This window comes from Aegilops tauschii, chromosome 2 (assembly GCF_002575655.3).
Source record: "Aegilops tauschii subsp. strangulata cultivar AL8/78 chromosome 2, Aet v6.0, whole genome shotgun sequence".
NCBI classification, from domain to species: Eukaryota; Viridiplantae; Streptophyta; class Magnoliopsida; order Poales; family Poaceae; genus Aegilops; species Aegilops tauschii.
Genome location: NC_053036.3, coordinates 384,487,224 through 384,559,088, shown reverse-complemented (window position 1 = coordinate 384,559,088; position 71,865 = coordinate 384,487,224). Strand labels below are relative to the sequence as shown.

Here is a 71,865-nt window from a genome sequence, read left to right as displayed (position 1 = left end):
GGATAGGCTATGCATCAGGATAGGATATCGAAAGCAGTAACATGCTACACTACTCTAATGCAAGCAGAATAGAGAAGAGTAGGCGATATCTGGTGATCAAGGGGGGGGCTTGCCTGGTTGCTCTGGCAAGTAGGAGGGGTCGTCAACTCCGTAGTCGAACTGGGCAGCAGCAGTGTCGGTCTCGTAGTCTACCGGAGAGAAGAGGGGGAAGAAACAGTAAATACAATGCAAACATAAGCATGACGATGCATGACATGACAATGAGCGGTGCTAGGTGTGACCTAACGCGACAGTAGATGGTACCGGTGAAGGGGGAAACAATCGGGAGGTATTCCCGATGTTTCGCGTTTTCGGACAGACGGACCGGAGGGGGAAAGTTGCTAGTTCGATAGGTTAGGGAGGTGTGGTGGACGAACGGACTGCGTATTCGGATTCGTCTCGTCGTTCTGAGCAACTTTCATATAGAAAACATTTTCATCCGAGTTACGGTTTAAAAGATATGAATTTTCAAAGTTTATTTGAATTTCTGGAATTATTTGAATTAAGCAAAAATGAATTATGACGTCAGCATGAGGCAATGCTGACGTCAGCAGGTCAACAGAGCGGCTGACCAGGTCAAACTGACCAGTGGGCCCCATCTGTCATAGACAGTGGGCTAATCAGAAGATTAAACTAATTAATTTTTAGTTAATTAACTACTGGGCCCACCTGTCAGTGAGTGATTAGATTAATTAATTAGTTTTAATTATAAAAACATTTTTCTTTTCTCTTTTTTTTAATTTTGCGGCGGGGCCTGCATGTCAGTGGCTGGGCCTGCCCAGTCAGCACGTTGACTGGGTTGACCCAGTCAACGGGGCCCACTGGCAGTGGCACTGGGGGGGGCCCAGGCCAGCCACGTCGGCGGCCGGCGCCGGAGCAACTCCGACGAGCCAAACGCGGCGGCGCGGCTCGGGAGGGGCGCGGGTTTCGCGCACAGGGGGTCTGCGGGGTTGTGGCTGGGCGCGTTCGACGCGGCTCGGCGCCGCGCGTCCAACGGTGGTGGCCGGAGTGGCTGGAACGGGCGGGGGCGAGCACTACGAGCTCGCCGGCGGCGAGGTGCTTCGGGCTGGGGCGGGTGCGGCGTTAGAGCGCGCGAGCGGCCGAACTAACTAGCTAGGCGGGTGCGGCACGATGCGGTCGAGCTAACGGGCCTACGCCCATGACCAAATGGTCACCGGAGACCCGCCGGCGGCGAGCTCCGCGGCGCGGCGTTCGGGCACGCGTGGGGAAGAAGCTAGGGGGCGCGCGAGAGAGAAAGGACAGGGGAGGAGGGGGGAGAGGCTCACCGCGCGGCACACGGAGGCCGGTGAGAGGCTTAGGAGCAGCAGGTCGGCGCCGGGGAAGAAGGGGGTCGCCGGCGTCCGAAGTTGAAGACGAGCTCGGTGTGCTCGTTGTAGGGGCTCCGATCTCCAACGGGCTGCACCAGCCGAAGCAGCGGATGACGGCGGTCCTTGGAGACAACGTGGGGCGGCAAGGTGGGCACGGTGGCCGTGTGAATGACGGGAACGGCGGCGACCGCGTCGGGCGTGGGGAAGGAGAGAGCGGCGCGGATCTGGGGGGGAAGAGAGAGGCGCAGGGGCCGAGAGGTGAGCGGGGGTGAGTGGGAGAGGGGCCCGAGGAGGCGGGGGGAGCTGGCGCCCTTATCCTCCCCGTCGCCGGCGAGGGGGTGCGGCGGGGACTGCCCCTGTTCCGACCCCGGTCGGGGGAACAGGGAAGGGGGGCGAGTGGGAGAGGTGGGCTGGGCCGGGGGTCGGCCCAGTCGGGCCAGGGGTCAAGTGGGGGGAGGGCCTTCTCCTTTTTTTCTTTTTTCTTTGCCTGTTCTGTTTCTGTTGTATTTTCTTTTTATTTATTTATTTTCTTTTCTGTTTTATTTCATTTAAAAGTATTTAGGTATTTTATAAAAATGTGTTTTCTCCACCATAATTACCAGTGTATTATTTGGCACCCACCGAACATTTTTGTTTAAATTTTTGAAAACTTTTATTTTCCACTTTGATTTTAATTGAAGTTTGAACTAGGAGTTTGAAAAGAAATGTGATGCAATTGTGATCAAGCCCTGTTTAGCAACATGATTAGCTTAATCTCAGAGAGTTACTGTAGCATGATTCTCGGGGTGATACATTACCTTACTGTTTTTATATTTCCAGATTACAAAAACCTATATCTAACATCTATATTGCACTTGTATCACCATCTCTTCGCCGAACTAGTGCACCTATACAATTTATCATTGTATTGGGTGTGTTGGGGACACAGGAGACTCTTTGTTATTTGGTTGCAGGGTTGCTTGAGAGAGACCATCTTCATCCTACGCCTCCCATGGATCGATAAACCTTAGGTCATCCACTTGAGGGAAATTTGCTACTGTCCTACAAACCTCTGCACTTGGAGGCCCAACAACGTCTACAAGAAGAAGGCTGTGTGGTAGACATCAGCCCCCATTATGGATGTGCACAAGTTGATCCAATTTTTTTTCTGATCTCATATATATATACATATATATATATATTCTTCTATATGTATATATATATATTCTTTTATATGTCACGTTGTCTGTCAAAGTATTGAAGAAATCCATGGCTTCATCATTATTAGCTGGAAGTAACAGGCGTATGATGCTACGAAGCTCTTCAAAGTTGTTTTGGAACGGAGTTCCTGATAGAATAATTTGCCCTTTGGTACGAATTTCAGCAAAGGCCTTCCAAATAGCAATATTCGGAAGGCTCTTGCTGAACTTTGTACCAAAAAGCGAATTATTCTATCGGGAACTCCATTCCAAAACAACTTTGAAGAGCTTCATACCATTATGCGCCTGTCATTTCTGGCTAATGATGAAGTCATGGTTTTCTTGAATTCTTTGACACTAGACAACGTGACATATAGAAGGGTAGATGAGATCAAGAAAAATATGGACCATTTTCTGCACATCCAGAATGGCGCCATTTTGTTAAATCCCTTGTCGGTCCGGACGTCGGACAATCATGAGAGAGGCGGTCCGGCCCAAACCCTAGAAGCGTTGCCGAGGCCACCCAAATTTACCAAGTTAAAAGAGCGTTGTCGTCGAGGCCACCCAAACCCTAGAAGCGTTGCCGAGGCCACCCCAAACCGTAGAAGCGTCGAGGCCACTAATATGATTCCTTGTGGTGATTAGCTAGCTAGGTCTACGTTTGCCACTAATATATCCATCTGTCATGTTTGTATATTAATTGCCCAAGTGTTGGGGGACATAATCCTCGGCGGAGGTGATGTCTTGTCGTATCTCAACGACATCGATGGTCTGGAAGGAGAGGGTGAAGCAGGCTATGGTGATCGAACAATGGAGGAGGAGGACATGATTATGATGGCTCCGGTGACCGAATGCCGGTGGAAGAAGGAGACCGTGATGACGGCTCCGGTGACCGAACGGAGTCCGGCCAGGTATATATATTAATTAAGCATGTGCTGACTAGCTAATTGATGCATTAATTGTTTTGGTATGTACACATATTAACTCTCTTCTTTCTTCTTTTTTAGCCCTCCGGATCGAGCCAAACTTCGGTAACGAGACGAGGCCCGAAGAAAAGGTTGCGCCGGGATGAAAGGTTCACGATCACAGCAATCGCGGGCAATGGCCAACCGATTGAACCCAACCGGACCAAGGAAGCATTTTCTGCTCAGTGCGGAGTTCTTGTTAGGGACATGATCCCGATCAGCATCCACCAATGGTATAAGCCTAAGAACGAAGACCCTCAAGTGTCTTATGTCAACGATAGGCCGAAAGATGATCTTTGGACCACGCTGAAGGCAAATTTCACCCTACCGCCAGAGGAGGATCTGGAGAAGCCAGTTATAGAGCCATTGGTTAAGGCTCATGCTCTTAAGAAGATGGCAGATCTATTCAGGAGGTGGAAGAATGAGTTGAAATCAACGTTTGTCGACAAAGGGAAGACTCCAGAATTCACCGGCCGATTTGAGAAGATAAGAGATCAATGGCCCGCATTTGTGGCCTACAAGACATCGGAGAAGAGTAAGAAGATGTCAGCGACAAACAAGAAAATGCAGCAAAGAAGGAGCTTCGCCATCGCACGGGGTCAGGTGGCTACCTCAAAGCCCGACCGTTGTGGGACAAGGCTGAGAATGACCTGCTTACTAAATGGGTCGAACCAGAGACATTCCATGGTTCTTCGGGGTTGGGGGAACGTTGGACCCTGAAACAAGGAAGTGCGTTTGGACAGAGGAGCAACTTGACATACCCGTCAAGAAGCTTCAGCAGTATATCGCCGCAGCGCAGCAAGGGACGTTCGTTCCCGACAAAGAGAACGACGAGCTCACACAGGCCCTCGGCAATCCTAAGCACCCAGGACAAATACGAGGCACGACAGGCTCCATTGCGTGGAAGGTTGGGTTTCCCAGCGCAGGCAGTTACAAAACCCGGGAGAGGAGGAGGAAAGTGGAGTTGACCGAACTGCAGAACCTGAATGCAAGGGTACGAGTGCTAGAGGAACAACAAGCACTAGTTCAGAGCCAGCGACCTGCCAGAGCTACCCCAGAAGCTACCCCGCCATCTCAGCCGAGAAGCAGCGTGGCTTCCACCGAGCTCCTTCAGCAGCCTGACTTCACGGCTCCCAGCTACCCCATGGATGCTATCATGGAGGCTCAAGATGCCACCTTATGGCGCAATGGGGGCACCTCAAAGTCAAGGCGGTTGTCGGCTTTGTTGCACCTCGTGAACCCGGCACAACTTTTCACTGCCTTTCGATTCCACAAGGGTATGCTGTTATGATGGTGGATGAAATAACGCAGGGATTTGAGGAGCTCGAGCTTGACCACCCTACCGGTGAAGGGGAGACTCAGCTGGGTCATGCTCTGAAGACTCCATGTCTATGGCGGAAGGAGCTCATCAACCTTCCGAACTGGACGCCTCCGCCTCCTCCTCCTCTGGCGAGTCAGGGCACTCCGCCTCCTCCTCCGGCGAGTGATCAGGACACTTTGCCTCCTTCTCCGGCTGCTCCGGCGCGTGGCGGCACTCCACCTCCTTCTCTGCCTGCGTCGGCGCGTCCGAGCAGCCCGCCTCCTCCTCCGCCTCGTCAGCAACAGCGGAAGACAGCCGCCGCCGCTCTGGCTGCTCCGGCGCGTCATAGCACTCCGCTTCCTTCTTCTCCGCCTCGTAAGCAACGAAAGAAGACAGCTGCAGCCGCTCCAAATGCTCCGGCGTCTAGCAGTACAACCAGAGGAGGAAAACGCGAAGATCTGTAAAGCCCACATGAAGGACTTCTTTGAAACGCAAAGAGCTAAGAAACATCCACCTTCGGAGGAGAAGATAGATAAGGTGAAAGTTCAGCGCACTCTGGATGCCCTGAAGCGACCACCACCGTCTCCGCCGCAAAGCAACTATGATCGCATTATTGAAAGGTCATATAAGGAAGCGTCCCGGTTGGGAAGTACTTGCAGTGATCAAAGGTTAGCAGAACGAAGAAGTGGGAAAAAAATTCCCCAGCTCGGAGAACAAGCGAACCAATCGTGCCCCCCGCTCAAGGTGTCTAGCGATATCGTCACTAATCATCCGGGGATGTTGCCCGGTACCAATCCTGGAGATTACCTGCCCGACGATGCATATTTTGATACAATGGAGGTGGACAAATTCAAATACCGGCACGAGAAGCCTCTCGTCAAACCTGGTCATATGCCTTTGCTTGAGGACAAGCAAAGATTTAAGTGTGGGGGAACTTGACAAGCACATTTCTTATACATAATTTTGGCATACAAATATACCATTTGTTGAGTTCTGACCACCAATTCTTGTTTTAAATATAGAATAATTGAATGAAAATCATATAAAAGGATTGTTGACTAGTCACTTGTTTATTTTGCAGAAAAGTGCGACAAGGCACAAAATCCTTCTACTACAAATGATCAAGTGATGGAGTCAAGGACCCGAGCGAGAAGAAAAGAAGTTACCAGGGGCAAAAGCTAAAGAAGAGAAGGGATCTTCTTGCGAAGAAAGAAGAAAGCAGGAGGGTCAATGTGAAAATGTCCAGATCAGCCGTGAGGGGATCAAAATCCCTAGCACGCCTCCATTCCCCATCGGGCCTGGCAAAACCTCTCCTTCCCCCGTCTCCTTCTCCACCACCGGCCGCCGCCGCGGCCAGGCCGGCGTGGTGGTGCGCCTTCCAGCCATCCACCGTGCCCTCTCTACCAGCCGCCGCATCACCACCTCCAACACCACCGCGCCGCTGCCACAACACCACCACATCCAACGCCTCCCTCCAGCCCGCGCGACCCTGCCTCGCCCTGCTTCTTCCTCCCCTCGACCTCCTGCTGCTACTACTCCCTCTCTCCATCGCCTTGCTGCTGCTCTGAATCTCCCTCACCTGCTGCTGCGCCTTCTCTCTTCCTCCCCTACCGCTGCTGCTCATCTCTCCGCTCCTCCTCCTAATCTTCTTCCCCATCCCTACTGCTGCTTCTTCTTCCCTTCTCCCGCTTCTCCTCTTCTCCAAGCCCCGCTGCTGCTCCCTTCTTCTTGCGCCCCTGCTACTCTTCCTTCTCCTCTCTCCATCCCCACGTTGCCGCTGCTTCTTCTTGCGACTTCCTGCTCCCTTCGCCTACCTTGCTGCTCCCTGCCTCTTCTCTGAACCTTTTGCTGCTGCTTATCTCTCTCTCTGAATTTTCTGTAATTGGAGATGTGTAGTACTTGTAAGGTTCAGATTTTGTAAGTGTTTGCAACCAACTAGTTTGTTCAGTTCGTACTTGTTAAATATCATGTCATAAATTCTATGTTCTGAATAGTGGATTTCTTGTTGCTTTGGGAACTAACTAATATGTACTCCCTCCATTCCAAAATAGATGACCCAACTTTGTAAAGTTGAGTCATCTATTTTGGAACGGAGGGAGTAATATTTTGTTGCTTTGGTAATTAGTGTTCTGTCAGCATATATGTGTGTTCACTCTGTGTATTTCTTCTCGCTGTACTAGTTAATTTTTACCAGTAATTTTTAGTTGTTAAATACTGTCGTGTTGATCTGTGGGTACTAATCTTGTGGCTTGTAAGATTTCGTTTCTGTTGTCACTTGTGTAACCTGAACCGTGGTGTAGTATCCTGTTCGCATATGTGTGGTTTTGTGTGTTCTGTAGTCCCTGTATTAGCTATGTACCTGTGATATATAAATGTGTGTGTGTGTTTGATTTGAAACAATTATATTTTGTCATATATTCTCGCTTCTTCCCTCTGTTTATGTTTGATAGTGATGTGTCCTTGTCTTGTAGCTTTAATTGATATTGACTCCTGTTTGTGTTAGTATTGTAGATTCTCAAGTAATACAAAAATACTAAAAAGACAGAGTAAAAATAATCTTCATCTCCCTTTGCTTCTTTGTCATTTTCTTTGTTGATGATCCTTGTTGGTGCTAGGTTTATTTTCTGTTTTCATCATTCAATTCGGTCACCTAGCTTTAGTCGAACGTAGTTGCCGTCGCCTAGTCCCTGTGGAGAACACGACACTCGCAGTTTGTAGTTACGATTGATAATTTTGGCGCCGTTGCCGGGGACTAGCGTCTAGCGATTTTGTTTGGCTATAGACTAGGTTTTTCTTGTTTTTCCCTTTGTGCTATATATATGTGATATATCTCTAACCCCTAACCCTTGTTCATGTTATTTTCTCTATCTTTGCTTGGTCATTCTGCAGGTTATTGCATCTTCTCAGATATGGCTTACTATTCAGATCATCATGCTTATGCGAGCAACACTACAAACAGCACAGAAAGTATTCAAGAACTGATAAGTAAGATTTCCCATTGATTAGATGATTTAGCTCGGCAGCGAGAAGTAGTTTTTGAGGATAGGCCTAGCTCTTATGATCCTTATTCTAGAGGTCATCCTTATGTTGCTCCTACATGCCATATTTGTGGATTTCAGGGCCATTCACCCGCTGAATGTCAGTGTGGTTACTCTCACCCTCCCGATTGTTATGGCATGAGCTTCGCCCCACACCCTAGCTCATACCAAAACAATTACTCATATGGGTGGCCTGAAAACCAGAATATGTCATATAGGAGCAACAACCCTGAGATCTCATCGTTTGCCTCTAGTTATCCAATGCAGGGATTTAGGTATGAAGAGGAGAGCAACAATTATGCTCCACAACAATTTTATTCTGCTCCTATTCATATACCTCAGCACCAGGAGATGTTGCCAATGGAGTTAAATGGTCCTCCATTTGGTCAACCAGCAACTGCTGAGCAATCTCATGTGCAAGTGCCCACACAAGATGAGTTCGATGACATAGACAAGCTCACACTTTTGAGTCTCGAGTTCACTTGGAGTGCCAAGGATGATCCTATTAGGAAGGTGATACTTGAGGAAATGAAGAAGATTGAGAGTGGAAAGGAGCTAGTGGAAGAAGTAAGGAAGATTGAGAAGAACATCAACGCTGGCAGTACTATCTCTTCCCTCCTTGAGTTGAGTGTTGCTGGGATATCCCTTGACGTGTGTGAGGTTTCAACACCGTCACATTCAGCTGAGCAAGATAGCGAGAGTCCAGAGGAAGAGACACTTCAGATCCAAGAAGAAATATTTGAAGACAAGGAACAAGATGATCCAGAGCTGCAATTCCCAAGTGATCAAGATGAAGACAAAAGATCTAGTACTCTTGAAGAAGTAAAAGAAGCTGCTGTAGAGGAACTTGAAGAACCAGAAATTCATTTGCCCATCGTCATACAAGAGCGTGACATAGCAGGTTTATCCAATCCTCTCAATGACATGTAACCTTGTAATCTCTTTGATACTACCTTGCATTGCACGATATCATCACTTAAGCTAGACTTGAAAAACTGTTTGCTTGGACATGATCATACATACCCTGTTATTGGCATTTCTCTCATTTATGATGACACTTATTCTCCTCATGCTAGACCTATGCTTAATGATAAATATCATCCTTGTGCTAGCATTGAGCTTACTGATTTCTACCATCCTAAACATGTGCTTTATAGGTATGCTTATGTAATTGGGTACTCTATTGATGATTTAGAGGGCATTACTCCTGTCACTCGTATTGTCTCTTTGGTTGAGTGCCTTTTCAGGTTTTTGCTTGTGCACGAATCAATACATGCTGACCAGGTTCGAGGTGACATTCCTTGGGACCCTGGTGGACTCAGAGCATGGGGATGAGGAGAAGCAAGGGGGCACACACGAAGAAGAGTGAAGCTGGAGCATCCATGAGGAAGCAAAGGAGAAGAGCAGCAGCTTAGAGAGTGATCAAGCGAGTGCTACTTCATAGTGCCCGGTGAGCTGTTTCATGATCCATTCCGAGTATATCATCCATTGATACATGCTGAAATCAAATGTTATTTGGGTTGCTTATTAAGCCATTTCTTAAATGTTGCCCCACTGAATTTTATTTGACATATGGTGCTTGATGAGAATATGTGAACTGATTGTTGAATGCCATGTAAACTAGTGATCTACATATTGCGTGCTTTGCTGAAATTAGTGAGAACTATTAGTTTTGAGTGCTCAAATCCCTAGTACACTAGAAAACTTATTCATTTTCTGCTTTTACCTTGATACACCTAGATCATTAAGTGTCAGATGCTGAGTTTGTGCCTATTGTGTTCCCAGTCAGAGCAATAACTTACCACTATGGATTAGCATGCTATGTTCCCTGGATCGGTAGTATGTGAACCAGACATGGATGAGTGATGATTCTTGTTTTTGTTAATTTGGAAAGTAAAAAAAAGGAAATCTTATAATGAATAAGTCTGGTCTACCTACAGTAGCATGTCATGTTCCCTGGATCAGTGGCATGTGAAATCTGGTAGCTTGGACAGTAATAAATAAATAAAAATGTAATTGTCAGACCAGGTGTATACCATGTTCTCGGGATCGGTGGTATGTTCCTTTGGGGAGACAAACTAAAAAAAACTAATAATTGGTCGAGTCAGGTGTATACCAAGTTCTCGGGATCGGTGGTATGTTCCTTTGGTGAGACTGATAAAATATTATCATTACTTCCTTCAAATTTAATAAGTGGTTCAACCACAATGTTATATTTCTGCAAATAAGTGATTTAATTCAAGTTCCTTTTGTTCTCAGGATCATGCTCTCTTTAGGAACCTTTTGGCACAGTCAGCATTTGAACTTGCTAATCTTCGTTTATCATTGCAAAAGTTTAAAATGGTCGAGTTTACTAGTGTCCCAATGATATGTAGCACTCTTAACCATTAATTTTCACTAGCCAAGTCCAAAGCATGCACTGTTTAGAGATCTACTTCACTTGACATTCTCTAGTCAGTTCACTGTTCATGTTCTTGCTCATATGCCTTTGCTTGAGGACAAGCAAAGATTTAAGTGTGGGGGAACTTGATAAGCACATTTCTTATACATAATTTTGGCATACAAATATACCATTTGTTGAGTTCTGACCACCAATTCTTGTTTTAAATATGGAATAATTGAATGAAAATCATATAAAAGGATTGTTGACTAGTCACTTGTTTATTTTGCAGAAAAGTGCGACAAGGCACAAAATCCTTCTACTACAAATGATCAAGTGATGGAGTCAAGGACCCGAGCGAGAAGAAAAGAAGTTACCAGGGGCAAAAACTAAAGAAGAGAAGGGATCTTCTTGTGAATAAAGACGAAAGCAGGAGGGTCAATGTGAAAATGTCCAGATCAGCCGTGAGGGGATCAAAATCCCTAGCACCCTCCATTCCCCATCGGGCCTGGCAACACCTCTCCTTCCCCCGTCTCCTTCTCCACCACCGGCCGCCGCCGCGGCCAGGCCGGCGTGGCGGTGCGCCTTCCAGCCATCCACCGTGCCCTCTCTACCAGCCGCCGCATCACCACCTCCAACACCACCGCGCCGCTGCCACAGCACCAACCACATCCAACGCCTCCCTCCAGCCCGCGCGACCCTGCCTCGCCCTGCTTCTTCTTCCCCTCGACCTCCTGCTACTACTACTCCCTCTCTCCATCGCCTTGCTGCTGCTCTGAATCTCCCTCACCTGCTGCTGCGCCTTCTCTCTTCCTCCCCTACCGCTGCTGCTCATCTCTCCGCTCCTCCTCCTAATCTTCTTCCCCATCCCTACTGCTTCTTCTTCTTCCCTTGTCCCGCTTCTCCTCTTATCCAAGCCCCACTGCTGCTCCCTTCTTCTTGCGCCCCTGCTACTCCTCCTCCTCCTCTCTCCATCCCCACGTTACCGCTGCTTATTCTTGCGACTTCCTGCTCCCTTCGCCTTCCTTGCTGCTCCCTGCCTCTTCTCTGAACCTTTTGCTGCTGCTTATCTCTCTCTCTGAATTTTCTGTAATTGGAGATGTGTAGTACTTGTAAGGTTCAGATTCTGATAAGTGTTTGCAACCAACTAGTTTGTTCAGTTCGTACTTGTTAAATATCATGTCATAAATTCTATGTTCTGAATAGTGGATTTCTTGTTGCTTTGGGAACTAACTAATATGTACTCCCTCCGTTCCAAAATAGATGACTCAACTTTATACTAACTTTGTACTAAAGTTAGTATAAAGTTGAGTCATCTATTTTGGAACGGAGGGAGTAATATTTTGTTGCTTTGGTAATTAGTGTTCTGTCAGCATATACGTGTGTTCACTCTGTATTTCTTCTCGCTGTACTAGTTAATTTCTACTAGTAATTTTTAGTTGTTAAATACTGTCGTGTTGATCTGTGGGTACTAATCTTGTGGCTTGTAAGATTTCGTTTCTGTTGTCACTTGTGTAACCTGAACCGTGGTGTAGTATCCTGTTCGCATATGTGTGGTTTTGTGTGTTCTGTAGTCCCTGTATTAGCTATGTACCTGTGATATATAAATGTGTGTGTGTGTTTGATTTGAAACAATTATATTTTGTCATATATTCTCGCTTCTTCCCTCTGTTTATGTTTGATAGTGATGTGTCCTTGTCTTGTAGCTTTAATTGATATTGACTCCTGTTTGTGTTAGTATTGTAGATTCTCAAGTAATACAAAAATACTAAAAAGACAGATTAAAAATAATCTTCATCTCCCTTTGCTTCTTTGTCATTTTCTTTGTTGATGATCCTTGTTGGTGTTAGGTTTATTTTCTGTTTTCATCATTCAATTGGGTCACCTAGCTTTAGTCGAACGTAGTTAGCCGTTGCCTAGTCCTTGTGAAGAACACGACACTCGCAGTTTGGGCGTAAAACCCCACTATACTTACAATTGATCAGTTATGCATGCGTGCGCAGCTTTCACTTTTTTACCCCGAGGAGTATGTGGCCATGACTACAATGCTCGAGAAGTAAGTTCAATCGATCATTATCGCACCATATCGGCAACTTTGTTCACTTCCTGATATCAAGTAATTGTATTCTTTGTCTGGCAGGGTTTGGAAAAAGTTCACCGCACAAGCTCCGGGACTGCCGGGGGAGCTGCGATTTACACACCCATAAGTAAGTACTACTAGCTAGTTTCGCGCATCTCCCATTCTAGCTAGTTTCATCAATACCATTTAGCATGCTTGCTTTTCAGTTTGATTGACCTCTATTTCTTGTAAAGTGGTTGTGGCAGGAACCCAGGAATAATTACTGTGGATACTACGTTTGCGAGTTCATACGCCACACGACATGTGAGCGGGCTACTCTAAAAACAATATGAAGTGCGTAAGCAATAATATTCACAATTTTATTTTATTACCATCATTTGTGTTGAGTTTCATTCATATATATATATATATATATATATATATATATATATATATATATATATATATATGTATGTATGTATGTATTGACCCCCTTCTTTAAATTAGATGTTTCAGATGTGGGATGAACTCTTACCATAAGATCGCATACGAGCAATTCAAGAGGAATTGGCGGGATTCTTTCTTGACCACGTCATCAATAAAGACAGAGAGTACCATGTGGAACTTTAGTTCAGATGTTAGGGGATTGTAAGAGATCTTATATTGTATATATATAGCCAGTAGTGTCGGATAGATATACGAGAACTTGTTGTTCGACCAATCTCTCAGAGAAGGAGGGGTTGATCACTTCTCTCTGTATATGTTCATGACGATCTTCTGAATTTAATGGTTTCCTTCATTTGCTTACTAGCTAGCGTGTTGAGTCCGCTCTATACGTATAGTACGTAGCGTCGACTAAGCACGGAGATAAGAGACGACACTTCTCTCTATTAGCTAGCTAACACAATATATGTAACCCTTACATTAACCCTACAAAACCCCCAAACCCTCACCCCCTTTCAAAAAAAGAACCCCAGCCCCTGAACTGCTGACGTGTGGATGCCTTTTAGTCCCGGTTGGTGCTACCAACCGGGACAAAAGGCCCTCCTGCCTGGGCAAGCCGCAGCGGCCACGTGGAGCCCCATCTGTCCCGGTTCGTATAAGAACCGGGACTAAAAGTATTGGGCTTTAGTACCGACCCTTTAGTCCCGGTTCCTGAACCGGGACAAATGGGCCTTATGAACCGGGACAAATGGGCCTTTTTCTACTAGTGAAGGTGTCTAGCGATATCGTCGCTAATCATCCGGAGCTAGTGCCCGGTACTAATCTTGGTGATTACCTGGGCGATGATGTACAGTTTGAAATGTTAGAGGTAGTAGAGATCTTCAGATACGAGTAAGGGAAGCCTCTCGTCAAACCTGATCCTCCTCTAACAACGATTATGCGAGGATTGCATGAATGATACATGGATACCTGCAAGAAGTCTGGGAAGGATAGTTTGATGGTGAGAATTAAAGAAGACCACAACTTCATTGGAGTCGACCTGATGCCTGATGAATTTGTGGAGTTATTTCAGTTATTCAATCAAGATGTCGTCCACAAACAAATCATGACTTTCTACTGTCTGTAAGTATTATTTCTGTAATTAAGTCTCTATAGCTCAGCTCTTTCATTGCATGTATATATAATTATCCTCGCTATATTATGTAGATTGAAGATCGTCAAATGCAAAAAAGGACAAATCTATGACATTGGGTTCATTAAACCAAATACCGTAAATGAATGGTCGGTTCAAAACAGAGTCAAAGATACTCAGGACAACTTGCTACAATCGTTACTTCGACATCAAAACAAAGGGAAAATACTCTTTCCTTACAACTTCAAGTGAGTGTTACTGTCTTGTGCATATTCGGTTTCGCTTACTCGAGGTTATAGTAATGTAATTGATGAGTTATGCGTGCGCAGGTTCCACTTTATTCTGCTAGAGATTAAGCTTGATCGGGGAGTAGTAACTGTCTTAAACTCGAGACATAAAGATCCCCTGGAGTATGCGGACATGACTGCAATGCTCCAGAAGTAAGTTCAGTCGATCATTATCGCACCATATCGGCAACTTTCGTTCATTTCCTGATATCAAGTAATCATTTTCTTTGTCTGGCAGGGTTTGGAAATAGTTCACCAGAATGGTTCCGGGTCTGCAGAAGGAGCTGTGATTTACACACCCCAAAATAAGTAGTACTACCTAGTTCCGTGCATCTCTCATTGATTCTTGTTTCATCAATACCATTATCATGCTTCATTATCAGTTTGATTAAACTCTATTCTCGTAAAGTGCTTATGGCAGGAAGGCTACTAGTGCGAAGGGCTAAGTCCATGGCTTACTTTCAAGTATTGAGTGGGAGTTGAAGAAGCTGAAGCAAGAAAAAGTATGATTTAATTGTTTGATTTGACACCGGGGTGTTCACAATAAATATGTTTGTGTTAGAAGACCAAGCTATGTCATGCTTAGACGATTAAGTGGGTAGGGATAACATTCTTTAGCATTTATATTTTGAAAGGCAATGATTGTTTGCTAGTATTTTGTGTATTATTGGTTTGATGTTAAATTAATTTACTATTGTCCTAAATCACTCGTTTTTCCAAATTTATACCGCAAATGTATTACATAAGCAAAGAACATGCTAGGTAGTATTTCACATCAATTTTTGTGTGTCTATCAGTAACTACTCAAGGACGAGGAAGAATTAAGTTTGGCGATGCCGATACGTCTCCAACTTATTCATATTTTTTATTGTTTCATGTTATTATATTATCGCTTTTTGTATGCTTTATACACCATTTTATATTATTTTTATGGACTAACCTATTAACTTAGTACCAGTGCTAGTTCCTGTTTTTTTTGCAGAAAAACCATACCTACCGAAGTTCAAACACGATAAAACTTTAGGGTGATTTTTTATTGAACATAAGAGACTCTAGAAGATTTGGGGAGAGACCAGAAGACACATGAGAGGGCCACAAGCCCAGGTGGAGTGCCCTGGGGTAGATCGCACTGGGCAAGCTTGTGGCCCCCCTATGCTCCGTTTGCCCTAATTTCTGGTCTATAATTAGCACCGTCGCTATCGACGTCAGCTTCCTTGCCTGCCTGTCGGTGGCTGGAGTAGTGGGAGGGCAGCCTCCCCTCGCCAGAGATGCAGTGGCCTTGCCATCGACCTTGTTGCCGGCGGTGGTTGCCGATGCGGTGGCCCGGGGGAGGTTTTTGGTGCCCAACGTCTTCCTTGGTGCGGGCGGCGGCGCGAGGATCGTTTTTGGCGGCGTCGTGCCGGCGGGGTGGGGGAAGGGTCTTGCCTCTCCATTTCGTCCGGAATCGGGGGCATTAGTGATGGCGGTGGCATGTATGGGTGGTGGCAACGGGAAGTGGTGGCACCTTGGGCGGGAGAAGCGGGGCAAAAAAAATTACTCCGTGAAGCGTCAGGCGAGTATATTTGACATACTTGGTCCCACTTTTTGGGCCGGGGAGGATCATTTATCCTCTTCTAACCGTTTGAGAGTTCGGTTAGGTTCAATTAGCTTTTTTTTGCGGGGAACTTTAGAGAGCTTTATTTAAACGAAGGCATTCGCTGGGCAGTCAGCCAGAAGGCTGCTGACCAGGAAGCTAGGATTGGTGTCCAGCCAGCTTTCAGTCCCATTCAGCGTACAAGCACGCTTAGCACACAAATGTGCGGGACCGTTAGCGGATCGAGTTACATGAGTAATACTGAATGAAGAAAAACTATGAGAAAGCTCTCTAACTTCAGCTAGAATAGGTGCTACGACCGAGCGATCGGTGTAGCCAGAGTTCCAGAGGTCAACTGCCTCTAGACAGTCGGATTCCAGTTGCACGTGCGTGTAGCCGCGGAGACGGGCGAAGATGGTACCCTCTCAAATGGAGAGCACCTCAGCAATGAACGGATCAGTGACCCCTAGATGGGGTTTGCACCATGCACCCAAGAATGCCGAGGAAGAACGGGCTAGGCCTCCAATGGCTGCAGTGTCTGTGTCTCGATGGATCGCTGCATCAGTGTTGATCTTGATGTAGTTTCCCTCTGGAGGTCGCCAGCCATGGCCCGGCATAGGAATAAAAACTTGTCCGGGTATATCCAGCAGCGCAAGATCTTCCCGAATTCTCCTGACCGAGCTGGCAGGATCAATGATCTCCTGATCATGCGTATATCTGTTGTGGGACATACAAATCGCCCACATAACCGTGATGATCGTGGCGCGGTCCTTGTCAGAAAACCGCTGATCACACAATATGTCCCTTGCCCAAGAATTGGGGTGAAGCCGCGGGTGTCTAATTTCAAAGAGCAGCCTCGTCTCCTCCCAGAACCGCCTTGCGTGAGAACAATGGATCAGAGCATGCATCAGGTCCTCTTCCATGGCAAGGCACAACTTACATATACTTGTTTCTTTGATATGTCAGGTGTTTGAGTGTACATTCATCCGGGATGATCCCATGAACCACTCTCCACCAAAAAACCCTAACTTTAGGGACCACTTTTAGTTTCCAAAGAGCACTCCACATCTGTTGTTCGTTCGTTGATGGTTCCGCTATCTGCCCTTCTTCTAGAGCTGAACGCTCTTTTTGATTCATTAGAGCTCGACAGGCCGTTTTGACAGAGTAGATGCCCAATCGTTCCTGTGCCCATGCTAGATAGTCTACACCGCCGCCTTGCGTGAGAGGAATATTCAGGATTGCCTCTGCATCCGACGCGATGAAAGTTGAGCGAATGAGGTCACGTTTCCAGGTCCCGTTCTCATGATCAATGAGTTCTTCGACTGTGAGGATCGGCGTGTTGGGAGGCCTGAATAACGGTGTCATGGTGACAGTCGATGGGATCCATCGGTCGTTCCAGACCGAGGTGGATGCACCATCACCGATCCGCTTGATAAGGCCAACTTTGAGAGCTTCTCGTCCAGCAACAATGGCTCGCCAAGTGGCTGATGCTGATTTCGGGGTGGTAGCTTGCATGAACTCCGAGTCCGGAAAGTATCTCCCCTTCATCACTCTTGTACACAGGGCTTCCAGATTTGTCATGAACCTCCAACCGTGCTTCCCTAGCAGGGCTAGGTTGAACTGTCGAAGGTCGCGGAAGCCCATCCCGCCCTTAATTTTGGGTGTGGCAAGTTTGTCCCACGCTATCCAGTGCAAGGAGCGCCGATCCAGCGAGCTCCCCCACCAAAATTTTGCCATACTCGATCTCAAGTTCTTGCACACCTTTTTTGTAAGGAGAAAACAGGTCATACTGAAAGTTGGAATTGCCTGGGCGATGGATTTGATCAAGGTTTCTCTACCTGCACAGGCAAACAATCTTTCTGACCAGCCCTGCATCTTGTCCCTTGCCCTGTCTACTATGTGGTCGAACGTACCGCTGGTAATTCTTCCAACAGCAGTGGGTAGGCCAAGATATCTTTCTGAAAAAGCTTCTGGGTGAACATTTAGGATCTGTTTCAGATTTCATTTGGGAGCAGCCGGCGTATTGGGACTGAAGTAAATAGAACTTTTTGCTCTGTTGACACATTGGCCGGAAGCCTCTCCATAAATCCTGAGAATCTCATTTAGTCGAGATGCACTCTCGGGGCTCGCCTTGATGAAGATCAGACTATCATCAGCGAATAGCAGGTGACTCACCCACGGCGCTCTGAAGCTAACTCGGATACCACGGTCAATGTAGTTCCCATAGTACTTCAGCAGCGAAGAGAATCCTTCGGCACATAACAGGAAAAGATATGGTGATATAGGACAGCCCTGCCAAGGGCCTCTGGAGGGAGTAAAAAAAAGGCAGCAACTCCCCATTAACTCGAACAGAGAATCGAACTGAGGTAACACATTTCATAATTAGTCTTACCAGATTGCCGGCAAAACCAAGTCTCAAGAGCATGGCCTCGAGAAAATGCCACTCGACGCGATCATATGCCTTCATCATGTCCAGTTTGATGGCGCACGAGTAGTTTCTTCCTTTCTTCCGTCTTTTCATCGTATGAACACTTTCATATGCCACCAGGACATTGTCTGTGATTGAACGACCCGGGACGAAAGCACTTTGTTCTTCACTGACAATCTTGTCCATACATGGCCTCAGCCGATCGGTGATCGCCTTGACGGCAATTTTGTAAAGGACTGGGCATAATGCAATGGGCCGGTATTGTGAAATACTCTGTGGATGACGTACCTTTGGAATTAACGTAATGGAAGTGTTGTTTAGTCCAGCCGGTAGCTCACCACCATTTAGAAAATCAAGCACTACCGGAATTATGTCATCTTTCAACAGGTTCCAGTGGCGCTGATAAAACCCCGCGGTGAATCCGTCTACCCCAGGCGCCTTCTACGGCGGTGCAGTGGTAATCTCCGAGGCTTCGTACGGTTTGGACAGCAAGTCATTCATGGCCGATGTGACCTGGCTGGGTACATGTGATAACAAATCATCACTGTTGCTAAAACCTTGGGAGGTGTATAGAGCTTGGTAGAAAGCTAGAATTTCCTCCTTATCTTCATCTCCCGAGGCGCAAACCGAGCCATCCGATCGCTGCAGATTTGCGATCTTATTAATGCGTTTACGTTGCTTTGTTTGCGCCTGAAAGTAAGCCGTATTTCGATCCCCTTCACGCAGCCAGGGGACATGAGAGCGTTGTTTCAACCATATCTCCTCTAGTCGCAGCGCTTCTCGGAGCTTTGACATGGTTGCCTTCTCCTCATCGGATGGGCCACCACAGATTGGCAACGTAGTCTATCAAGTCGTTTTTTAAGTTGCCTGACATTTCTGCTCAAGCACCCAAACTCACGGACACCCCATGGTGCTAGTTTACGCTGTAGGGCTTCAAGCGAGTCCATTACGCCATATAAACCTGGCTGCCAAACTTGATCACGCCAAGTGTCAGAAACCAGCTGCTCATAATCACTATGGGACTGCCATACATTCTCGTAGCGAAAAGGTTTATGCATATGTGAGTTGTTGTTGGAGTTTTGCCGCCGTAGATCGACCACCACAAAGCAATGGTCAGATTCTACTGAGCACACATGGCGCACACGAGTGTGTTCAAATCTCTGTCTGAATTCCTCGTTGGCAAAGGCCCGATCCAGCCGGGCTTTAACATTAGCATCTCCAGATTGCCGGTTATCCCAGATGTACGGAACTCCCGACCAACCAAGATCCTGGAGAGCACAGTCATCCGTTAGGTTCAATTAGCTGCCTATTTTCCCCCTCTATAGGTTTTCAGGAGATTGGTTAGAGATGCTCTCTAAGTACTACGTACATTTCTTTACGGGGAAAAGTACTACGTACATTGACAGCTCTATGTTTGATTTTGATTGTTAGCGTGTAATTTGGTCGACTAGAGTTGGGATGCAAAAATAGACCCGGTAAAAATAAAAAAGGTGAAATGAACATCTTACGGCGTGTCATGGAAGTAATTGAGGCCGCCCATGTCGTCACCGGCTACGAATGCATGCCATGCCGCGACATCGTTAGTATCATCAGCACACCTTGTAACTATCGGCTATAGCGTTGTACAGCTCGATCGATGTGCTAAACCAAAGATGAGGAGCAGCGAGAAGGCGAACGGCAAGGAAGGCAAACACAATGAGATATTGGGCATCGCATCACGCATAATCCAATAAGATATGCCATTTGCTATGATTTGCATTATAAATCTCTGCATGGGGGCGTCATTTGCTTTCCAACATTTTTCGAGCCGTGGAAGTCCTCCTTGATTAATTTGGGCATTTCCATCTATCATCCTGCATTCATCCGTGATCCGTTGTGAGTGCCCAAATTTTCTCTGTTCATATTCAGTAATTTGACACCCTCTATTAGCTCAGTTCATCTCAGTCATTAGTGTAGTTAATTAATATGTACACATTTTGTGGAATCCTTGGACTCAAACCTGTTAAGCTCAACCTGGCCAGTCACTAAAGTTAGTGTGCGTGGGTGCGGGCGTGCGTATGTTTTTTTCTGAAAGAACTGAATATTTTGATCAAGCTATCCTAGCAGTGATCAACTTTGCATGGCTGACGAAGACCTCGCCTTCTTTTCAGATCACAAGGTGAGCAATGGGGCAATGGTGTCCAAGCGAAACGATCGCGAAAGATGTAACCGAAGTACGTAACCTGCTCTTCTCTGCACAGCCACATACATTTGCAGTTCACCTGCGACGCAAGTTATGCCATGCTGATTCTGTTTTCGATCCATGTCAGTTGATTGGCAGGACTCCGCTGGTGTACCTGAACAAGGTAGTAACCGGATGCGAGGCTCGGGTCGCTGCCAAGCTTGAGATCATGGGGCCATGCTCCAGTATCAAGGATAGGTATGTCAGGTGCATGCAGTTAATCAGATTAGATTACTATCGGTGTTACGAATGATTCTGGGATAAATGTTGATTTTGCAGGATTGGTTACAGCATGATCGCCGACGCAGAGGAGAAGGGTCTCATCACTCCAGGAAAGGTGAACGCTGATCAGTGAGAGGCAGACACTACACGTACGTAGATTATCGTCAAAATCATACTAGCTGATTTTTTTGTTCTTGGTTCCAGAGTGTCTTGATCGAGCCTACGGGCGGCAACACCGGCATCGGGCTGGCCTTCATGGCGGCCGCCAAGGGGTACAAGCTGATCGTGACGATGCCGTCGTCGGTGAGCACGGAGAGAAGGACGGTGCTCAAGGCGTTCGGCGCGGAGGTGGTGCTCACCGACCCGCTCCGCGCCATGGACGACGTTGTGCGGCGGGCGGAGGAGATCGCCGCCAGGACGCCCAACTCCTACGTTCTCCAGCAGTTCGAGAACCCTGCAAATACGAAGGTACGTACGTGCCATGCCGATCGGTGAGCACACTTTGCCTGAATTTGAAGGTTAGTTTGTCAGCGCTGCTGCCTGAAATACGAAGGGCGCAGGTGCATTACGAGACAACGGGGCCGGAGATCTGGAGCGGGACTGCCGGCGCAGTGGATATCCTGGTGGCCGGCATAGGGACCGGGGGCACCATTACGGGGGCAGGGAAGTACCTCAAGGAGATGAACCCTGAAATCCAGGTGACATGCATGACTGGCCTATGTTTGTCTGTGATTTTCTTTCTCCATTTACAATGCAATTTTGGCTTGATTGTGGTTGTATTGGCATTTTCAACCTGAAGATCTATGGCGTGGAGCCGTCAGAGAGCGCCGTTTTGTCCGGAGGGAAACCTGGTGAGATAAGTACATTTGTTTTTTCGGTTTCTTTATTGAGAATTATGTAAGCACAGTACAAAGTAAGAGCCTATGAACCTATCGGCGTGCTGATGCTTTCTGGTTTTTAATTCAAGGCCCGCACAAAATCCAAGGTCTCGGGGCCGGTTTCGTCCCTGGAGTCCTGGACGTAAGCATTCTCGATGAAGTCTTCCAAGTGAGTAGTAAAATGTTCCCCGTTTGTCACATTTCTCTTGGTAAGTTGATGTGACTGTCCACGGCATTTCTTTTCTTTTCTTTTCTTACATTTATCTACTCGAGCGGCCAGATCACGAACGAGGAAGCCGCGAGCATGGCGAGGCAGATCGCGCTGAAGGAAGGGCTTCTTGTGAGCAAACAAACCCCATAATTCACTAGAAATCTCATAAAATAACATCCTACGTAGTCATGTATGATGATGCATGGTTGGTTCAGGTCGGGATGTCATCCGGCGCAACCGCGGTTGCTGCCATCAGGGTGGCGCGGAGGGTCGAGAACAGAGGCAAACTCATCGTCGTAAGTGCCGTACTACCTCTGGGTTCATCGGAATATTGTCTACTTGCTGTGGTGTCGTCTTTCACCGTGTTTTTTGTTCTTTGTTCGTTGCAGGTTGTGTTCGCCAGCTGCGGCGAGCGCTACCTCTCGTCGTTTCTCTTCGAGTCCATCAGAAACGAGGCGGAAAATATGGTCTTCGAGCCATGAACACTGACTTCTCATGTTTTTGGAGAAACTTCAGGCACTTGGCTTATTTTCGGTCGCGCTGCTGGCAGCGGCTTGTATTTCCTCCGGTTCAATGCGAGTTTTACTTCTTTTTCAATTTATAACTTTGGCACGTACAGTTTCAATAATATTAATCGGCGGAGGAAATTGAACAAACCACCAACTATTATTGGTGTTGATTTTACACATGACACCTACTCTATGCGTTTATTGCACAAAACATCAAATGTTGGTGTAGTTCATTGCATCTAGGTCCAATTCAGCATTTAGGTACGGTAATATGATTTCCGATGGGTCCATCAACCGGTAGGTCAAGCCGAGGACTTCAATTGCAATTTTAATTGGCCCATTCAAGTTTTTGACTCAAAATTTAACATTTTTAATAGTTGGCAACAATGCATTAAATAAAAAATAAATCCGGTACTATTTTGGAAAAAGAAATGTAACTCATTTGGACCAATGGTTTGATAGATATTGGAGCTTTTAGTTGTTTCATTAAAAAAAACTCATTTTCAAGAAAATATGAAGAATTTTTTTAGTGAACCATAAATGTATCTAGCATTGACCTAGGAAAATCTGAGCTCATTTGGGCTAGAGGTTTGGTAGATATTTTCAATTTTAGTTAGATCGTTCAATAAGGTGAGATGTTCCACCCTGCTCTAAGAAGTATGACTATGATTGTGATTTGCCAATACCGAAATGGGTAGTGTACTGCTTGCTCCCCTTCTTCATACTAATCGGAGAAAATTTCAGCTCAATTTCGCAAAGGTCTAGGAGATATTAACATATTTAGTTGGTGGTTGATGTGGCCCGTTTTGTTTGCCACGTGTGCACTTACATGCGGGACCCACCCCATCAAAAATCACAACAACATACCTAAACACTGGATTAGACGAGCAATGCTACACTCACGGACCTTTACTGGATTATTACGGGGTGGATTTGAGGTGGGATACTGTGATTGGATTAAGGAGGGAGGGCTGGCACCACCCAGCTGAAAATCGAGGGGGGCAGGTTTAATGAGGAGGAAGGAGCCCGTAATATCCCTGTAAATTGCATCCATCAAGCAACTGCTGCAACTCTTTGGCAATGCGACCGGTTTACACACAAACTTTGAGAAGAATTCTTTCACACCCATCTGCTCTGAGGGCTTGAATTTGTCGTTGATTATGGGTACCTCAATGGGTGCCTGTAAAAAGTTCCCTTGCAAGTACCTAGGAATGCCACTTTCTGACTCCAGACTAAAGATGGTTGATTATGAGAAATATATAGACAAGATACTGGCCAAAGTTCGTTGTTGGAAGCTTGGACTCATGGGCCTGGACGGGCGGCTTATGCTTGTCAAGCAGGTCCTGTCTGCAATGCTGGTTTTCCAGATTATTGCCCTGGCACAACCGATTTGGTTACATAAATTTGTTGACAAAATCAGAAGGGGCTTTCTTTGGGAGTGCAAGGAGGTTGTTGTTGGGGGCAAATGCTTGGTGAGCTGAAAGCTTGTGTGTTGGCTGAAGATGTATTGGGGACTTGGGATCTCCAACCTGCAAGCTCAAGGCATGGCACTCCGCCTTCGCTGGCTTTGGCAATTTTGGAACGAGTCGGACAAGCCATGGGCATGCCTACCTATGACAGTGGACAAGAAACTTAACGACCTCTTCAATGCATCCGTCAAATTTGTTCTCGGGAATGAGGAAAGGATTAAGTCCTGGTATGAGCCTTGGCTGAATGGGATATCTTTTAGTTGTGCAGCGCTAGACCTATTTGCTTGCTGCACTCGCAAAAACCTCATGGTGTCCCAAGCCTTACAAGATGGCCATTGGATCAGACACATGCGTCGCCCTCTTACACCAGCAGCTATTATCCAATTCACAAAGCTCTAGGAGGCGGTTGTTGATGTGCATCTGCTGCTGGGAACTCCGGACTCAGTGATCTGGAGATGGACGCCGAACGACGCCTACTCTTGGGCCACTGCATATGCCATGCAGTTCGAGGGGTGTACTCGCCTCACCGGTCAGCGATACATATGGGCGGCTGATGCTCCACTAAAATGCAGAATTTTTGCTTGGCTTGCGATCTTAGGCAAATGTCTTACGTCGGATAACCTGCAGAAAAGCGGATGGACACACGACCCAATTTGATGTCTCTGTCGGCGGCAGACGAGTGTGATGATCACCTCCTGGCACGCTGCTCCTACACCCAAGCTCTATGGACTCTGATGCTCAACCGCTGCAACCTCCCCACCACTCTTGCTCCGACGGCGGCGACCACCAGCCTTGCTGACTGCTGGGAGTCCAACGTGGTGTACGCTAACCTGACCAACTGAAAGGGCTGGGGCGGTCAGGCAGTGGCAATCTGGTGGTTCATGTGGTGCGAGAGGGACGCCCGAATTTTCCAAAGCAAGGCATCCACCGTCAGCGGGGTCTTCAACTCCATGATTGATGAATTTATGATATGGAACCAGGCTGGGCGTCATAGGATTAAGCTGTTTTTGGACAGACCTCGAGAGCCGGACTGAATTATGTGCTGATGTATGTTGCCGGGTTGCCTGTTGTTGGCATAGTTGATGTATAGCAGCCTGCTCCGGCCACAATACCTGTAACACCTTTCCTCTTATAATTGAAAAAGAAAAGCTGCTCCGACAGCGTGTCAAAAAAAAGAGAAGAGTTTTGCGTTATATGGAAACAAACGAGTAACGTGAGAGAGGAGGTGACAGGGGTGCCGGAGCCGGGAGGGCGAACGAAAAAATGGTTTGATGAAACATAAGGTTTGTCGGATGAAGAACGATGTAATAGGGAAAACAGAACCTTGTGTTTCTTTTAGGTAATAGAGATAGTGATAGAGAAAATGGTGTTTCTTCATATCTCATCCTGATTTCACCTTAAGGCGGAGGGATATGGGTGTGCGGGATAAATGCATTCACGATCTTTCTGTAGATAGAGGAGGCAATTAATGTTGGAGAAAGGCAGTTAATGGCGTATCCAGACATAATCTCTGGATGGTCATCTTCATACTGAAGCGTATACGCTACGACAAGTAGCAACCTTTAAGTAGCCAGCCAGCCAGCCAGCGCCAGAACCCCATCTTGTGCTAGAGAACAAAACAGCTTTCAGCCGTTGGATAATTGACTGGAAATAGCACGGGAAAGCAGCATGAAGCTGGCCGGGCACGGTCTCCTCCTGGTCCTCCTGGTACTGCTGCAGGGTGGCGTGGCGCAGTCAAGGGAGTGGTACGTCGGCGACCAGAAGGGCTGGACCTTCGGCGTGGAGGGCTGGCCTAACTCGCCTACCTTCAAGCCCTTCAGGGAAGGCGACGTGCTGGGTACGCCCTTCGACTCGTATAGTTTCTGTTGGTCCAGATGTTTTTCACTCTGTCTGTACATACATAATGTTGGGGATAAACTATTGGTGTCACCCGCCCAGGAGGGGCCGGGTTATGTTGAGACGATCATCGTATGAAGCCCAGAATCAAGCTTGAAGATGGCGGTTCAGTAGTGGGCTTAAGGCCCAGAGGCGGCTTAAGGCCCGTAGTGATAAACCGCTGTTAAGGCGTGACTTGTAGTGTGAGGCAAGAATAGTTAAGAGTCCGAGCCGGACGCTGTTTATAAGCCGGCCGGGACTCTGAGAGCCGCTGGGCGTTAACCTCTCTATATAAAGGGACGACCCGGCGGCGGTTCAGGACAAGTAACATCAGATCGATAGCCAAGCATAGCGGCAAAGCTCCCTGGTCATCAAAACCCTAAGTAATTCCACCTCAACTGGAGTAGGCTTTTACCTTCACCGTAAGGGGCCGAACTAGTATAATCCTTGTGTCCTTTGTCCCGTTTAACCCCTTTAAGCTTCCTAGTTGCGATGGCTCCACGACTAAGTCCTTGCACGAGGACATCTGCCGTGACAATTCCACGACAGTTGGCGCCCACCGTGGGGCCAGCGCACGGTGGATTTGAGTTCTTGAAGGGCAGCTTCGAAGGGCTCAAGGGATACGCTGTGGGTCGGATGACCAAGAGTCGTCACGGCAAGCTCTACATCGACGATGCAGGCTGGGGCCCCGACGCCGGCTCAATCGAGTACGGGTACCGGGTCCCCTTCGGCGGAATCCACGTTTTCGTTGGCAAGATTGGCGAGCCAAGTCCTGAGCCGGACATCTGCACCGACCTCGTCGAGACGGCTCAACGTGCGAGACCCGCCCGGACTCTGCCTGCCTTGAAGCGTGCTTTCGTGGGATGCGTCCATGGAGGACTCTCTGAAGGATCTGGATCTGGCGAAGAGACGGCCACCCGCTCTGACGGCGAGTCGTCCACAGGTGAGACCAACTCGTTATATCAACTTCAAGATGGCAGGCTCAGGGGTTGTTCCGATGGCGACAGTATTCCGGACCCCTTTGAGCCGCCGAGCCGGGTTGGAATCTTCATGGCGGGCACACAACCTGTTCAAAACCCCGCCGCTGGGGTAGGAGGCCCTGTGCCCTCGCCGGCTCAGGTGCTAATGAATCTCACAGATAAGATGACGGCCCTGTTAACCGCCACGGTCGTCCCGGCGGATCAAGCTCAACATGATGCAGAAGTGGCACAACTAAAAATTGGACATAGCGCAGGCCAAGGAAGACCTAGCAGCGGAAGGAGTTAGGATGGCTGCAGAGCGGGCGGCTCTGGACGCCCAGACTCAGTTTATTCAGGCGCAGTCTTTCCGGCTCACGATGGATTAGAACGCATCCAATGAGGTCATGAGAAGGAGGTATCAGAAGGCCCAATCTCGGCTCCCTCCGGTTTATGATCCTCGCAACCTCTTCAACACACCCGGTGTAGGGCCTAGTAACCCGCCAGAGATAAATCAGATCACGGCACCCGGGGCGGGAACGCTGGTTCAGCCACCAGTAATGGGACCTCCCCGTGTGAATACTACACCGCCTCCATATGTGCCAACACCACCGGGTCATTATTCTAACCCGTTGGAAAACATGATCGCTGCAGCAGCGCGACTGGCGGCTCTTCCGGTTGAGGGTGACTCCCCAACGGCGGTCGAAACCCGCAGGGTCAGAGAACTTCTTCAGACGGCTTTGGCACAGCAGAAGGCATATTCATATAGCCGGGACAGGATTCATTCAACCCCTCGACAGGCAATTCGTCAAAACCGGAGTCCGAGTTATAGCAGACACATGGCGTCGGCGGCTGGCTCAAGCAACGTCCGGCGCCATGACTTTCCTGGGGGGTATGGCCCGGCGCATAATGGAGCCTTTAATGTGGTAGATCAAGACAGAGCGCGTCAGGAAGCTGAGCAGGCGGCTCAGATGACGGCTCACCAGCCTTTTTCGGTTTACCCGACGGCTTCTATTGAGGCAGCCATGGCTACAAGAGCCGGAGGTGTCCCTTGCCTGGTGCCGGCTCTTCGTAACGAACGTCTGCCCAAAGATTTCAAAGGACCTAGGAAGGTACCTAATTACACGGCTGATTTACAGCCCGGAGCATGGATTGAGAGCTACGAGATGGCTATGGAGTTGCTGGAGGTCAGCGAAGCAGCAATGGCCAAATACTTTACTATGATGTTGGATGGGACTGCCCGCACTTGGTTGAAGGGACTGCCGCCCAATTCCATCGGGTCATGGGCAGAGCTAAAAGCCCGTTTCATCCAAAACTTCAAAGATACATGTAGGCAATCTATGTCAATTGTGGATTTGACTAACTGCAAACAGCAAGAAGGCGAGTCTACAACCCATTGGGTACGCCGGGTCAAAGAGATAATACATTCGTCTGATAAGATGGATGCCGGCTCTGCGGTCTTGATGTTGGAGCAAAATTGTCGTTTTGCGCCCCTGAAGATGAAGCTTGGGCGGCTCAAGCGCGATTGCAACGATATGGGTACGCTGATGGCGGCTCTGGTCAAGTACGCCGACTCTGATAGTACCAAGGATCCCGCGTCTGATGAGGAAAAGACAGGGAAGGGAAAGAAGAATGGCAACGGCAAGGGCCCTCAGCATAACCCGGCGAGCCAGGGAGGTAATAAACGTAAAGCTGATGGTGGTATGGAGTTTGTGGCTAATACAAACACACCAGGTAACGGTAATCGACGTAAGGGGAGACCACCTCCCCGGTCCGGCGGGTCAGGCCCGACGCTTGAGCAATTGTTGAATGAGCCTTGTCCAAGGCATGGCTCTAGAGAAAAGCCGACCACTCACCTATGGAAAGACTGTGCGATCATGAAAGCTTTCAAAAATTCCAACACTTTCAATGGCAACAACGGGCAGGGCGGCGGCTCAGGCGGCGGCGGTTTTCATGGCCCGGGCGGCGGTTCAAGCTCCAATTTTTAGAATTTTCAAGGTAATCAAGGGGGGTTCAACCAGCAATCTGGTCAGGGTAATCAGCAGCAGCAGCAGGGGGGATATCAGACCAATCCAAAGCAGCTCAACAGTGGACAGTATCATGTGTTTACTACCCGTTTGTGCAAGCGAGACCAGAAGCTTCATAAAAGGGTTGTGAACGCTGTTGAGCCGGCGGTTCCACGTTACTTGCGATGGTCTGAGCAACCTATTGTATGGAGTAGGGAGGATCACCCTCCCCGGGTTGATAATCCGGGTCACCTGGCTTTGGTGGTGGCTCCTCAGGTTGGTGGATATAAATTCACTAAGGTGCTCATGGACGGGGGCAGCAGCATCAACATCCTCTATTATGAGACCTTCCGTCGTATGGGATTAACCGATAAAAACCTCAGCCAGTCCAAGACTGTTTTCCACGGCGTGGTGCCTGGTAAGTCGGCGTATCCAGTTGGTAAGATCGAGCTGGAAGTAGCCTTTGGAGATGAGTACAACTCCAGGGCAGAAAAACTGACTTTTGAGGTGGTCAAGATCAGAAGCCCGTACCATGCTCTATTCGGGCGGCCGGCTTACACCAAGTTCATGGCACGGCCGTGTTATGTATATTTGCAGCTCAAGATGCCAGGTCACAACGGGACCATTATGGTTCATGGCAGCCGAAAAGTAGCTTTGGAGTGCGAGGAAGGTGACGCTGCTTACGCTGAATCTGTTTGTGCAACAGAGGAGTTGAAGTTTTATAAGGATAATGTTGATCCGGCCGATATGACGTCTCTGAAAAAGCCAACCACGAAGCATGAGCCGGTAATGAAATTTAAGTCGGCCGATGAGACTAAGCTTGTTGACTTTGTTCCAGGTGACTCATCTAAGCAGTTCAGCATCAGCGCCAATCTGGATCCTAAATAGAAAGGCGCGCTCATCGAGTTCATCCGTGAGAACCGGGACATCTTTGCATGGAAACCTTCTGACATGCCGGGTGTACCGAGAGAACTCGCTGAGCACACTCTTAATATTGATCCGAAATTTAAGCCGGTCAGGCAATTCCTCCGGCGGTTTAATGAGGAGAGGCGGAAGGCCATTGGTGAGGAAGTATCTCGGCTCTTGGCGGCCGGGTTCATTGTGGAAGTCTTTCATCGAGAATGGTTAGCTAACCCGGTGCTCGTACTCAAGAAGAACGGCACCTGGCGTATGTGTGTGGATTATATGGATTTAAACAAGGCTTATCCGGCTGATCCTTTTGCTCTCCCTCGTATTGATCAAATTATTGATGCTACGGCGGGTTGTGAGCGTTTGAGTTTTTTGGATGCGTACTCTGGTTACCATCAGATCAAAATGGCTGTTAAGGACCAAGAGAAGACGACGTTCATTACTCCTTTTGGAGCCTTCTGTTATGTGTCTATGCCTTTTGGGCTCAAGAGTGCACAGGCGACTTACTAGCGTTGCGTGCAGAATTGTCTTCATAATCAGATCGGGCGCAACGTTCATGCCTATGTGGATGATATTGTGGTCAAATCCAGAGAGAAGGAGACCTTGATAGATGATCTGAGAGAGACCTTTGATAATCTCCGGGTCTACAAGATGATGCTTAACCCGGCCAAGTGTGTTTTTGGTGTTCCTGCTGGCAAGCTCTTGGGTTTTCTGGTTTCTCGCAGAGGCATTAAAGCTAACCCGGAGAAGATCAAGGCGATCACCTCTCTGGCTAAGCCGGCGTGCATAAATGACGTCCAGCGTCTGGCGGGTCGCATCGCTGCTTTGAGTCGATTTATAAGCTGTTTGGGCGAAAAGGCCATACCACTGTATCAGATGATGAAGAAAACATATGACTTTGTCTGGAGTGATGCTGCTAATGCTGCTTTTGAGGATTTGAAAAGACAGTTAGCTGAGCCGGCAGTCCTTGCTGCTCCTGTCGATAAGGAGCCTTTATTGTTGTATGTAGCCGCTAACACACGAGCCGTCAGTGTGGCTGTTGTGGTGGAGCGCAAGGAGGCGGGTAAAGAACATCCGGTTCAGCGGCCGGTTTACTACGTCAGCGAAGTACTCATTGAGTCCAAGCAACTGTATCCACATTGGCAGAAGCTTGTTTATGGGGTGTTCATGGCAAGCCGGAAGCTTAAGCATTATTTCCAGGGCCACCCCATCATTGTGGTTAGTTCTGCTCCTCTAGGGGATATCATCCAAAACAGAGAAGCCATCGGAAGAGTTGCTAAGTGGGCCATTGAACTTGGGTCTCATGATTTAAAGTATGTGCCACGCACTCCTATCAAATCTCAAGCATTGGTAGACTTCATCAACGACTGGACAAAACTGCAGATGCCTGAGGAGAGACCAGATAACACATACTGGACCATTCATTTCGACGGGTCCAGGCAGCTGGAGGTCTCGGGGGCTGGAGTCATTTTAGCTTCCCCTCGAGGTGACAAATTTCGTTATGTGCTACGGTTGATGTTTCCCTATACTAACAATGCAGCTGAGTATGAGGCCTTGCTCCATGGTCTTCGGATGGCTAAGGAGATGAGCTTAAGCCGGGTGAGATGCTTTGGCGACTCAGATTTGGTGGCTCAACAGGGTTATCAAGTGGAGCACATTGACCGCAGAAAGAACGAGGCGGCTGATGCCTTAAGTCGGCTGGGCTCTCAACGTAAGCCGGTGCCGCCTAATACTTTCTTGGATATTCTGCATAACCCTTCTGTCAAGTTGCCTACAGAGGAAGACTTGGCTGTTTCTGACCCAGAAGCACAGTTGGTGGCGGCTCTTCACGTTATCCCAGATTGGACAGTGCCATACTTGGCTTACATGACCCGGGGAGAATTGCCCGAGGATGAAACTTTGGCCAGACAGATAACCCGGCGGTCTAAGTCAATGATAATTATCAATGGCGAGCTGCATCATCGCAGTGTTACTGGGGTTTTTCAGTGTTGTGTTTCCCCCGAGGAGGGTCAAGAAATTTTACGAGAGGTTCACGAGGGGGATTGCGGCCATCATGCCGGCTCAAAATCCCTTGTGGCGAAAGCTTTTCGTCATGGTTTTTATTGGCTGACAGCTCACGCTGACGCAGAGGACTTAGTCAGTAAATGTGACAGTTGTCAGAAGTTCTCAAGACGTGCTCACATGCCGGCTCAAGAGTTGAGGATGATTCCAATCACTTGGCCGTTTGCAGTCTGGGGGCTTGATATGGTTGGGCCTTTCAAAAGGTCCAAGGATAAGAAGACCCACCTCTTGGTGGCGGTGGACAAGTTCACAAAGTGGGTTGAGGCAGAGCCAGTTAGTAAGTGTGATGCAGCCACGGCGGTTCAGTTCATGAAGAAGGTGATATTTCGCTTTGGTTTTCCACACAGCATTATAACTGACAATGGTACCAAGCTGTCTAAAGGCGCCATGGAGGAATTTTGTCAACAAGAGCATATACGGCTTGATGTTTCATCAGTAGCTCACCCCCAATCCAATGGTCAAGCTGAGAGAGCCAATCAGGAAATCTTGAAAGGCATCAAGCCCCGGCTTTTGGTCCCTTTGCAACGGACGCCGGGTTGTTGGATGGAGGAGTTACCCTCTGTGTTATGGAGCATCAATACTACTCCTAACAGGTCTACGGGTTACACGCCTTTCTTCATGGTTTACGAAGCCGAGGCGGTTCTCCCTAGCGACATCCGTCATGACTCGCCTCGAGTGGCGGCTTATATGGAGGCGGACAATGAACAAGCACGTCAAGATGCTCTTGACTTGTTGGACGAGCAACGTGACGTAGCAGCAGCACGCTCGGCGATTTACCAACAAGACCCGCGCCGCTATCACAGCCGCCGGGTTAAGTCCAGGACCTTTCAGGAGGGTGACTTGGTGCTCCGGCTCATCCAGGATCAAACAGATGCACACAAGCTATCCCCGCCTTGGAAAGGACCCTTTGTGGTCAGCAAGAACTTGCATAACGGGTCATACTACCTCATCGATGTTCGAGAGCACAGAGATTCACGTAAGTCGGAGGAGGAGACCCGTCGGCCGTGGAATATTGCTCATCTTCGGCCTTATTACACTTGAGCCACCGGTTCTCATAATGTACATATTTCTATAGTCATGTATATATTATGATAAGTAATAAAGCAGGACCTCTGTCCTTTTTCCCCTCCAAAGGTAAATGTGTCATTGTTATTTTCATTGTAGTATCACATGGTCACTTGGAGGCTGATCCGGCTTATGATCGTATTCGAATCTAGCCGTTAAAAATATGATCACTTGGGGGCTTCCTGTTGAAACATAGGTCGTATTCGAACCAAAGAGAACATAGCCGTCGGTACCCTCTTGATCGGCACACTGCCGAGCTCACTGGGGAGTTTCTTGATCATATTTGAATCATGGCTTAACCCCCTTTGGGAACCGACGTGGATCGTATTCGAATCAGCGTCGTTAAACAACTCTCAGGGTCATTTGGGGGCTTCCTGTTCAAACATAGGTCGTATTCGAACCAAAGAGAACATAGCTGTCGGTACCCTCTTGATCGGCAACGCCAAAGCCACTGGAGGCTATATGATCGTATTCGAATCTTAGCTTAACCCCTTTGGGACGGTTCTCTGGTCGTATTCGAATCAGAAGCCTCCACATTTTTTGAAATCTCTTTGTTGCAAACAAGTTCTTTTGATCATATCAAAAGTGTTCAAGGGTGGTTTTTATTGCACCGGCTTAACCTTGATCAACTCTGGTTCACCAGCACATATAATGCTTATCATGTGCAATCAACGTTATTGATCAACTCATTATTTGGGTTACATAAACCGGAAGTGTACTTGAAGGATTACAGGTATGCTGTTATAGTTGTCTCAAGGATATAATGGAGAACCGGTTTGTTATGATTCCGGGTTATATGTAAAGTGTATGACTCTCCATGCGGTAAGCCGCCAAGGGACTTGTGATTTGTTTTTCTATGCAGGACAATTAAAGACAGCTCTTTAAACATAAGGAAAATAGAGGATCAGGCGTAACCCGGAAGAATATAAAAGGGTAGCTTAAACAATGTTGAGCGCTACACACGTGCGCGATGGCACGACAAAATTAAGTGTTTGTCCTACTCTATTACATGACTCCCCGAGTCCAAAAGGTGAGGCATCGTCTTTTAAGATATACCCATGAGCCGCCTGAGAGATCAAGGGCGTTGTTGGCCTGAGGTTTCCGGGTCATCCCTCTCCGCTCCTCCGGCTGTTTCCATGACCTGGAAGGTTGATGATTTCCAGTCAATGCCACTCAAGGCTTCAAATTGAGCCTCATCATCAATTAACCCGGCCGGGTCAACTTCAGGGGCGAAGGTATGCTTACGAGTTGGAGGAATCAGGCTGACTGCTTCATAGCGTGGTGTTGGGATTCTCTGATTCTCCGCATCATAGCCCGGTTGATATTTGGTAAGATCTGTGTCATTGCCAGTCAAAGTGGCCACAGGGCGTACGCTCTTCACACAGGCGGCGAAGTCCTTCTGGTCAAAGGGGGTGCCGTCTTCCTTCAAGCTGGGATACCCAAGGGCGATGTCGGCCGGGTCTAGCTCCGGTAGAAACGCCTTGGCCCGGCTCAGAGCGGCTATGGCTCCGGCTCTTGCAGAAGCCCGTCTCAACTCTTGGAAGCGTTGAGGAAGTACGGCAAGCCGCCTGAGTACATCCGCCAGGTGAGTGGGAACTTCATTTGACAGAGCCACAACGGCTAAGGCACGTTGTGACCCGGTGTAAAGTTGCTCTACCAAGGTATAAACCGCCTTCAATTTTGTCAGCACGTTTTGATTAAGATTGGAGCTCCTGGGGCCTGCATTGCAAAGACCGGTAAGCTGATGACAATTGAGATGCTCCTTGGAAAAGATGTAAACTAGTTAAACACTTATAGAGTAACTTACCAAAGATTGCGGAGACCATCTGAGAAACATGGCGTTTTAAGCCGGATAGCTCGGCGGCTATTTCAGCAAGGGTGGCCTCCGCTTGTTCGGCCCGGCTGAGCAAAGCCGTCTTTTCATCCGCCCAGGCTTTTCTCTCTGCTTCAAATTTCTTCTTCAGTGAGCAGATACACTGAATTCAAACTTGGAGTTAGCCCTTTGGGTTTAATTTTCTTGAGTCTTCAGGCGGTTCTTTAAATCAGAGATCTTCGATTCAAATTGCTTGACGGCAGCCTGTATAAGTTCCGGGTCACACTTAGGGTGATTATAATGCAACATTAAGTCCCAAGCACTTTGCAGGCAAAGACACTTGGCACTTGGGGGCTAATGTATGCTAAAGAGCTCTATTTACCGTGGCGGTTCATGCAAATAAGTCCCAAGCACTCTGCAAGCAAAGGTACTTGGCACTTGGGGGCTAATGCATATTGCTGTTCAACTACTTGATTAAAAACAAGGTAAGGACCGGTTCAGATATGCTGATTAAACCGGACCTTGAGTGCTACCAGGTAAGCCGGTTTTCTTGCAGTGATTACTAAGCTGGTATTATGTCTACAACATATTTTATCATAAGTAATAGACTTGGGGGCTGGCATGGTAAGTATAACTATGGAGTAAGAAAGAGAGTTATACCTCAGATTTTTGCTGTATTTGTTTCACCATGTCAATTTCCAGATCCCGGCTGTTGTGCACTTGATTCACATAGCCAGAGACAATATCTTCAATGCTCAGATGAGCATAATCAGTGATGTCCAGCCTGGCCCGGCAGCGCTCCAGAAGTTCTTCCTTGGCAGAGCACTTGGCCAGCACGGTAGGTCGTCCCGGTTCGACAAACTCAGTCCGGGTGATCACAACGTCCGGGTCATCTGGATGAGCCGGGCTGGGGATCTCCGGGTTTTCAGAACCCTCCATAGCTTGTTCAACAGTTGGAGCAGTGGTGGTATCAGGAGATGGTACAGCCGGCGGCTCATTAGCAGAGGCGTCAGGAGCAGCCGTTCTGAGTTTCGGCTCAGAAAGGACCGGTTCTTCGGCCGGCTTATTTTTCTTCGCCCTCTTGCTGGGCTTCACTTGTACACTGCAAGCCAAAGGGTTAGTGCAAAAACATGGTTAAGATAAGCACAAAATCAACTGATCATCATTACCCGGGAGCAGTTTTGAAAGCCGGCAAGCTGGACTGCATTGAGTCACCGGAGGAAGGCGAAGTTCCCTGGTAGTTGGAGTCAGAAGAATTGAGTGGTTGACGAGTGACGCTCGCCAAAGGATACAAAGAATATAAGTCAGAGATAACCTCAGTCCGGCGCTTCCTTGATGCTTCGGGTAAGCCGGAGGAGAGGTCTGCATCTTTGTTGGTCCGGGTCTGCCTCCGACTTTCGTGAATCTGTCGCTTCAAAAGAAATTGAGGATCTTGATAAGCTAAAGGATGTAAAAATCTTACTTTCCGGGTTACTCTTCGGACTTTCTGTCTCGGCAAAGGCTCGGAGTCGGAGGAAATTATAGTTACCTCTTCAATCACCGGGTTACTTGCTCCGGTATCCTCCTGCTGATAATCAGTGTCAATAAGATGGTTAAAAAAGGAGCCTAAAGAGTCAAGAGCTACCTCTGACTCGGAGGTGTCATCCAGATGAAACATATCCGAGGTGCTAGGCTTGCTTCCCTTCTTACGGGGAGCGGCTTTCCTGGCGGCCTTCTTAACTTTTCTGGCTTTCTTGGCAGCTTCGTGGTCATACTTGACCTTCCAGAATTTGTCATTAGCCTGTAAAATACAACAAAGGTTAGTGAATTAAGACAAAATCGTTAAAATGGGAGGTGAAGTATTCAGATCAATGGTTTACCGCTGGAGCCGGGTTAGCCTTGCAGAAAGGGCTTAAGCCCACTCTCCCGCAATCTGCCAGACTCTCGTTCAGAAGAGACTTGGTTGTATCATCAATGACGTCTTCAGGTAAGTCATCTGGACTGTGCCGAAGAGGATCATCCTTCTGGCCCGTGTAATCACACATCAAGCCGGGGCGGCGGCTCAAAGGAATCACCCGCCAGGCAATCCAGACCCGGACCAGATCAATGCCATTTAGGCCGTTCCCTAGAAGAGCTTTGATTTTGTTGATGGTGGGAGTAAGTGGTTGACGTTCAGCTTGAGATAATTTGTCTGGAAAGGGGTGATTTGACTCCAGACGCAGGGCGCGAAAGCCGGGCAGAGGGTTCTCATCAGCCGAAGAAGTGTCTTGGCAATAGAACCATGTCTAGTTCCAATATTTCGGGTGGCTTGGCGGTTCAGCATAAGGGAAGAGACAATCTCTCCGTCGTTGGACTGAGATTCCACCGAGCTCCAAGCTGGGCCCGTTGGCACATTCGTTCTGGCGGTTCAAATAAAATAACTCTCTAAAGAGTAGCAAGCTGGGTTCTTCTCCAAGGTACACCTCACAGAACACTTGGAAATTGCAGATATTTGACACGGAATTGGGTCCGATGTCTTGAGGTCGCAGGTCAAAAAAGTGCAGGACGTCTCTAAATTTTTTTGAGCCGGGTGGAGCAAAGCCCCGGTTCATGTGATCGGTAAAGATGACAACTTCCCCGTCCTTGGGTTGAGGTTTCTCTTCGGATGGGTCAGGAGCACGATAAGACATGATCTCTTTCCTTGGCAGATAACCCGTCTTTACAAAATCAGCTAAGATGCTGTCGGTGACGTTGGATCTAACCCAGTTGCATGTGATGGGTGCTTTGGGAGCCTTAGGTGGCATTGTGAAAGATGGAAGCCTATGACAAAATAAAATTTCCGGTTCAAATTTAAGTCGGAGGAAAGTTTCAGTTCAGTATTCAAGATGGCGGCTTATGAAGGGGCCTAATGATATATGGCTAATTGTGTCAGGTTATTTAAGCCGCCGTGGATATCATGAGCAATTAAGTTATTTAACTCTCTTATGAATAATCCGGAAATTTCACAAAGCATGGCCTCTTTTAAGCCGGCGATATGAGCCGCCATGGCTAACAGATGCAGTTTTTGCCTAAATGTTGCACAAACAAGTTTCACAGATTGCAGAGATTATTTTGGATCAAACGATCGTCCAGAAAAGAAAAATTTCTAGACCTAAAAACTGGTACAGAGAAGTTCATGAGCTCTAAATGAGGTCTTTTTGTAAGCAAAAGGGATCTGCTAGCATTGAAAATGGGTGTGAAATGACTACCGCCAAAGTTATGCACTACTCTTGGATCAAAAGAGGCTGTTGTGGAAGAACTGCGAAGGAATCGCGAGGGACCACGAACAACACAGAAGAACTCGCGAACCCTAATGCGGATCTAATATACGGGATGGCGAGGACTTACTGGTGCTGATGAGCAGCGGAGGTGCGCCGCGGTTCTCTGGTCAAAACAGGTTGATGCAGCGGCCTCAGTTGGTGCAGGCGGGATGCGCGGCGGCGGCGGCGGAGCTCGGGCTCTGAAGCGTCGAGAGGAGGAAGACGATGGAAAGGGAAGAATGAGACAGGACCCGGTCGTGCCTATTTATAAGGGACGGCTGATAAGTGGGCGCGAGAAACGAGGAGGCTGAAGACATGATTATCCAGCTGCAGAGACGCCTCGATTTTCGAGATAGTTATTAAGATAAGGATCCGTTGAGATACGTTGGGCAAAACGTGCATTAATAGCGGATGACGTCATGGCGGGTTACCAAGAGTCCAGAAGATGACGTCACGGCGGGTTATAGCCTTTGCGCAAACAGAAGCCAGAATATTTTTCCTTAAGGTATTGAAGATTGACATGAACCGGTTCAAGTCAATCTGGGGCCTAATGTTGGGGATAAACTACTGGTGTCACCCGCCCAGGAGGGGCCGGGTTACGTTGAGACGATCATCGTATGAAGCCCAGAATCAAGCTTGAAGATGGCGGTTCAGTAGTGGGCTTAAGGCCCAGAGGCGGCTTAAGGCCCGTAGTGATAAACCGCTGTTAAGGCGTGACTTGTAGTGTGAGGCAAGAATAGTTAAGAGTCCGAGCCGGACGCTGTTTATAAGCCGGCCGGGACTCTGAGAGCTGCTGGGCGTTAACCTCTCTATATAAAGGGACGACTCGTCGACGGTTCAGGACAAGTAACATCAGATCGATAGCCAGGCATAGCGGCAAAGCTCCCTGGTCATCAAAACCCTAAGTAATTCCACCTCAACTGGAGTAGGCTTTTACCTTCACCGTAAGGGGCCGAACCAGTATAATCCTCGTGTCCTTTGTCCCGTTTAACCCCTCTAAGCTTCCTAGTTGCGATGGCTCCACGACTAAGTCCTTGCACGAGGACATCTGCCGTGACAATTCCACGACATATGGTACAATTGAAAACGTACGCGTGGTTCCTTCGTCCCGGCTGCAGTTTTCAAGTACGACCGTGCGGCGCAGAACGTGATATAGGTGGACGACTTCGGGTTCGGCACCTGCACCAGGCACCCCGCCAACGCCACGGTGTACGACTCCGGCAACGACCGCATCAGGCTCTCTCGCGGCCTGATCAACTTTATCAACGGCGTCTCGGATAACTGCTACAAGGGCGGCGTCAAGATCTCACTCACCGTCAGGCCGTGACGAACTATAAGTCGATCGATTGTGTCGATGTCGTGCATCGATTCATCGTCCTGGACCGCGTACGCTCCATTTTGTCACGTTTCTCCTCGGGAATAAAAGTAATGGAATGATTTATGCGCGTGGTCGCTCATTACTCCATTGATCTTAAGTGTTTTTTTTTCAGAAAAAGATTCACGCATCTATTATAGAAGTTCGTCGAAAGTACTCCCTCCATTTTTATTTACTCTGCATATTAGGTTTGATTGAAGTCGAACTTCGTAAAGTTTGACCAAGTTTATAGAAGAAAAATATAAACACTTATCATAACAAATCTATATGATGTGAAAGTACATTCAATAATGAATATAATGATATTGATTTGTTATTGTATATGTTAATATTTTTGTTTATAAACTTTGTCAAAGTTTACAAAGCTTGACTTTGACCAAAACTAATACGCGGACTAAATAAAAACGGAGGGAGTACAAAACACCTCAAACATAATAAAAATTACATCAAGGTCTCTAGATCACCTGACAACCACTACTACTGTCAGAATGAGTCGCTACCGTCATCACTCTTCTACTAGAGCAGTCTTGATCTTGTCAATGACAGTTAGGAAGTCTTCGTGCACGTGCACAAAGGACAAGTGCCCTGGAGCCGCAGTCGTCGTCGTTGAACCCTCGAGTAGATCAAATCTCGTCGTCGCACACAAGGGGCAAGAAACCCTTATATACCTCGCCGCCCCAAAGAGAGGACAGGAATCTACACCGAAGCTCCATGACTATGTCAAGATAGACGAACTTGAGAAGGGCCAAATCCCGGCCGGAAGACAAACCCAAAGAAGAAAAGTGCCACCATCTGTCAGAGCAATGCACGTGCAAGGACTAAAAAAACTAACCTAAACTACTAGCCGGAGCGAAAGCACCGGGATTCCCCTCCCCGCCACCAGCCGCCGAAGCGACATGCAAAGGGAAGGCAAATCCAATAAATCATATCCTTCTTCTGAATTATTGATTCTTATATACCATTCTAACAATATGTTGTCAACATTCTCTAGCATTGACTACTAGTAGAATTATTATCATCAATTCTGGGCCAAATAAACTAATACTATTATAGTTTCATCAACCATATTTCATGATTATGTATTCTTATGTTTTTTTTTACAAAATGGGTAGTATGCAGAATAACAATAAAAATGCATTATTTTAGTCTTCTTAGACAACATTCGAGTATGTGGAAATGATTTTATTGTAAAATGCTACTCCCTCTGATCCATTGAACTAAACCATGACACTTATTTTGGATCGAAGAGAGTACTGTATCGGAGAGGTTTACATGAGATGAACATAATTGCTTCTCATCATTTCTCATTTCTGTGTGTGCTTAAGAAATTCATCTTGGACCCAACAAATCATATTCTTCTTGTGAGTGTCTTGGCACCATTAATCAGGCATTCTCACTCGTCTACCTACCTTTCTAGCAGCTATAGAAATATGCAAGTGCTCCAACAACATCTTTAGTTGATTCAAGTTTTTGGACATAAACTCGAAGTCTGCGCACATAGATGTTGTGCTCAAACAATATTTGAACAAACTAATAAATTGGAAAGAGACAAATGTGGTTTCATTGTTAGTACCATCACTCTAGTATAGTAGTCAAAATCAAACTCTAGGACAATAACCGAAGCCAAAACAAATGTTTGGAATCTCCTTCAAGTTTACGGGGCGCCAACTGTGACTTGCCAAGTTTGTTTCTCTGTCAAGCAGGCCTCACGCGTGGTCTGTGTAATTAGAAAGACAATTCTCTAGTGTGTGTTGGGTTGTCGCCTGTTGCTTACTCCCTTCGTCCATAAATATAAACTGTTCTAACTTTTTTTTGAATCCGATATGTATAGATAAACTTTAGTGTGTTTATTTATTCATTCATCCGTTTATAGTCCATATTGAAATATTCAAAACATCTTGCATTTGTGAACGGAGGAAGTACTATCTTATAGCGATGGTTGATCTGAGGATGGTTCACTGAAATGTTACTACTGCTTCATTGCTTTGTGAACAGTTGTGTTCAATGCAATTTCTTTACGCATGTGGGATCATCTGAATTTTGTTCTTTGAAAGCATTGTGATTTGGCATTTGTGTGGAATCTAGTGGAACATCTTCAGTTGTCTGCACGCGTAGCAGACATAACCATTCTGTGAGCAAGCAATCTCTCTCTCTCCCCCCTCTCTCTTTTGACTTTTTGTTTTAAAAAGGAGGTCATCCCCGGCCTCTGCATCGGAGAGATGCATGCGGCCACTTTATTCTCTTTTGACCTTTTGTTTTTACAAACTCTTCTATGGGCCTATTTCTTTTTTTTAGAATTTTTTTCATTCAAATCATGAATTAGTACAAAGTAGTTGACCCTTACAAGCATACTGAAACGCAAACACAAAGGACCATGAACACCTAGAGTACCCTAAGACAACCATAACACAAGAAGATCTCCGGAGCCCTGTGTCATCATCCCTGAATCTTGAGAGAAGACCCCTGCAGCAGAAGGATCTGCAACCAGTCGCAAACAGGTCATCATCTTCGACCACGGTACAATTGCCGCCACGCTGCTTCCTCCTTTCTTGACACCAGCGCCGAGAGGGCATGGACATCAATCCAACACACCTACAACAGCTGTCGCCATCTTTGGCTTTGAGTACCGCGAAAAGTGTCCCTTCCGGAAGGAAGAGAACTCGAGTCATCCCGGTCTAGCACCGCGGCCGGGCCATCCGCCCGGACAAAGCAGGATCTCCCACCAGCATCAGCGTAGAGGAAGGAGAAGAACAGCAGCAGCAAATCATACCAACAAGGAAGAAGAAAGGTCTTCGTCTCCATGCCTTCATCGCCCATCTGAGGATCCAACCCGCCAGTGCCGATGGACCTCCAACCACCATAGCCCGCGACCTCGATGAGATCCGGGGATCCCCAACATCGCTGGCTCCTAGACGAAGGCAAAAGCCTCGCCTGACCGCGAACGGAGCCCGGAGAAACTTATTCCAACGCGACACCACCGCAACGGCCTCGGCAGCGTCTCCCTCAACCCTAACCCTACCACACACCCACCTAGCGAACAGAACCGAGGTCCCCCCTCCCTCCCGCCGCCGGAGCGGCTGACGGAGAGAGAGGGAACCGGCGGCGTCATCGGCGGCGCGCAAGGGATCCCTCGTCGCCTCCTTGATCGCCTAGATCCTACTTTTCCGGGCACGAGGCGTGGACTGGCAAGTGGATGTGTCTATGGGCCTATTTCTGTAGGGTTAGTTCTCACTGTTGGGCCTTTTCCGTGACAACCGAACAACAAGGCAGGCCTAGGCCCCTTGCTCATCCCCCATCAGCAAACGGTGAGCATTTCGGGGATGGCTCCGTTCTTCCAGTGCCCCACACGGCGGCGAGTCGGCGGGAGCCTCGATGGATCGAGCTCGTTCCCCGCAGCGCAGGCCGCAGCCTATCCGTCGGTAAAGGAAATCGTTATTCAGATTATCCTTACTAGTCTCTAGTTATTTGAGCCTAAATTTCTGGTAGATACAGTCCCAAGCCTCAAGAAGGTTCTTGTTCAAGAAATTTTGGTAGGGCCGTTCTAAAGTGTCTTCTCTGAAGATTCGGGCAGATTTGTTTACTTCTACTTCTCTGAATATTGAATGCGACGCTTTGAATCACTGAGCTGAGTACCAGGACTCGGAGGCCTGGACCTCGAGTTTGTGTAATATAGATGACAGACCCATTCTAGTTGTTTGAATTGTTCTGCTAAGATGGGTTGAAATTTCAAAGGATGTCAGGAGTTATGCCCTTCTATGAATATAGTTTAATAAACTGACGAAAGTGCATGCTGCTAGCCTGGAGAGGGCAATGTATTCTGGTGTCAAGATAGTTGGCATCGCGAAATTTGAAGCTCCACCAATGATGTAATTCCCTGATTATGATCTTTGCTAGTTACCACTAGCAAAGGTTGAAGGTAATTTGATGTGACCGAGAAATCGTAGTACTTGTTGCAGAGCTCCGAGGGTTCCAAAGACTGGTGGCAGGGGATCACTGAAGGTCATATGTTGCTGTACAAAAAAAAGGTCTTATGTTTGTTAGCTGTTGTACAGGTTTCTCCGTTTCCTTGATGCTGATAGAACCTGACCACTTTATGGTTGTTTGCTGGCAGGGGCCAAGGTCTTATGGTCATTGTCAGTCAGGATGTTTCACTCAAAAAAATTGTGGTTACCATTTCAGTTGTTCCCCAACGGCAAGGGTACCTGTCGCGTTCTCCATTCTCCACCATGTCTAATCTTGTCCTGTGTTGTACTATGTTTTCCTTGTTTCCTACTATATTTAAGCAGCACTCATGACAACTTGTTTCCCCATCTGCTCAACTTCAATATGTTTCTTCACCTCTTACTTCTTGGACTTGTTTTTACCATACACATTCCTCCATTCTCTGCTGCCATTGACTCCATTGCACCTGGCCAAGGACTTGTTTTCAGTGTCGGTGACAAGCTTGTCTCCTTAGATGGCAAGTTTGCGCTTGGCTTATTCCAAACAGACAGTAAGTCTCACAACACCTTGAATTGGTACCTAGGCATTTGGTTTAATAAAGTCCCCAAGATAACTCCAGTGTGGGTCGCAAACTGTGATGATCCAATCACACAGCCTGCTTTAGTTAGGTTCATAATTTCCCAAGATGGCAATCTTGTCATCTTAGATCAAGCCACCAATTCCATAATCTGGTCTAGCAGAGTTAGTATCAGAACCAACAGCACCATTGCCATGCTCATGAACAATGGAAACCTTGTCCTACAAAATGCCTCAAACTCATCCAACATTTTATGGCAGAGTTTTGACCACCCAACAAATACTTTGCTCCCTGGTGCAAAGATCGGCAGAGACAAGGTCACTGGCTTGAGTCGCCGTCTTGTTTCTAACAAGAACTTGATTGACCCAGCTCATGGTCGTTACTGTTATGAATTAGTTCCTAACAAGTTAATCCTTACGCCTTTGAACTCATCCATGGCATACTGGTCTAGCGGGGAATGGAATGGACAGTATTTTAGCTCCATTCCGGAGATGTTAAGCCGCAACTTCATAGACTTCAAGTTTGTCAACAACACAAATGAAGAGTACTTCACATTCACCTTACTGAATGACACAGTGATCATGCATCATCTACTTGATGTTTCTGGTCAAATGAAGACTTTCATATGGGTTGAGGTCTCTCAGGATTGGTTACGTTCCTACTTCAACCCCAATGCTCAGTGTGATGTCTATGCTTTCTGTGGACCATTCACTGTGTGCAATGACAACTCAACTCCATATGTAGCTGTGTGAAGGGCTTCTCCATAAGATCCCCAGAGGATTGGGAGCAAAATGATAGAAGCGGTGGATGCGTGAGAAATACTCCTTTAAATTGTGGCAGTGACAGGAGTACTGCAGGAATGACTGATGAATTCTACTCCTTGTCCAATGTGAAATTGCCTCAGAATGCTGACAACATAGGGGCTGCTACCAGTGCTAGAGAATGTGCAGAAGTTTGCCTGAGAAATTGCTCTTGCACTGCATATTCTTGCACCAACAGTCGATGCTCTATTTGGCATGAGGAACTCAATGTAAAACAACAGCATGCTGACACTACTGACACAAATGATGGTGCAGTTCTTTATCTTCGCCTTGCTGCAAAAGAGATGCAAACTCAGAAACCTGGCAGAAGAGTGACCGCTCGGATTTTGGCAGTTACCATTGTCACTGCCCTGGGGTTACTGGCACTCACATTGCTAGTTCTTATATTGATGATTCGGAGGAACAATAGGAGTTGGTCTGGTGGTACACTGATAAATCTTCAAGACGGTGGTGGAATTATTGCATTTAGATACACTGATTTGCAGAGGGCAACAAGAAATTTCTCGGAGAAGCTAGGTGCCAGCGGCTTTGGTTCTGTGTTCAAGGCATGTCTGAGTGACTCGGTCACAATGGCAGTGAAAAGGCTTGATGGTGCTTGCCAAGGAGAAAAACAATTCAGGGCCGAGGTGACTTCAGTTGGGGTTATACAACATATCAATTTAGTTAGACTGATTGGTTTCTGCTGCGAGGGTGAACGAAGGTTTCTTGCATATGAGTACATGCCAAATCGTTCTCTTGACATCCATCTATTTCAGAACAACAACACAGTTTTAAACTAGGGTACCAGGTTTAAAATAGCTCTAGGAGTTGCTAGGGGGCTGGCTTACCTGCATGAGAGCTGCCAAGACTTGATCATACACTGTGATATCAAGCCACAAAATATACTCCTCGATGCGTCGTTTGTTGCTAAAATTGCTGACTTTGGTATGGCCAAGTTAATAGGGAGGGATTTTAGCCGGGTTCTGACTACAGCAAGAGGAACCGTAGGATACCTTGCACCTGAATGGATAAGCGGGGTTGCTATCACAACAAAAGTCGATGTTTATGGCTATGGGATGGTGCTAATGGAAATCATATCAGGAAGACCGAATTCACTTGAACAATACACTGCAGATGGTGATTGTGATGTTTTCTTCCCTGTGCATGCTGCGCATATGCTTGTTGAGGGAGATGTGGCAAGCTTGGTGGATGACAAACTATTGGGTGATGTGAATATGGAGGAAGCTGAACGGCTATGCAAGGTTGCTTGTTGGTGCATTCAAGATGATGAGTTTGATAGGCCGACAATGGGCGAAGTTGTTCGTACTCTAGAGGGTTTATCTGATCTTGACATGCCTCCTATTCCAAGACTACTTCAGGCCATTACAAGGAGGAGCTTGCACCCGCCATCCACCTACTCCTACCTCTATAATGAATCAGAATAATGAAGATGCAGCATGGCGTACATAAGAAGCATACACATATATGTGAAACATAGTAAGACAGTCTGAGAGGGAACAACAAGAATGATACCCAATAGCTGTGTACTTTAAGCTTTACTCTGTACCAGGTGTGTAAATCATCAGTCTAGTCATTCTAATCTTCCAGGTATGAAATAAAATCCGTCAAAAGTTCAGGGCGACCTCTTGCAGGATTGATTTTGTCAATGCAAAGGAATATTTTTTGTTCTGGTTGCTCTTTTTGCTTTGCTTCGTGGTGACGTTGTTCGCTTCTTCACTAGAACATATGTGTGCATCGTTTCATGATTTGCTGTCTTGCCCTATTTAATCTGACAGTTAGTGGTCACTGGATCTGACCAGTTTTAACGTGCAAAGTGTTGCTAATGATTTGGATGGAACCATACCTTAAATTTAATTTGTGGGCGGTCGTTCCTCAGGATTCGTGTGCTTCATATTCTGATGGTCATTTTGAGTTTAGAACGAGTTGGAATTTTTTGTGTTGTAGACTTTTCTGTTCTGTTCCATGACCATTACCCAACACAGAAAGTACCGAGGCCTAATTTTTAGCATTGTGCTTGCAGCTGAAACATTTTGTAGTAAGAAATCAGTGGCTCAGCTGTGAGAACCTTTCGCTGGCTGGGGCCTGGAAAAAAAACTTTTCCCTCCCCCGCGTCGCCCTTCGTGATGACTCGGGGGTCCAAACCCTAGGGCCGCCAGCCAGCAAAGACCAGCAGGCTCCGGGGACGAGGATTGAGATAAATACACTTGTGGTCACTGAACTTGAGGTCAAAGCACACTACAGTCACTGGACTTTAGAATACGCTCAATACGGTCATTAAATACGAGTGGCGGTGATTATACGGTCACTGGCTCATTGTATAGCATCGTATTTTGTCTGGTTGACCAGTCAAATAGTCTACTTGCCACTTAGGACAGCACTTCCCTCAAAAAAAAAAACCTTGGGACCAGTGGCGAAGCCATGTACAAGCTGGGTAGTCAATTGACTACCCAACTTTTTGATAAAACTAGCATATAGGTGTAGAAATATTGAAACAAATTGTATAAATTCATATATTTGACCACACAGTTTTAAATTGACTACACAAGACAACATTTCTGGCACCGCCACTGCTTGGGACAGCACTGTCAGCGTTGCGTCCCTGCTCTAGGGTCCCACGTGTCAGTGAGTATAAAAGCAAAATGAAGGAAACACTCGAACTTGAGACCTGAGGGTCGTAAACATCGCGCCACTAACCATCTGGGCGTTGCTCGAGTGCCCCGCCAGGCTCGCCACCGCCTGCACGGCCACCTTGCGCGCGTCGGTGGACCATCTGTCGAGCATCCACACCAGGAGCGATAGCGGCCATGCTCGCCAATGAGCCGATTCATGTCCTTGCACCACTTGATGCGCACCAACTGACCATGCTCTGAGCACGTGTGCCAGCCGCAGGAAAACGCCGAGTGACATGAGGCATGAGGGTATCGGGCAAGACAACGCCGACCATGTCTTCCAGCACGCGCACCGTCGACTCCTGCGGCGATGGCGCGTCGAGGTAGAGGAGTAGGCTGCGCACCCTGCCGTTAGATGCGACGGTGCGCAGGAAGCTGTTGCCGCCCCTACGTGAGGTTATGAGGGCAGTCGACGGCGTGCTCGTCGGGAGTAATCGATAAAAAACTACCATATTTCACGTAAGCGTCCCACAGAACTATCATTTTTTGAAAACTGACCAAAAACTTCAGTTTATCGCTGATTTCGTCACAAAAAACTACCACATCGCGTTGATGACCGTTTCAAGCGTTTTAAACGTCTTTCTGACAGATCGGGCCCACCTGTCAGGACGGAGGCCGCGCTAACGGCTAACGGCGCTCGCCTGGCGCCCGTTAGCCGCGCGCGTCGGTCGGCCCGGTCGGACCATGACTAACCTGGCCGACCGGCTGGCTCGTCGTCCCCCACCACCTCACTCCCCCCCCCCCCCGAGCTCACTAACCTAGCCGTCTTCATTCATGGCGGCGGCGGATCCAAACTCCGGTGCCGAATCGCTTGGAGGAGCGCCCCCCGACGTGCTGGGCGGCGGGGATGCCGTCTTCGTTGAGGTTGATAACTGGCTAGGCAGCAGTAGCTTTCTCCTCGAAAAGCAATCCCAGCCTCAACCTGAGCCGTCCCAGACGATTATGAGGCGGCGTGTAGCAGCGTCGAAGAGAAGAGGCGCAGCTCGAGGCCGGCGCAAGCTTCCTTGTCCTGCTGGCGGCGCGAGGTATGGCAAGCTTCCTTGTCCTGCTGTCGGATCTGTAATTGTTTTTCTGAAATGATTTGTTTTGTTAGGAATCACGATATATAGGATAGTTGCATAGTTAGATTTACATTAGAACCATGTTTGAGCACAACAGGAATTGAAGTCTGTTTGAGCACAACAGGAACCATGTTTGAGCACAACAGGAACATTAACAATTTGTTTTGTTGTGACTGAATCCAAAATGTCAGAAAATAGAAAATTTGAACTGTCAGACACTAAATATTGTGCAGACCATTTAATTATAAAATTTCCAAATTGTGGTGCAGTATTGATGACCCCAAGTGGGAAATTTGGTTCCATTTTCTTAGCCAGAGAATCTGTGGTTAGAGGAATTTACCAGTCAGACATATCATTTTTGACTATGGTTTCTCTCATTCGGAGTGAGGGCTACTCAGCTGATGATTATATGTACTATGTTGTCGATGAGGAGAAAGGAATAGAAGGTATGGAGCATCTTGGTTCTGAACATGATGTGCAGCAGATGTTGATTCACTTTGAGAAGGAGAAGAGTGTGAACATACGAGTTGTCAGAGCAGATAAGCCATGTAATGCAGATGAAAATAGAGATAGTTATTTTGCTGAACATTGCATTAACACTCAACAAAGTTTCACAAAGTTGGTGGATGCAGTCATTGACAGAAAGGATGAGCTTAAGAAAAGTAGTCTGCAGATGGAAGATGATTTTAACCATTTTGAAGGTCACACTGATGTGTCTGAATTTCTTTCTGATGATGTGCAGTCAGGTTCAGATGACAATAATGTGCAATCACATCCAGGTTCCCCCTCTGAAGAAGAAGCTGCAGAAGTAGATACATCAGTGGTCCAGAAACTTAGGCCAGTCAGAAACCCTGGTCCAACCATTAGATCCCACCAAGAGGTTCAGAAAGAGGTAAAACCAGACTGGTTTCCTGAAGCAGATGAATAAATTAGTGATGAAGAAGAAGAGCCTGAAGGAGCTTTCAAACTAGCAAGTGGCAGGAAGAGAGTGTTGAAGAAGTCAAAGGATAGGGTATGGTTCAATGAGAAGCTTCCAGATCCACATGAACAGTTTTGTAAGGGATTGTGCTTCACCACTGTTTATGAGTTCAGAGATGCACTTAGGGATTTTCACATCAGGACTCTGAGGAATTTCTAGTATCACAGAAATTCCCCTGATAGGATTATTGTTTGGTGCTCAGAGAGAGCCCATGGATGTGATTTTCATATCAGTGCATCTAAGATAGCTCATGAAAAAACTTTCTGCATCAAGAAGTGTGATATGCTGCATACTTGTGGAGCATGTGTAGAGACCACAAAGGTTACCACAAAGTGGTTGTCCAAATCAGTACAACCAGCATTGAGAGAAGACATTAGATCTCCTGTGGATGCATTAATAAAGAAGACTAAGACTAAATTCTCAGTTGATGTTTCAAGAAGTGTTGCCTATAGGGTAAGGAGGAAGGCTGTTGGTGTGGTGCAGGGTGACCACAAGCAGCAGTATTTGAGGCTGAGGGATTATCTTCAAGCTGTTCTTGATACAAACCCTGGGAGCAGGTGTATTGTAACAACATTTGTTGACCCAGAAAACCCTGCACCCACTCCTAGATTCAAGTACATGTTCTACTGTTTGGCAGCTTCAAAGGAAGGGTTTCTTAATGGTTGTAGACCATTTATAGGTAAATATTTCCTGATTGTGTTGTACATATTTGTGTGTCAATTTTCTTCTGTAGCTAATGTGTGACTCCATCCAGGGCTTGATGGATGTTTCATCAAGTTAACCACTGGACAACAAATTCTTGCTGCCACAGGAAGGGATGGCAACAACAACATCTACCCCACAGACAGTTGGACTTGGTTTTTAACTCAGTTGAGATGCTGCATTGGTAGTGGCAACAAATTTGGAACATACACAATAATATCTGACAGGCAAAAGGTTAGAAACTAAATCATTGATCATAGTTGCTATAGTAATTCACTGAATTATATGAGTGTGTTCATATGTAGATCTATTTTGTGAATGTACAGGGATTACTTAAGGCAATAAATGAAGTATTCCCTGATTCACCTCAAAGATTCTGTCTTAGGCACATATATGCCAACTTCCAATCAGCTGGTTACAGAAGCAAAGAACTAAAGAAGTGTGTTGACAAGGCTAGCTACTCTTATACTAGACATGGGCATGAATTAGGGATGGCAGAGCTGAAAGCACGGTGTGAGGATGCTTGGAAATGGCTTAAAAATATAGAAGTCTCTGCTTGGGCTAGGTATGCTATGGACCATACTTGCAAAACAGATCTAGTTGTGAACAACCTTAGTGAAGTCTTCAACAAGATGATACTTGATGTTAGATCCAAACCAATAAGGACAATGTTTGAAGGGATCAGGACAAAGCAGATGATCAAGAGGCAACAGACTAGGGAGAAGTTACAGACTTGCAGGTGGACAATCACACCAAATTACTCAGAGATTCTAGAGGAGAATAAAAAATATGCCAAGTACTACCAGGCTGACAGAGCTGGTGAAACAATTTGGCAAGTAACAAGCAAAGAAAAGCAATATTGTGTGGACATGGCAACCTGCACATGTGACTGCAAGAGATGGAACATGACAGGTGTACCTTGCAGTCATGGCATATCTGCAATGACCAAGCAAAAGCTGCATCCCGAGGACTATGTGTCTGAATTCTTCAAGAAACCATTGTACATGGAGACATACAAAGCAATTATTTACCCTGTCCCTGGTCCAGATTGCTGGCCTGATACAAACACTCAAGACATTCATCCTCCTGTGTTTAAAGAAAAGGCAGGCAAAAAGAAGACAACAAGGAGGAAGGGAGAGTTTGAGGTTCCAGCTCCAAGAGACACAAGTAGGATGGGCACTATCACATGTGGAAACTGTGGTTTGGAAGGACATAGGTATACAACATGCAACAAGACTCTCAAGCCTAGTCTTCAGATGAGGAAAAACAAACACCAGGTAATTATCAAGCTTGGAAAAAATCTCAGACATTTCTGAATGAGTACACTTTTAGAAATAAAAGTGTTGTTTGACATGCAGGAAAACATGGCAGTTTACTCTGATATACCTGCTGCAAGAACCACATCAGTCCCTGTTGCAGGAGGTAGAAGAGGAGCACAAGCTTCATGTAGGCCTGCTACATCTCAACCAGGTCCTTCTACTTCTGCACCAGGCCCCACACCAAGAGCTAAAAGAGGTAGGACTGCAGGTGGAGGGAGGACTCATGGATTCACTGCACCAAGAGCTGCAACCACTTCAGATACTCAAGTTGGGACCAAGAGGAAGAGGACCCCAAGCTCAAAATTGGCAGGCTACTTCTGCTGCAGTGGTAACTACTGAAACCTGTCAGCTCAAAATTGGGAGGTTTTATGTGCACTTTCTGAATTTGTTTAGCACTTTCTGAATTTGTTGTGCACCTTTCTGAACCTGTCGTGCACTTTTCTAAACCTGACGTGCACTTTCTGAACTTGTTGTGCACTATCTGAACCTGTCATGCACTATCTGAACCTGTCGTGCACTTTCTGAAACTGTTGTGGACTTTGTGCATTTGTTTCAATGCGTTTTTTTTCACATAACTGTGGAAATGGGCCTCAGACCGGGCTCTCATATTGGACCACAGTCCACAAGCCTGCGTAGGTGTCTATAAAAAGACCCTAACCTGTCCTTTCCCGTACCACTAAAACCCTAGCCGCCAGCATCACTACAACCCTACCCTAGCCACAAAGATGGATCCAAGCATAGGAGAGGTTGTCGACGCCCAGGAAGAGAGTTCTAGAGCAGCAAGAAGGGCCGCAAGAGCAGAAAGGAGGGGTCATAGGGCTCAGGCACGCGAGCAATGCCAGAGGCTGGCTGCAACGATTATGGCAGCCTGCAACTCCCTCGACGTGATGCAGTTCAAGGAGGTGTTCCCAGATGGAACAATCATCAACGATGAATTGATCATTTGGTGGGCTAGAGATAGGGCAACCTTCCATCGCTACCAAGTCACAAGGGCTAGGTGGAGCAGAATCCTTGATTCTGCGTCTTGAAACAGTTCAAGGTTAAGTTCTTGAAACATTGCTGAATTCTCCAAGTCTCTGGTTCTATTATGTATGTGATGATGTGTCTGAAATTTCTCTAAATGTATGCGCACTTGTATGCGTGGATTTCTCTGAATTTTCCGAATTTGTGCTCTGAATGTATGCGCACGTGTAGATTTTCTGAATTTTCTGCATTGTGCTCTGAATGTATGTCAATTTCTATGATTTTTCTCTAGAATCAGTACCTCAGTCACCACAAAATCAGTATCTGAATGCACAACTTTCACCTAACATCACTTAACCAGCACACGTTTCAGCAGACAATAACTACTGCACAACTACCACCCTGTCAAATACTGCTGCACAAGTTTTACTTCTCCGCTGCCTCACTCCACCTCTCTTTAACTACCCCCCTCTTTCTTCAGCTACTCTACTCACATCACCACAACTTCACCTCGCTCAACACCATTGCACTCACCACTTCCTGCTCCAACCATGGCTGCTTCTTCCTCTTCTTCGGACCCATGGCTCAACCCATTCCCAACTGGCAAGGGATGGGTTGCCATGCTTTATGGTTCAGCGCGCGGCGACGACGACCTCTTCGTGGACTACATGAGGGTTGCCACAAGGTACACCAGCGTTCAAGAGCTGGTGGATGGAGCAGAAGAAGTGAGAAAGAAGGCGACGAGTGAGGAGAAGCAACGCATGGACCAGCAATATGGCAACCGAGGTAAGGGGATCCTGCCCATAGATATACTGCTATGGGCAATGAAAGAGGCGGGCTCCGCCGATGCTGGGCAGAGGCAGCGGTGGGCAGACCACCACTACGTCGCTCCAGCACAATCTACGGCTGAAGCAAACGCAAACAAGCACCAAGAAGAGGACGACGACATCCAGATCATCGCACCACCAGCACTACAGGCTCGCCGCCGCCCTCCTCCCATCATCTTCATCGATGAAGAAGAACAGCAGGTGCAGATGCTGCCAAATCCTCCCACCGAAGTGAAGCAGGAGGTACGATGCTCAGGCCGTTTAGCAGGGCAGGCGCCTAACTGAAACTGAATGTGAAACTATTTAGTTTCACATTCAGTTTCGTCAGCCTTATTCAGTGTTGGCTAGTTTCAGTTATCCTCAGACTATTTGGTGCTATCTATCTATGTAATGCTATCTATGTTGCATCCTCAGACAATATGTGTTATCTATGCTACCTCCTATGTAATGCAAGTTTCAGTTTCATTTTCATTTTCAGTTTCAGTGTTGTTTGGTGTTACTAGATTCAAGTGTAAGTATTAGTAACAACTACCTAGCAGCAACAAATTGCAGATGTAGATATAACAACATCTGGATAATATGGTTCAGGGGGCATTACAAATAGGATTATCTTAGAGCATTACAGATCAGGGGCATTACAGCACCCAACAACACAACCAAAATGATCTGAAACCATAGGCAGTTAATAGGGAGTTCATATTAATACTAAGATGCATATCTGCATCAGATTCTAGTACTATGCCAGTTATATATATAGGCCTCATATTCACTTACCAATCCTAGGTACCACTTCACTCCTCCATGACAACTTCTTTGATCTTGTCTAGCTTTTCTTTGCACCCATGACCTGCCTTCAAGAGCTCAGCAATGATATGCTCCAGCTTCTTCTTCTCTTCTTTAAGGAGGTCTCTCTCAACTTGTATCTCCTTCATGGCTTTCCTGGTGTTTTGAATGATATCAGCTTGACTCTGCAGGATGCACCTCTGTTCTTTTTTGAGCTTAAGCTTCTCCATTTGAATCTCAATCTTTGCCTGCTCCTCAAGCTGATGCTTCTTCTCCTTAAGTTCATTGATTGCCTGGCTTGTGTAATCCATGTCATGGGATTTCTGCCCATCCTGATAATCAAACAGCTTGGATACATCATCCACAAGCTGACTGTACTGATTGCCAAGAGAATCCAACTCCTTCAGTTTCTCAACCTCTATCTCATGAGCCTCTTTGTCTTGGACTCTATCAAGGTTCTCTTCATGATACATATCCCAGAGCTTGGTTAAGCACCTTTGCAAAATTACAGGCCAAGGGGCATCTACCCACTCTAAAACACCACAGTTCACACCATCCTGAAAATTCAGTTAAATTTGAAGTGAGCTTTATTCTTCATTAACAAACATATTCACAATAACAAATCATAAACAGTACTCATATATGTAGCTACACTACACTAGCTCTTGGTTCCATTGCTCTTTGCTGCTATTTGCTATAAGTACATAATTTAGACAGAGCACTGCTCTTATAATTAAGCAAAAAATGAGAAAAGCAGCAGCATTATTCAGAAAAGCACAAAATGAATCAATCACAGCCATGACAACTTGGTTCATTACCTCAGTTGCACATCCTACGAATCTCCTGCCAGTGTCAGTGCCTTCAAATGCCACAAATTTGCCAGCCCTCTCCCTGTGCAGGAGGCACCTACGGTCAGATTCAGTCACAAGCCCAGAAAAGCTTGGATCTATCACAGTGTCTGTAGTTTGCTGGAGCAGGAAACACATATATATCAACTACAGCTCGCATACATGAACTTAAATGGAGAAATCCCTATCCTTCTTCAAACCCTAACCCTAACCCTAGCAGAGGAGAGGAGAGGAGAGATTGAGCTGACTTACAAAATACTCCATCTGCATGCTACTGAACTCGCTCATGTACTCGTCATCGCCAGAGGTCTCGTTGCTGTTGGGCCACGACGGCATGGTCGCGGCGTCGCCGGAGTTCGAGAAGAAGAAGAGGAGCAGTGGAGAGCAGAGGAGCAGAGTGAGTGAGCGAGTGAGCTCGGGGGGGAGGGGGGGAGTGAGGTGGTGGGACGAGGAGCGAGCCGGTCGGCCAGGTCCTGGTCCGACCGGGCCAGATCGACGCGCGCGGCTAACGGGCGCCAGGCGAGCGCCGTTAGCCGTTAGCGCGGCCTCCGTCCTGACAGGTGGGCCCGATCTGTCAGAAAGACGTTTAAAACGCTTGAAACGGTCATCAACGCGATGTGGTAGTTTTTTGTCACGAAATCAGCGCTAAACTGGAGTTTTTTGTCAGTTTTTAAAAAATGGTAGTTCTGTGGGACGTTTACGTGAAATGTGGTAGTTTTTTGTCAATTACTCGCTCGTTGTTGTTAAACCTCATGTATTTGTATTCGTATTCCTGTACAATCGAGCGGCAGAGTGTGCGTGTGTGCAGTTTTGAGTCAGCGCACACCATCACCTCCTCTGGGCATGGCCCGGCCACGATCACCATCGTGGTCTCGCGCCCTCTGTCCCCCCTCTGTATAAGTGTAACTTTTCTGATCAATGCAAAGTGTGTTCGATCTTCTCTACCTCAAACAGTTGGAGCCGAGCATGGGTGCCGCAGTCCAGCAGGTTGGCCATGGCGCGGACGATCTCGGCCAGCACGTGCCGCGCTTCTGGCTCCGCGGAGAGCTTTGTGAGCGTGATGTCTGCCGTGGACTGGGACGAAGAGTCCCCTGTTTGGCAGATCCCGACGAGGGACTGGATGCCGCTGTGCGACATGGAAATGTGTTGCAGCGTGAGGACGGCTTTCTCATGTCTGACGGTCGAGGCTGCTGCTGAACTCGACGAGCCGATGAATGGCACGGCTCAGGAAGTTGTCTGGGCCGTCGGCTTTTGCAATGTGCTGTGAAACATTGGACGGCTCCTACCAATAGATCATGTTGAAACAAAGAAAAAATCAACCAAAAAAAGTCGAAACATAGTACCTTGTCGAAAAATTTAAACAAAATCACGACGGCCCAAGTGGTTAGCACGCGAGTTTGAAACTCAACTCACGCACTAATTTATTTATTTTCCTTGACTTTCTCTTATACTCGCTGACAGATGGGACCTACAGAGATAGGGAGACAGTTGACTGGTCAACTGGACAAAATACGGTGCTCTACGATGATCTAGTGACCGTATAATCACCGCAATTCGTATTCAATGACCGTATTGAGCGTATTCTGAAGTCCAGTGACCATAGTGTGCTTCGGCTTCAACTTCAATGACCATCAGTGTATTTACCTCATGAGGATTCCCTGACGTCCCAGGCTCCGGTGACGGTGGTGGCGGGGTGGTTGGTCCTGGTGCGCGAGCGGCGTCGCTGGGTCGCGCGTTCTGGGCTGGTGGGCTGGTGCGGGTTGGCGCAGTGCGTAGCTCTTGGGCTGCTAGGCGCCGTGAAATCACACTAATTGAGGTTGCAAATATCACTCCAATTCCCTTGGTTGCGACAAGTGGCGCACATGCAGCGCGCCATTTGTCGCAACCTGGGAGTTTTTCTTTTTTTAGATCCATTTATTCAAAGCATTTTATCTCTCAAACCGTGCGTCCAAATCTCGAACCGCTTTTACCGTTGGATTCCTCGCGTCGAGATCTTCAAAACTAGGTCCCATGTTGATAGGTTTTGACGAATTTTTTTTCACGAAAAAAAAACGGACGAAAAAACCGAACCGGGAATACGTGTTTTTTCCCTTTCCAAAAGAGGCACGCCCGTGCCTCTCACGAAATCACAACCGTGCCTTTTGCGAAAGCAAAACCGTGACTCTCGTGGAAGTAAAAAAAAGAGAAAACACGTTTTTTTTCATTTCCGAGGAGGCACGGCCGTAACTCTCGTGAAAACACAACCGTACCTCTTGCAGAAGCAAAACCGTGACTCTCGCAAAGAAAAAAAACAGAAAACGCCTTTTTTTCCTTTCCGGGAGGCACGGCCGTGACTCTCGCGAAAGCACAACCATGCCTCTCGCGGAAGCAAAACCGTGATTCTCGTGAAAGAAAAAAAAACAGAAAATGCATTTTTCGCCTTTCCGAGAGGCACGGTCATGACTCTCGCGAAAGCACATCCGTGCCTATCGCGGAAGCAAAACCGTGACTCTCGCGAAATAAAAAAACAAAAAGCGCGTTTTTTCCGTTTTCGAGAGGCACGGCCGTGACTCTCGCGAAAGCAAAACCACGCCTCTCGCGGAAGCAAAACCGTGATTCTCGCGAAAAAAAAGAAAACACGTTTTTTCGTGCATTTTTTTAACCTTTTTGATTGAAAAGCTAAGGAAGACCGGTGGAAAACAAAAACGTAAAAAAACCGTTTAAAAAGCCGAAAACCCGTGCGGAAAAATAAAAAAACAAAATCCGCAGGGAGCGCCCAGAGCGCGACACGTGGCGAATGGCTGAGAGCACGCCAAGTGGCCGTGCATGTCGCGTGTTTCTGCGCCCGAGGCAGCCTCGACACGAATCTGGAGGTGGGCTGTCGATGTAACGGGAAAGGGGGTATCTCGAGCACACCACACGGAAAAATATGCAGTGATACCATCCTTCACATGCTCCCATGATACCAACTTAAAATTTCCAAATTTAAATATTTCAAAAGAAAAAACTGAAAAAAACATGGATGTTCACAACACACAAGTAAACATCCCCTAAAAATTCAGATCAAAATTCGAAATACACATGAAAAAAATGACAAAATAAGAGGTGAATAGTGTCATTTTTGCTTTTGTCTTCTTTTGACAATATTCATGGAAGATATTGTCCTTTTTGTTTCTCGATGTATGTTCTGAATTTGGATCTGAATTTTTTTGGGATGTCTACATATATTGTTGTGAACATCCATGAATTTTTTTAGAATTTTTTAAAACGTCTAAATTTGATTTTTTTTAAATTGGTAGCATGGGAGTATTTATGGGTTGGTATCACCTGATACTTCCCTCACACCACATGTCCCAGCCCAAGGGTCACGCTGATCTCCAATTACTCGATAAAATGTGCTAAGATTACTACAACATCCAGAAGGAGTCTACTCTCCAGTGTGCCGCCCATTAGCACACAGATCTTTGTCAAAGATCCAACTCCGAGGGAGGGAAACGTCGCCCATGACGTCAGGAGAAGGGTGCTCTCATGAGCAAGGCATGTACAAGCACGATCACTGCTCGTGCCAGGCGCCAAGGACAACAAGTATAGCCATGCCTGTGATCCAACATTAAATGCGGTCTCAGGCTATTGGTAGTAGGCCACCGCAGGCTCTAGGCGGTGAAAATATGATGTGCCGCTGACGATAAGATATGAAGCCTATCAAGATAACACTCAAGTAGCTGACATACCTGCAAATAACAGGCGATAAGATGCTTGGCAGTGGTTCGCTTAGTCAAAGACGTCATACGCATTCCAAGCCCACCCATTTTTGTGTGTGTTCACACGAGTAAGGACGGCCACTGTGGTGGTGCCTCCAGCACTATATAAGGGGAGTACCGAGACCATCCAAGGCGACAAACTCCTCTCACACTTAGAAATCACACAAGACTTAGAGAAGTAGGAGAAAAGGGCATGCTCGGGATGATAGGTCTAGCCACATATCATTGGGAATTAGCACACAAATGCATTTATGGTTAACTGAAAACTGCAGCAGAAACAAAGTAATCTCAGCACCACATCATGTACTAACTCAAGGATCGTTGCCTAGTTCGGAAGGAAACATATGCAGCAGCATATATGGAGGTAAAATGTTACTCAACAGACAAGACGCTCCTCGGGCAAGTGTCTTGTGATAGGAGTAACTTTCTGGACAACAACAAGTATCAACAAAGACATCGGATTTTTACGTGCAAAACCCCCAACTTGAGTGAAAAAACCACAGGCAGAAGCCACTCAAATCCTCTTCCACTATTATCAAATATGGGATACAATAAGTTCTTCTCTAAATAGCACTAGAGGATCTCATACATCAAGATTTCCGAATCTTGGATAAACACAACATGATTTGATGCTCAAGATCAAGGGATTGAAATAATCTCACCAAAGATGGTGAAACAAGATATTGAAGGAGACAAGGTAGTGGATCTGGATTATCGCAACCTTGTGGAGGAGCTCTATTTGCTTCTTCCTTCAATCTGTCTCTTCTTCCCTTTCTCTCTAGGTTTTCTTTCTTCTCCCTTGGAGGATGAGCTGATTTTTGTCACTCTTGGTGGTGGATGCCGGATGGAGGATAAAACATCCCCATCCACTCACGTGCAAAGTAAAAAATGACCCTAAATCATAACCCTAATGGGTAGTGGGCTTCTGCACCTCTTTGGGCTGCCTAAAAGGCCTCAAACGGTCATCTCCTCTCAACCCAGATGAGGAGGATATCCCAACAAATCCCCCCCTCTGACTCATGAGGGGGCACCGCCATGCCCGCTACCTTGCAACATGCTTATAGTTTCTCATTTGGCAGTATCTTGCTCATCATATCCGAACCATTATCGTTGGTATGGATCTTCTCAAGTTTCAACAACTTGGGACTCACAACATCTTGAATCCAATGATACCTCACATCAATGTGCTTGGTTTGAGAGTGATAGCTTGAATTCTTGGCAAGATGAATAACACTTTGACTATCACAAAACATAGCATACTTCTCTTGCTTCATGTCGAGCTCTTACAAGAAGTTATCCATCCACAAAACTTCATTGCCAGCATCAACTACTGTTATGTACTCAACTTCTGTAGTTGATGTAGAAACACATTTCTACAATCGTGATGGCCATGACACTGCTCCCCCTGCGTAAGTCATCAGGTATCTAGATTTGGGCTTCCTACGATCCTTGTCACCTGCATAATCTGCATCCGTATAGCCCTGCAATACCGGATCACCTCTTCCAAAGCATAAACAAGATGTAGAAGTACCATTGAGATACTTGAGAATCCACTTCACTACTTCTCGGTGAGCTTTACCTGGATTTGTCATGAGCCGGCTAAAAACTCCAACTGCATAGGCAATGTCAGGCCTAGTGCATACCATGGCATGCATCAAACTGCCCACAGCAGATTGGTAAGGTACTTTCCTCATTTCTTCTTTCTCCTTCTTGCTTGTAGGACATTGTTTTGAATTCAATTTGTGATGGCCTACAAGTGGAGATATAACAAATTTTGCATCTTTCATATTGAACATTTCAAGTACCTTCTCAATGTATCTTTCCTATGAGAGCCAAAGCAGCTTCTTTGATCTATCACGGGAGATCTTCATGCCAAGTATTTGCTTAGCTGGTCCTAAATCCTTCATGGAAAATGATTTACTGAACGCCTAATTAAGGAGAGCAATCCTCTTTGTGCCATTTCCAACAATCAGCATATCATCAACATACAACAAGAGAATAATGAAGTCACCCTCGGGGTACCTCTTCATAAAGACACAATGATCAGGTTGTGCTTTATGGTAACCAAGCTCGGTCATAAAGGACTCAAACTTCTTGTACCACTGCTGAGGAGCTTGCTTCAAGCCATACAAGCTCTTCTTCAATTTGCAAACCAAATGCTCCTTGCCTACAACCATGAAACCCTCTGGCTGCTCCATGTATATCTCCTCCTCTAGGTCACCATGCAAGAATGGTGTCTTCAAATCAAGTTGTTCAATTTCCAAATCCATGGTGGCAGCCATGCCAAGCACAACTCAGATCGAAGATATCTTGACCATTGGAGAGAATATGTCATCATAATTGATTCCCTTTTTCTGACCGAAACCTTTCACAACCAATCTGGCCTTGTACCTTGGATGTGAGGTGTTTTCTTCAGTCTTCACTCTGTACACCCACTTGTTCTTGAGTGCTTAATTTCTTGCCCTTTGACAGATTCACCAACTCAAAAGTATCATTCTCATGCAGGAAATTCATCTCATCGTGCATGGCTTCTGACCACTCTTCCTTGTTCTCATCAGACATTGCCTCCTCATAGCATGAGGGCTCACCCGCATCTGTCATCAACACATATTGACGTGCTGGATACTTACAAGAAGGAATGTGACCTCTTTCACTTCTTCTTTGTTGCTGCACTGGTGGTGAATCAGGTGGATTTTCTTTGGCATCATCATTACCAACTTCATCATCATCATCACTTGATGGCTACTCATCACTTTGACTTGTACTGCCTTGATCAGTTGCATCTCCACTATCTTAAGTGTCATCATATTCCCCATGATTGTCATGCACAAGAGGAGGACGGATTGGATCCATGTCAACCTGGGGTGTGTTGGTCATTGGCTTCTTTGGTTTCCCAATATATTTTATTGTTTCATCTTCAATGAACACCACATCTCGGCTTCTCACAATATTTCTATTGGCTGGATCCCACAACCTGTAGCCGAACTCTTCACTTGGTTGGCTAAGGTAGATGCACTGCTTTGTCTTGCTATCAAGCTTGGACCTCTTGTCCCTTGTAACATGTACAAATGCCATACAACCAAAGACCTTCAAGTGTTTGTATGATACCCCCCTCCCTGACCAAACTTTCTGAGGAATATCACCTGCAAGAGGAACTAAGGGAGATAGGTTAACCACATACATAGAATTCATCAATGCTTAGCCCAAAATGAATTAGGTAAGTGAGCATGAGAGAGCATAGTTGTGACCCTCTTTGTGAGTGTCATGTTCATTCTCTCTGCAAGACCGTTGAGCTAAGGCGTCTTTGGTGGACTCTTCTTAAGCATGATGCCAAACTTCCTGCAATACCTTTCAAAAGGACCTCGGTATTCACCACCATCGTCTGATCTCACACAGTTCAACTTCCTACCAGTTTCTCTCTCAACTTTGGCATGGAACTCCTTGAAGGCTTCAAGCGTCTGGTATTTGTGTTTCAACACAACATACACAAAAACCTTTTTGGAATGGTCATCAATAAAAGTCACAAAGTATAATGCTCCACCATGCGATTTCTCAGTCATGGAGCAAACATCAGTCTGCACAATATCAAGAAAATTTTCTACACAGTATGGAGGGAGTGTACGAAATGCAACCCTATGTTGTTTCCCATCCTCACTTTCCAGTAACACCACTATTATAAGATGTGAAATAATCCTTGTGTGATGTGATGTGGAAGGACACACCTGAATCCACGACCCAACTCATGGCATCATCACGAACATCACTATAGCATTCTTCATCTTCAATGACTAGATAGTACTCATCTGTTGCAGTCATGGTTGAGCTGCTCTCAGTCTTTTGCTCAGTTTTCTTTGCAAGTTTTCCTTCTACAAGCTCTCTTTTGTACTTCCCGCACTTGCTCTTTATGTGTCCTAGATTGCCACAATGAAAGCAAGTAATATCTTTTCTCTGCTTTGACTTTGATCTCCCACTGGATCTACTTATGCCTTGCTAGATCTTGTATTGATGCGTCCACGGTTCTGCTTCTTCCCATGGGTTTCAGCCACATATGCATAAGAATAAGAGGCATCACCCTTTTCCTTCTTTTTGACTTCTTCATTCAGCATACTTTTCTTCACCATCTCAGTTTCCCATCCGGAGCTGAATTGCTAAGTGACACAACAAGTGTGTTCCAACTATTAGGCATGGAACTCAGCAACAATGCTTGCACCTCATCCTCAAAGTTGATCTTTATGGCTTAAAGTTGATTTATATGGCACTGGAAGTCATTCAAGTGCTCAATCACACTTGTGCCATCTTGGTACTTAAGCTTTGCAAGTCTTTTGATCACCGAGGCCTTCTTAATTGATGTCTTCTTCTCATACATAGACTCCAACTTCTACCACATCCCATATGCATTTGTGTCATTTGCAACATGGTGGAATATACTGTGGTTGGTGTACAACTAAATCATACCTACTGCCTTTTTGTGCAACACTCTCCATTCTTCTTCCGTGACACTTGTGGGTATCTTGTCTTCCTCAATTGGCTCATACAATTCCTTGCAATAAAGGATGTCTTCCACCATGGGTTTTCATAATGAGTAATTTGAAGATTCAAGTTTTATCATGCCACTTGTAGTAGCGCTTGCCATTGTGAGCAGCACTTCCAGAAACAACCAAGCAACTGGGATTAGCAACCTCCTAAGAAACCAAGGCTCTGATACCACTCTGTTGGGAATTAGCACACAAATGCACTTGTGGTTAACTGAAAATTGTAGTAGAAACAAAGTAACCTCAGCACCACATCATGCACTAACTCAAGGATCATTGCTTAGTTCGGAAGGAAACATATGCAACAGCATATATAGAGATAAAATGTTGTTCAATAGACAAGATGCTCCTCAAGCGAGTGTCTTGTGGTAGGAGTAACTTTCTGGACAGCAGCAGGCATCAACAAAGACACCAGATTTTTACATGGAAACCACCCAACTTGAGGGGAAAAACCACAGGCCAAAGCCACCCAAATCCTCTTCCACTATTATCAAATGTGGGATATAACAAGTTCTTCTCTAGATAGAACTATAGGATCTCATACATCAAGATTTCTGAATCTAGGATAAACACAACAAGATTTGGGGCTCAAGAGCTAGGGATTGGAATAACACTGGTGCGCGTCGGTCCTAAACAAACGGTTTTTAACCCCTTTCCGCGATGGCATTTGGAACCGTCGCCAAGTGAGTGTGGGCGATAGGGGGGGGGGTCCTTCCCACACGACCCAGAAACCGTCGGGGATATGCCCTCCTGGCACACACGTTCGACAAAATGAGGTCGTGTGCGACCGGCGAGCGCTCAAATACGAAAATACGTACATTAGAGCTAAAAATACAATTATACGGCGAAATTGTTTCCGGTCGCAAGTATATCCCACACAGTCAGTCCCTGCTAAATGTTTCCGTTCGTATGTACATCCCACATAGTCGCTCCAAGGAAAACGTTTCCGTTCACAGGTACATCACACACAATTTTTCCCGTTAAATCGTTTGTGATAGCGTTGCCATTGCATAAGATATAAATAATTTTATCATTTGCGTTATTGAATGCATCACACACTGTGCGTAGAAGAAACTATGTGGCAAATGCTATCCATCACACACACTTTTTATGTGATAACCGTTTGCGCAAGGTGGCCTAAGCAAACAGTTTTCAAGAAAAGTCGTGTGTGCAGTGGAGATTGATCGCACACGTAGTGGCTCCTAGAAACGTTTCTGGTCTCCACGTATATCGCAGACGTTTCGCTTTCGCAAACCGTGTGCAGTGTAATCCCTAATTAATCCAATTAATCCCTAATTTAAAAATCGCATGTTTTGAATTTGAAAGTAGGCAATCACTTATTTCATATCCAACCATGTTTATTACAAATATAGGTTCAACCACGAATCCATAATTCAATGCACGGGTACATATACTGAAGAACTATAGAAGCACCAAGTAAAGAATGATGAACCACAGTTACACTAAAGACTGTAAAGAGAGAGGCGAAGGACATTCTGGTTGCTGGAGAAGGTGAAGCGGAATGCCCATATTGTGCCCTCCTCCATGCGTAAGGCGCGCACGAATCTAGGCCAACCCCTTGTGATGGCTGCCCGTCCATCCTTCACTGTCTTCATTAGGACTTCTCGATGCTCATTGTAGTCTAGATGAAATACTTTAACCTTCATTGCGTGTCCACGAATCATGTACTTTGTGAGGTAATCTTGAGTGAACTGCTTCGGGAACCACTGGGAACGAAAAAGATTCAGACATTGTTGTAAGGGCATTTTTATCCCTTAGTTGGTTTTGGTGATTGATGACAATGCTTTTGCAGACTAATCATGTGCATCAAATATTTCAGATATATTGACTAGGCACAAGATGATTGGGCTCCCCTCAAAGGCTATAGAAGACGGCGTTTCTCTTCGGTCCTTTTCGGTGGTATTGAGTCGTAGGGAAGCCGTACTATTAAGAGGGTGTCCGCTTTGGAAAGGTTGGGTGGATTCATCACGTACACATCGTCCCTTGCACCTCCTTTCCTCTTGCCTTTGGAGCATCCTAAGTTTTCCTTGTCTATGCAATTATAGCACTTGTCTGGCGAACTAGGAAGTGCGGTAGTACTGCTCGTCAGAGCGGTAGTACCGCAGCACCTTGCGGTAGTACCGCCCGCTGGTGCGGTAGTACCGCAAGGCCCCACGGTAGTACTGCTTCTGGTAAGCGGTAGTACCGTGGTCCCTGCTTAGTTCCGCAACTACGCAGCTGTAAAGGGCGGATGTAATTTTTTACATCCGCACTTCGCGCGGTAGTACCGCGGCTGGCTTACGGTACTACCGCGTCGGGTTTTTGCATCGACTCCAACTCTGCGGAAGTAGCCACGGATGTAATTTTTTATATCCATGCCTTCCCATCCCTGGACAACCCCTGCCTTGCGGTAGTACCGCAAGGGGGAGCGGTAGTACCGCGCCAGCAGTACTACCGCCCTCTGCCGTAGTGTTGTGTGGCTGTTCTAGTCTCTGCTGCGTGGGCGGTAGTACCGCGGGGCTCTGCGGTAGTACCGCGTACCCCTGCGGTAGTACCACGCCTCAGGTGCGGTAGTACCGCGTCTCAGGTGCGGTAGTACCGCGCTGCGCAGGCTGAGTTGGTGGATAACGGTTGGATTTGTTCTCCCACTATATAAGGGGTGTCTTCCTCCTCTAGTTGACTACCTCTTCCACCTCCAAGCTCCATTGTTGCTCTAAGCTCCATTTTCACTCGATCTCCTTCCCTAGCCAATCAAACTTGTTGATTCTCTAGGGATTGGTTGAGGAGGCCCCGATCTACACTTCCACCAAGAGATATTTGAATCCCCCCACTAATCCCTTGTGGATCTTGTTACTCTTGGGTGTTGAGCACCCTAGACGGTTGAGGTCACCGTGGAGCCATAGTCCATTGTGGTGAAGCTTCGTGGTGTCGTTGGGAGCCTCCAATTAAGTTGTGGAGATTGCCCCAACCTTGTTTGTAAAGGTTCGGTCGCCGCCTTCAAGGGCACCAATAGTGGAATCACAGCATCTCGCATTGTGTGAGGGCGTGAGGAGAATACGGTGGCCCTAGTGGCTTCTTGGGGAGCATTGTGCCTCCACACCGCTCCAACGGAGACGTACTTCCTCTCAAAGGGAAGGAACTTCGGTAACACATCCTCGTCTTCACCGGCTCCACTCTTGGTTATCTCGTGCCTTTACTTGTGCAAGTTTATTTGTGCCTTATCTCTTGCTTGCGTGTATGCTTATTGTTGTTGCATCATATAGGTTGCTCACCTAGTTGCATATCTAGACAACCTACTTTGATGCAAAGTTTAAATTGGTAAAGAAAAGCTAAAAATTGTTAGTTGCCTATTCACCCCCCTCTAGTCAACTATATCGATCCTTTCAATTGGTATCAGAGCCTCGTCTCTTTATTAAGGACTTTATCGTCCGAAGAGTATGGTTGACGTCGTAGACGGTGTGGAGGAGCACTCCGGTGTGAATCCGGTCTCGTCTACGGGAGATGGGGGAACCGCGGTCTTTCGTGAGGAATTAAATGTGGCGTTGGACACATTGAAAACCTCCATGACTACCGAGGTTGAAAGCATGTTTAATAAATACTTAGAAGGGCTTAAACTTTCCACCTCACCGTTGAAAGTGGGTGATCCCGCCAACAAGGTGACGGATGCTACCTCCGACAAAGGGGAAGCTACTAGCGAGAAAGCTCCTTCTTCTAGTGGTAAAAATGGCACCGACATATTTGCCCATGTGGAACCTCCACCTGTCTATGGTGGACCGCTCCCTTCCACTCATTTGAATCATGCCGGCCCGGCTCCGAAGATTGAGAAGAATGTAGATTTTGATTCTTGGGTCTATCGTTTTAAGCGTCATTTAAATCATGTGAACACTAACCTTTGGAGAATCATTGAAGAAGGTTTTTATCCGCATGACCGAAGTAACTTCACTCCTAGAGAAGTTGTGGATCATCAATTCAATGAGAATGCTCTCTTCATCATCCAAGAAGCAATCCCACCCGAAGATCTTCCTTATCTCCGGCCCTATACCGTGGCCAAAGATGCTTGGCTCCAAGTTGTTTCCCTCTATCGGGGAAGCGCAAGCATTCAATGCTCCAACTATGAAGTGGTGCAAGATGAAGCTGATGAGTTTGCAATGAAAGAAGATGAAGAACCTCATGAGCTTTTTCGGAGAGTAACCAAACTCGCGGTCTCTCTCCGAGATCATGGAAGTAAAGACACGGATGACAATTGGATCAACCGCAAATTCCTCAAGGCAATGATGCCCTACCACAAAGCCATGTCCTCCGTCATTCGTCAAAGGCCGGACTTCCACACCTTGTCCTCAAGTGAAGTGTTGGATGAGTTCGTTGCTATGAGTATCTTGGACAAGACCGCCGACAATGCGGTTCTTCGCTCTCAAAGAGTAAAGAAGCCCAACCTTGCTCTAAAGGCCAAGGTTAGTATGGAGGAAGAGGATGAAGAGGAAGAAGAGGAGGGCAACCCCGAAGATACGAAGTATGCCTATCATGAACACATGGCTCTTGCTTCAAGGAAATTTTGGAGCAAGAAGAACTCAAGGCCAAACTTCAACAAGAACAATTCAAGTGGCGCAAAGGGCAAGCAACGGGTGAGGACTTGCTTCAATTGTGGCAATGTGAGCCACTTTGTTGCGGAGTGCCCTTACGATAAGAGGGAAGACAATGGTGGCAAGCTCATCCAAAAGGACAAGGCCAAGTCGTTCCCCAACAAGAGCAACTTCACCAAGAAGACTCCTCCCAAGGCATTAGTCGTACAAGAAGAGTACAACGAGGATGATGACGATGATGAAGATGGTGAGTCAGTTGCCATGGCCTCTGTGGCCATTGCGATGACTCCACGGATGTCTCTCTTCGACTCACCCAATGAGAACATCGCCGCCAAGTGCCTCATGGCTAAAGCCACCAACAAGGTAACCCCCAACATCAAAACTACCATCATTAATCATCCTTCTTTGACGGATAGCATTGATGAACATGAGGGGACAAATGTGGAGGAAAATGAGTTTGGACCTTTATGGGTAAACTCAAGGGCAAATCCAAGAAGCACTTCGTTGCTCTCTTGGAACAACTTGGTGAAGCCAATGACATGATCGAGGCTCACGAAGACACCATCTCTAAGATGGAGGGGCATAGTCGTGACTATGCCGATGAGATTTTGGATCTCTCCAATGCTCTTGACGAAGAGTGTGGTCTTCGTTTGGCTCTTGAGGAGTCATACAACGATGATCATGCTAAGTTAAAGAAAGATCTTGATCATGCTCTTGTTGTGTCTCGTGTGCTAAACTCCGAGAAGGCAAAGCTTGGGGTTGATCTTGCTAGACTCAAAGAGGAGTTTGACATTCTTGACAAGGCTCACAAAGTCTTGAAGGGTGTTCATGCTAGCCTCAAGGAGTCTCATGATCAACTCCAAGTGAAGCTAACTAAGGAGAAAGCCACCTTTCCTCATATGGTGTTAATTGATAATGCAAATGCTACTAATCCTTGTTGTGAGCATGTGCATCTTGTTGAGGAGAATGCTAAGTTGAAGGAGCAACTTGATAAAGGCCTTGTGTCATGCATACAAGGTGAGAAAAACCTCAACGACCTTTTGAGCAATCAAAAGGAAGTTATGGTCAAGGAGGGGATTGGGTTCGCACCCAAGCCCAAGATCAAGAAGAAGAATGACAAGACCAAACGACCTCCTCCTCTCAAGAAAACTTTTGTGAAGGAGGGAGAGGGTGCTTCCAAGGATAAGAAGAACAATGCGAAGGGTGGCGGTGTCAAGAAGGGCAATGCCACCCCTTCCAACAAAGCCGGCGACTTCAATCCTTCTTATGTGCTATGCCGTGCTAGTGATGGGCATGTTTATGCCAAATTTGTTGGTTCTCCTCATGAGTATATTGAATGGTCTATTTGGGTTCCTAAGACCCTTGTTACTAACATCAGAGGACCCATTACAAAATGGGTACCTAAAACCAAGCATTGATCTCTTGTAGGTGTTTGCTTCCGGTGGGGGATCATGGTTGCTCGATAGTGGAGCTACAAATCATATGACCGGAAGCAAGGACTTGGTGGTGGACGTGCACAAGATTCCATCTATGCCCACCAATGTCGAGTGGGGTGATGCCTCGTCCTCTAAGGTATTGGGACTTGGCAAAGTTTTCATTTCTCATGATCTCACGATCGAGAAGGTCATGCTAGTTGAGTCCCTTGCATACAATTTACTTTCCGTTCGTCAACTTGCAATCATGGGCTTTGCCACTTTCTTTGATATTGATACCGTGGCCCTCTTGTGGAGCAAGACTCTTAAAGTAGCCTTTGTTGGGCATGTCAAAAACGGTCTCTATGTGATTACCTTTTCGGAGCGACCCACTAAGATCGCGACATGCCTAATGGCTAAAGTTGACGTGGGATGGCTTTGGCATCACCGGTTAGCCCATGTCAATATGAGATCTTTGCAAAGTCTTCTCAAGGGGGACCATGTCCGTGGACTAACAAATGTTAGTTTTGCTAAAGATCGTGCTTGCAGTGCTTGTATCGAAGGAAAGCTACATGAGATGGCTCACCCTCCCACTACTATCATTTACTCAAAGAGGCCTTTGGAGCTCCTTCATTTGGATCTCTTTGGGCCTCCATCCTTTGATAGTCTTGGGGGTAGGAAGTATTGCTTGGTGATTGTGGATGACTATTCAAGATACACTTGGGTGTATTTCTTCAAGAGGAAGAGCGAGACCCAACAAACCGTCATTGACTTTGCGAATGAAGCCCAACGTCAACACAATACAAAGATCTTGACAATAAGAAGTGACAACGGCACCGAGTTCAAGAACTACATCTTGGATGAGTTTCTTAGTGATGAGGGGATCAAGCATCAATATTCCGCACCTTACACCCCCCTCAACAAAACGGTGTTGCGGAGAGGAAGAACCGGACGTTGATGGATGCGGCAAGGACTATGATGGCGGAGTTCAAGTCTCCATACAACTTTTGGGCCGAAGCCATCAACACCGCGTGTCATGCATCCAATCGGCTCTACCCCTGCAAGGGCTTGAACAAGACTCCATATGAGATACTCACCGGTAACAAGCCCAACCTCAAGTACTTTCGGGTGTTCGGGTGTAAGTGTTTCATTCTCAAGAAAGGTGTTCGGTTGTCTAAATTTGAGGCTAGAGCTTATGAGGGCATATTTTTTGGTTATGCTACAAACTCTCATGCTTACCGTGTCCTCAATAAATCTATGAGACTTATTGAGGAGACGTGTAACGTGGAGTTTGATGAGAATAACGGCTCCCAAGTGGAGCAAAGTGGCACTTGTGATGTAGGTGATGAAATTCCTCCTCAAGCCATAAGAAGAATGGGTGTTGGTTTTATACTGCCCATTGAGGAACCCCTTGTGGCCGAAGGAGAAGGACAATGCTCCACCCAAGTGGAGCCATCACCATCCCAAGGCCCACACGCTTCCGAAGAACAAAATGAAGACCCTCAACCTCATGAACAAGACCAAGGTCAAGATCATGCTCAAGACGGTGGTGACACACCAAGTGATGCCCAAGGTCAAGTTCTCTCCTCCGAGCAAGTTCAAGATCAAGAACAAGCTCAAGACGACGCTCAAGATTGTTGGAAATATTCCCTAGAGGCAATAATAAAATGGTTATTATTATATTTCCTTGTTCATGATAATTGTCTATTGTTCATGCTATAATTGTGTTATCCGGAAATCGTAATACATGTGTGAATACATAGACCACAACATGTCCCTAGTGAGCCTCTAGTTGACTAGCTCATTGATCAACAGATAGTCATGGTTTCCTGACTATGGACATTGGATGTCATTGATAATGGGATCACATCATTAGGAGAATGATGTGATGGACAAGACCCAATCCTAAGCATAGCGCAAAGATCGTGTAGTTCGTTTGCTAGAGCTTTTCCAATGTCAAGTATCTTTTCCTTAGACCATGAGATCGTGTAACTCCCGGATGCCGTAAGAGTGCTTTGGGTGTACCAAACGTCACAACGTAACTGGGTGACTATAAAGGTACACTATAGGTATCTCTGAAAGATTCTGTTGGGTTGACACAGATCGAGACTGGGATTTGTCACTCCGTATGACGGAGAGGTATCTCTGGGCCCACTCGGTAATGCATCATCATAATGAGCTCAAAGTGACCAAGTGGTTGGTCACCGGATCATGCATTACAGTACGAGTAAAGTGACTTGCCGGTAACGAGATTGAACAAGGTATTGGGATACCGACGATCGAATCTCGGGCAAGTAACGTACCGATTGACAAAGGGAATTGTATACGGGATTGATTGAATCCTCGACATCGTGGTTCATCCGATGAGATCATCATGGAACATGTGGGAGCCAACATGGGTATCCAGATCCCGCTGTTGGTTATTGACCGAAGAGTCGTCTCGGTCATGTCTGCGTGTCTCTCGAACCCGTAGGGTCTACACACTTAAGGTTCGGTGACGCTAGGGTTGTAGAGATATTAGTATGCGGAAACCCGAAAGTTGTTCGGAGTCCCGGATGAGATCCCGGACGTCACGAGGAGTTCTGGAATGGTCCGGAGGTGAGGAATTATATATAGGAAGTCCAGTTTCGGCCACCGGGAAAGTTTCGGGGGTTATCGGTATTGTACCGGGACCACCAGAAGGGTCCCGGGGGTCCACCGGGTGGGGCCACTGTCTCGGAGGGCCCCATGGGCTGAAGTGAGGAGGGGAACCAGCCACTGGTGGGCTGATGCGCCCCCCTTGGGCCTCCCCTGCGCCTAGGGTCGGAAACCCTGGGGGTGGTGGGCGCCCCACTTGGCTTGGGGGGCAAGCCACCCCCTTGGCCGCCGCCCCCCCTCAGATGGGATCTCCAGGGGGACGACGCCCCCCAGGGCCCCTATAAATAGTGGGGGGGGGAGGGAGGGCAGCCGCAACAGAGCCCCTGGCGCCTCCCTCTCCCTCCCATGACACCTCTCCCTCCCGCTTGCGCTTGGCGAAGCCCTGCCGGGATCCCCGCTACTTCCACCACCACGCCATCGTGCTGCTGGATCTCCATCAACCTCTCCTTCCCCCTTGCTGGATCAAGAAGGAGGAGACGTCGCTGCTCCCTACGT

General features: G+C 46.8%; 2 protein-coding genes, 1 long non-coding RNA gene and 1 pseudogene across 4 annotated transcripts; all 4 read left to right on the top strand.

Annotated features, from left to right (window-relative positions):
• Positions 1 to 10,732: 10,732 nt before the first annotated feature.
• LOC141041695 (uncharacterized) lies at positions 10,733 to 13,094 on the top strand. The gene is made up of 5 exons (XR_012202794.1): positions 10,733 to 11,447; positions 11,541 to 12,284; positions 12,369 to 12,435; positions 12,542 to 12,641; positions 12,795 to 13,094. It is a non-coding gene; the product is annotated as an uncharacterized lncRNA (long non-coding RNA).
• Positions 13,095 to 20,216: 7,122 nt separating this feature from the next.
• LOC109764144 (cysteine synthase-like) lies at positions 20,217 to 22,376 on the top strand. 2 transcript variants are annotated; one of them, XM_073508625.1, is made up of 9 exons: positions 20,217 to 20,570; positions 20,652 to 20,709; positions 20,799 to 21,062; positions 21,155 to 21,292; positions 21,394 to 21,445; positions 21,562 to 21,641; positions 21,753 to 21,812; positions 21,899 to 21,979; positions 22,073 to 22,376. In XM_073508625.1, the coding sequence occupies exons 1-9, from the start codon at positions 20,317 to 20,319 to the stop codon at positions 22,163 to 22,165; spliced, it is 1,080 nt and encodes a 359-aa protein (XP_073364726.1). In that variant the 5' UTR covers positions 20,217 to 20,316; the 3' UTR covers positions 22,166 to 22,376. The 2 variants fall into 2 exon arrangements, with proteins under 2 accessions (XP_073364726.1, XP_073364725.1); XM_073508624.1 differs by having other exon boundaries at positions 21,899 to 22,376.
• A 2,929-nt stretch (positions 22,377 to 25,305) lies between these two features.
• On the top strand, positions 25,306 to 39,023 carry LOC141041055 (basic blue protein-like; annotated as a pseudogene).
• A 1,702-nt stretch (positions 39,024 to 40,725) lies between these two features.
• On the top strand, positions 40,726 to 45,993 carry LOC109764135 (G-type lectin S-receptor-like serine/threonine-protein kinase At2g19130). Its single transcript, XM_045233079.2, is given in 2 exon segments — positions 40,726 to 43,003; positions 43,090 to 45,993. A coding segment is annotated over 1 exon segment (1,386 nt). The 5' UTR covers positions 40,726 to 43,003; positions 43,090 to 44,356; the 3' UTR covers positions 45,743 to 45,993.
• Positions 45,994 to 71,865: the final 25,872 nt, after the last annotated feature.

Excerpts from the sequence above, each read along its gene's own strand:
- LOC109764144 (XM_073508624.1), top strand. The coding sequence starts at position 20,317 with ATGGGGCAATGGTGTCCAAGCGAAACGATCGCGAAAGATGTAACCGAA. Across the intron at positions 20,571-20,651 it reads TGCTCCAGTATCAAGGATAG|GATTGGTTACAGCATGATCG; the intron begins GTATGTCAGGTG and ends TTGATTTTGCAG. Across the intron at positions 21,642-21,752 it reads TTCTCGATGAAGTCTTCCAA|ATCACGAACGAGGAAGCCGC; the intron begins GTGAGTAGTAAA and ends TCGAGCGGCCAG.